General features: G+C 40.9%; 1 protein-coding gene and 1 non-coding gene across 2 annotated transcripts; one reads left to right on the top strand and one right to left on the bottom strand.

The window, feature by feature from the left end:
- Window positions 1–932: 932 nt before the first annotated feature.
- LOC116894970 lies at window positions 933–1,058 on the bottom strand. The gene has a single exon (XR_004387162.1). It is a non-coding gene; the product is annotated as a small nucleolar RNA SNORA8 (small nucleolar RNA).
- A 19,367-nt stretch (window positions 1,059–20,425) lies between these two features.
- LOC116893054 (renalase-like) lies at window positions 20,426–53,939 on the top strand. The gene is made up of 3 exons (XM_032895016.1): window positions 20,426–20,498; window positions 22,158–22,333; window positions 53,680–53,939. Exons 1-3 carry the CDS (start codon window positions 20,426–20,428, stop codon window positions 53,830–53,832), a joined length of 402 nt encoding a protein of 133 aa, XP_032750907.1. The 3' UTR covers window positions 53,833–53,939.
- The last annotated feature ends 18,150 nt before the right edge of the window (window positions 53,940–72,089 follow it).

Genomic DNA, 72,089 nt, shown 5'->3' with positions numbered 1-72,089 from the left:
CAGTGTCTAGCTCCACAGCCCTGTGGCGTGGCCTTTGACAGTCATCTATATTTAACAAAGATGAAACCACTGTGCTCACCCTCAAAAGCAAAACTCGGGAAATATCTTTGTTTCTTCCTTTATGTCAATGAAATTGTACTGACCAGTCCCAAAGTCGGCTTGGAGCTTATCTCTTCATTGTGCTTGACATTGCCACAGCACTGTTTTCTCTCCAGAATCCTCTAGATACTTACCTTCTCCAGTTCCTTCCTCATGTAGCCAGCAATCTCTTCCCAAAGCCCACATCTGCCCACGCCGCCACTCACTCAATTCCTAGTGAAACCTCTCCAGTACCTTGTTTTGCTTATAAGATTAAACCTCGGATCCTACACTGGATTAAGTGATCTAGAACAAAACTTTTCCTACAACGGCCAGATGATAAATACTTTGGATTTTGTGAGCTGTACAGCCTAAGAAGCATCTCCTCGAATCCACTGGTGTAATTAAAACTATATATACTATGCAATGGCATGGGTATGCCCATGCCTCAGTAAATCCCACAAGTATGGAAAGGATCTGGTATTGACATCATACTTTGTCTACCTCAGCATGTGCCTACTCCACCAGTTTGTCACTCTTAGCCAATCTAGCTGCCCTGTCACACACTTTTTGTGTGTGTCTGTGTGTTAAGGGTTCTTTTTTAATGTATAAAATTATTTATTGTCAATAAATTTTTATTTAAGTGGTTGGTTTGATTTCTTTGCTGTCCATCCAGGCACTCTGAAAATAGCCCTTTCTCAAGGGCATCCAGTTGTGCTTTTTAGCCCATTTTAAGGTAGGTTTCCCTTGTGACACCCTAGGAAGAAAAGGAATGGTTCATTCAGCAGGCAACCAAGTTTTAAAGACCAGTTATTCCCTAGAACCCACATCCAGAAATATGTACATATGAAATAAACTGTATCATTAGAAATACCAGGTCTAACATGCACAAAGCCAAGAAACCAATGATGCCAGATAATGAATTTCTATCGCACTGTCTTTTGAACACCCAACAGGAAGTGCAGATACCATGCAGTGCAATGTCACACACTTTTTAACCAGTTGTGAATTTTCCCATTTCAATAATTTCCTCTGTAGACTGCTAAAGTTGAACTACTCCTTCTACAGAATTCTTCTTCTTATTTCTTTTCTTTTCTTTCATTGTCGTCATTGTTGTTGTTATTGCTGCTGCTGTTGTTGTTGTTGAGACAGGGTGTCATAATACAGTCTTGGCTGAACTGGAACTTGGCTGGACTATGTAGACTAGGCTGGCCTCGAACTTTCAGTAATCATTTTGCCTTTGGCAGTACTAGTACTACCCAGTCTTAGGATTAGGTGTATATCACCATTTCTGGACAGAGGCCATTTATAAATTCTTTATTTAATTCAGTTTCCTTCTGTACTCTTATATAGCTGCCTATATCTTAATTTTCAGTAATTGTGAGTAATCCCAATTGCCAACTTGATGATATGTACCTGGGAGACATATCTCTGAGCGTGCCGGTAAATGATTATCCTTATTAGGTTACTTGAGATGAGATGACTGGCTCATTGTGGGCGTGACCATTCCCTAGGCTGAGATCCTTGAATATATAAAAGGAAAATGTGACCTGAGCACATGTGGATGTAATATGACTTTCAAGCTCATGCTATCTTGTTGTCCCTGTTGTTGTACCGGAAATGTGAGCTGAAATAAACCGTTTGACCCTTACGTTTCTTTTGTTAGGATATTTTATCAATTATAACTACAAGAGAAGTAACTATGATAATAACTATACGTATGTCCGTGAGATTTTTTGCTTAATATGTAATTTATCCTTAAATTTTTAAGGGTCCATAGATGGATCTGTCTGTTCAGCCTTAATATATTTACCACATAGTATTTCTCAATAACATGCTAGTCAATTAATAAAATTGAGTCAAAGAACGAGAGAAGAAAATGAAAAATATAACTTGCTTATCACTGATATGAAATATAAAAGGCTTTCCTTGAAGTCCATTCTTTCCCAAAGAACATCACTTTAAAATTTATATACTTGAATGCTAGTCATAGCAATTAGTGGACATTTCTCAAAACTTTAAGAGTACACAGAAGCCATGGCTCATGCAGCACCCTGAGGCTTGTGCAATCTGATGTTAGGTGGGCAAATATGCTACAGCTGACAGCTCTGTCATCCGAATATAAGCCCAGAAAATTGGGGTGAATAGAATGAAAAAGGGAACACAGGAAATTCAACCACTTTCATTGATCTTGGCCTCGATGTAAAGCACGTCTCTTGTCCTCATGTTTAACTGATCGAAGTTGCCTCCAACTTATTGCCAAATAGAAGGAGGTTCTCACAGAGCATGGGATGTTTAGTGAAATATGATTGCTGCCAGAGAATACAAAAAAATCACTCCAAAGATATTTCCAAGTCTTAAAACAAACTTGGCTATTAGAAGGCACTATAAACCCCACATATTTCCTAAGTATCATTATACATTAGATTATTAGTGTCTTACTGTCACCAATCTCTCAGATCCTTTACTACAGACCTTTACTATAATAGAGCAAAATGATCATTTTCAAAATGATTCCATGTTATGACCATGACTTTATTATGTGGTCTATAATAGTCTAATTATTTTAAAAGAATTATATGTCACTTTTTGAAGTTAAAGAGCAAAATCTATAAACCATTAGGGAACTGATCTTTATAAGGATAGAAATATCTGTGTTCTTTTAGCTCCCAAATTTATAATTCCATAAGGAAGTCACCAGTCATACATATATTTACTGAGTCTTTATTGCACTGTTGCTGTAGGCCAGACATTGTCCTGGGCATCTACGCCCAATATTCCACTCAACTAGAGCTTATATTTAACAAGGATTACTTGAATATACCCCTACAGGGAGAATTAAAAACTCAAATTCCTTGTAAACAAAGTCTTATCTATCTTATTCTTTTATTTCAAAGGAATTTTGAGGATATGTATTTTAAATTTTATGCACTGAAATAGGGATCAAACCTAAGGAATAACACCTAATGCTGACACCTGGACTCTACATGTGTGTACTCAAACACATGTGCCCAAACAGAAACACATACAGAGAGGGGGAGAGACAGACAGACAGACAGATGTTGCTTACTCTTTTAAAGTCCATACTCATCATCTTACTAGAATAGTCTCTTAAACAGTCAGTGTGCTAAACTCTAGATGCTTTATTTTATCCTTACAACAACACTATAACCTATGATGATGATGGTGGTGGTGGTGGTGGTGGTGGTGGTGGTGGTGGTGGTGGTGGTGGTGGTGGTGGTGGTGATGATGATGATGGGGGTGACTAAAGTTGAGAAATTAAGTAAAAACATGACATCAGCCTGAAGTTTGTCTTCAGTGTATAATTTTCAATAAAATAAAAATAAAAATAAAAATTCCTGTCCCACAGGGCCTAACAAAAACTTCCCATGGAGATTTAGTGCCCCCACTACCTACCTTGAGCCATACTGAGACTGACTGAAATCTAGAAACTGGACCCTTCTTTTTAATATTCCTCTTTAATAGTTTTATCATTTGTATACTGAAAATAGTGAATTTTGAAGTTCATCCCCTAAAAGGTTAGTGTATGACCCCAAACATTCTTTCTAATCTCTCTCTCCACCCTTCTCTCACATTGGGATTCATTACGTCCTCAGCTGTTACGCCCCTCCTACTCCACTCCAGTCACAGCCCCAGCATGGAAAGTGAAGGACTCTAGAAGCCTAGTTCTCCTCCTTCTGTGAATTACGCTGGGAATCATGAAGATAACTTATCAGGAAACTCAGGAGACCCAGCACTCCCTCACACAAGACCATTTAGACCTTGATCTATGTTACCCAAAATCATTTTCTAGAGGTAACTTTGAGTTCATGTGCATTAATGGAGCTATTGTATCTTACGTATGGCTTTCCACAGAGCTGTGATACCTGTGAATTTTCTATCCATTCTTAGTACATAAAGGAAGTATCTTTGGTATATCAACAACTGTTCTAAGTAATCAATGGGCTGAAAATAAACCAAGACTTTCTTACACAATGTAGTGCTTTTTTCTCACCATAATAGAAAATAGCTCAATTGACCTCAGAAGTGGTCTGGGGGGCTAAGATTAAAATCCCAGGGAAAGCCGAAGGGTTTAGAAAGCTCAGATGAAAGTATTTGTCATGTTGTCCCCATGAACCAGAAATTTCCACACTGGGGACAGCATAGGACAGTCAGAGAAAAGATGAGTTTCCTTACTCCAGTGTGTGTGTGTGTGTGTGTGTGTGTGTGTGTGTGTGTGTGTGTGTGTGTGTGTGTGTGCCATTGGCATAGGTCAATTTCCTATGGTACTGAGTTACGTAAAACACTTTCATAGAAGAATAGACTATACTTTGTACAAATTCTCCTTTTCTTCATCCCCCTCTTTTCTTAATATACACCCACAATAGTTCCCCTCATTCTCTAGACAGTTCAATTCTACTTTTTAATGTAATGCTTATACATGGTTTTATGGATTTGTAAAATCCAAGGTCCACCAATGAGAAAGCATACAGTATCTGTCCTGAGGCTGACTTAAGTTACTTGATTTCCTTAGTTGCATCCGTTCTCCTACAGATATTTCTCTATTAATAAAGCAGAATCTGCATATGAAGAAAACACAGCCTCATTCCACAGACTTCTAGAAAGTTAAAGCTGAAAGGATCTTAAGAGAATGGACTTTTCTTAAATCCCTTTACTTTATACATGAAGAAAATGAGGCCCAGAAGAGGAAGTCTCAGACCTCCTAAAGAAAATGGTCAGATCTAAGTTTCTATAACATGCTAAAAACATGGTCAGATCTAAGTTTCTATAACATGCTAAAAACATAAAGTAAAACTCAAGGAAAGTGTGAATGCTAGTGGGATTGATCACAGGTCTAATAAGTCTCACAGGTAAGAGAATTGAAAATGGAGGTGCTCCAGGATAATTTTATTGGAACGTGAGAGTTCTCTCACACAATGGGGCAAACTAAGGACCTGAACGGTTACTAGGTGAGAGAAGTGGACAAGGGAAAGGGAGAAAGACATATTTCCAGAGTTCAGAGCTGAGAAAGCAGGCAGCTCAACAGTGGAAGTCTGGGCGCTGCAGAGAGCAGTGATCTCCAGATAGAAAGAATGCCCAGCATGTTGGGGCCACTTGGCTTAGGACTTTGACCATGTCTGAAAAGGAGATATAAGGGGGGTTGAAGTTAACGCATTCTGAATTAGAAAACCAGAAATGGACAACCTGGCAATCAGGTCTGTAAGCAACTACTAAATTCCTTAATCTTATGCCATAGGTGTGGCACTATTCCTGAGGAGTTGTGAACAAAAACCTTATTGCCAAAGATTGGGGAAAACTGTCAAATCAAAGAAAGTATACCACTAAAGTCTAATTGGATGAACCAATGAGTTTTATTGGGGTTACTCTTAATAAAGTAAGAGGTTACTTTAAGGGCAGAAATAACTTGAAGACAGATGTATCACTGAAAGCCTACCCCAGCATGTAAAGTGAATAAGTAAAATAAAATTAAATTAAACCTACAAAAAAAAGCTGCAGTTCACAGCTTTCAGGTAGTTCAACAGGTGGAAAAGTGTCTCTTCTAATGAGCTCAATGGTCTTAGCCTCTGCTAGGCAACTCAGATGTTTTGAGAGTGTCTCTCAGCAGTCCTTACTGCCTATATAAGCTTGGGGATTGAGGGCCATAGTGTATCTGATCAGTTTCAGGGACTTCCTGAAGCTTTTGAATTGTTTGCTTTCTGATTTTTAAGATGCTTCCTTATAAAATGTAATGAAAAACTATTCTACACCGCTTTAGAACATCTTGGGTCCTAACGAGCTTCCCTCTAACATAGAATGTTTTATCTCAAAGTACTGCCTAATGGTAGGGCTTGCAGATGCCCAGTTATATGTAGAAAATCATCCCCACTTTTTCAATCCAGCTCCCATGTCCTTCCTCCTTCCTGCTCCTTTGCCATACCTCTCTACAGTGCTCACAGATGTGGGGGAAATAACATGTTTATGTTACGACTCAAAAAGGCTGAGTTACTGGAAAATGTTACCATTTACTTTCTTAGCTGGCTGCATGCTCTGTGATTAGTTTCCATTATTTACTGTAAAATTGTTTCCCAAATTTGTATACATTTTCATACATGGGCGCTTCAGGAAAACATCTGAAACTGGAAGTCTGAGCTCTATTTCATTTCATCGTGTGGGGTTTTCCAGCATGTTTATATTTAACTAGATGCCCATCAGAATGATTATCTTATGCAGAGCTGTTTAGAGGATGTCCATGTGCCTTGTTAAACATAATCTATCCAAATATATGTAGCTTCGGCTAACAAGGATTACAAACATACATGTGCGTTAGTTTTAAAACTTCCCTTCCTAGAAGCCTTTATTTAAATTGGCAAATGCACATATCCACAGATTTGTTAGTGTTTGCCGACATAGAATAAACAAGTTAAAGATCCCTAAAAGTTTTTACAGAAGAGAAACTAGTAGGTATGTTAGCTTTCATAAAAGATATATGCATATAACAACAACTGAAGAAAAAGAGGCCATGAATTTGGAAAAGAGCAAACTTGGGAGGGTTTGGAAGGAGGAAAGGGAAGGAGAAATGATGTAATTTACACTACAATAAAAAAGGCTAGCCTTTCCTGCTTCCTGATAGACAAGCCCTACCCTGTAGCCTAGGTGACACTGGGCCAGTGACTGTCTGACCACACGCATTTTAAATGTGCTCTGCTCAGTCCGGTGCTGCTGATCCGTACATTTACTCATTAAGTGGGGAAAGCTTGCTTTATCTATCCACACTCCTTAGAAGATGAGGAATACATTATCCCTTCATTCATTCATTGACCATCCAAACAGTCGACAGATATCAAGTACTTACTGTTTGCTAACCATTGTGAGAGGCATCAGAAATGTTGAAGATAAATGTGAAACAAACAAACAAATTCTCAAACATAAAAGAAGAGAGCACTGAATAACAGTCATCCCAGTTTTATGGAGAACTTGCTTTCATTGCAGAAGCATAGCCCCTGGAGAGTTTTGGATATTGGGGAAGAACACTGGGCAAACTCCACCATAGGCCCCAGGTAAAGTTCTCCAGACAGTTGTAAACTGTATCACCACTGTATTCCCTCTCCTTCCTGTTTTTAGTAAATGGCCTTTATTTTACAAACCCGTACATCCAATTGGTCCCCTTTACATGAAGAGAGAGTAGAAACTGTTGGGCCGATGTTTAGAAAAGCTGGAACCCACAGGCCAGGGTTTCAGCCTTCCTGCATATTCTGCATGTGGGGGCTTGTGTTTTAAGTGTGCAAATCACTGCAGGATTTGACATTTTAAAACAAGATTTTTATATTTTTACTTTATAGGAGGGGATTAAAAGATGATTGTGAATATTATAGTTTATAATAAATAGTTAAAAAATGTCTCCCTATCTAGTACTCAAATGAATTGATTGCTTAGTTAACATAAAGTGTTAAGATGTGTTTTTTTCCATCTTTATTAAATTGGGTATTTCTTATTTACATTTCGATTGTTATTCTCTTTCCCTGTTTCCAGGCCAACATGTAACTCCTCCCCCTCCCCTTCTATATGGCTGTTCTCCTCCCAATTCTCCCCACATTACTGCCCTCACACCAACAATCCCATTCAATGGGGGTCCAGCTTTGGCAGAACCAAGGGCTTCCCCTTCCACTGGTGATCTTACTAGGCCATTCATTGCTACCTATTAACTTGGAGCCCAGGGTCAGTCCATGTATAGTCTTTGGGTAGTGGCTTAGTCCCTGGAAGCTCTGGTTGGTTGGCATTGTTGTTCATATGGGGTCTCAAGCCCCTTCAAGCTCTTTCAGTCCTTTCTCTGATTCCTTCAAAGGGGGTCCCATTCTCAGTTCAGTGGTTTGCTGCTGGTATTCGCCTATGTATTTGCCATATACTTGCTGTGTCTCTCAGGAGAGATCTACATCCGGTTCCTTTCAGCCTGCACTTCTTTGCTTCATCCATCTTATCTAGTTTGGTGGCTGTATATGTATGGGTCACATGTGGGGCAGGCTCTGAATGGCCATTCCTTCAGCCTCTGTTCTAAACATTGCCTCCCTATTCCCTCTTAATGGTAATCTTGTTCCCCTTTTAAAGTAGGAGTGAAGCATCCACATTTTGGTCATCCTTCTTGAGTTTCATGTGTTCTGTGTATCTAGGGTAATTCGAGCATTTGGGCTAATATCCACTTATCAATGAGTACATACCATGTGTGTTTTTCTGTGATTGGGTTACCTCACTCAGGATGATATTTTCCAGTTCCATCCATTTGCCTATGAATTTCATAAAGTCATTGTTTTTGATAGCTGAGTAATATTCCATTGTGTAGATGTACCACATTTTCTGTATCCATTCTTCTGTTGAAGGGCATCTGGGTTCTTTCCAGCTTCTGGTTATTATAAATAAGGCTGCTATGAATATAGTGGAGCATGTGTCTTTGCTAAATGTTGGAGCATCTTTTGGGTATATGTCCAAGAGAGCTGGGTCCCAGGTAGTGCAATGTCCAATTTTCTGAGGAACCTCCAGACTGATTTCCAGAATGGTTGTACCAGTCTGCAATCCCACCAACAATGGAGGAGTGTTCCTCTTTCTCCACATCCTCTCCAGCATCTTCTGTCGCCAGAGTTTTTGATCTTAGCCATTCTGGCTGGTATGAGGTGAAATCTCAGGGTTGTTTTGACTTGCATTTCCCTTATGACTAAAGATGTTGAACATTTCATTAGGTGCTTCTCAGCCATTCGACATTCCTCAGCTGTGAATTCTTTGTTTAGCTCTGAACCCCATTTTTTAATAGGATTATTTGTCTCCCTGCAGTCTAATTTCGTGAGTTCTTTGTATATTTTGGATATAAGCCCTTTATCGGTTGTAGGATTGGTAAAGATCTTTTCCCAATCTGTTGGTTGCCATTTTGTCTTAACCACAATGTCCTTTGCCTTACAGAAGCTTTGCAGTTTTATGAGATCCCATTTGTCGATTCTTGATCTTAGAGCATAAGCCATTGGTGTTTTGTTCAGGAAATTTTTCCAGTACCCATATGTTCCAGATGCTTCCCTAGTTTTTCTTCTATTAGTTTGAGTGTATCTGGTTTGATGTGGAGGTCCTTGATCCACTTGGACTTAAGCTTTGTACAGGGTGATAAGCATGGATCGATCTGCATTCTTCTACATGTTGACCTCCAGTTGAACCAGCACCATTTGCTGAAAATGCTATCTTTTATCCATTGAATGGTTTTGGCTCCTTTGTCAAAAATCAAGTGCCCATAGGTGTGTGGGTTCATTTCTGGGTCTTCAATTCTGTTCCATTGGTCTATCTGTCTGTCTTTGTACCAATACCATGCAGTTTTTATCACTATTGCTCTGTAATACTGCTTGAGTTCAGGGATAGTGATTCCCCCAGAAGTGCTTTAATTGTTGAGGATAGTTTTAGCTATCCTGGGTGTTTTGTTATTTCAGATGAATTTGCAAATTTTATTGTCTAACTCTATGAAGAATTGGATTGGAATTTTGATGGGGATTGCATTGAATCTGTAGATCACTTTTGGTAAAATGGCCATTTTTCCTATATTAATCTTGCCAATCCATGAGCATGGGAGATCTTTCAATATTCTGAGATCTTCTTCAATTTCTTTCTTCAGAGGCTTGAAGTTCTTATCATACAGATATTTCACTTGCTTGGTTAAAGTCACACAGAGGTATTTTATATTATTTGGGTCTATTATGAAGGGTGTCGTTTCTCTAATTTTTTCTTGGCTTGTTTCTCTTTTGTGTACTTCTGGGTCCCTGTGCACAGGGGGCCCTAATGGCACTAGGTGTTTTTCTCTAGAGTCAGAAATATGGGCAGAGAGTAGTCTCCTCTGGTTTCCTGGGTGCGTCTGCCCCTCTGAAGGTCTAGGTCTCCCTCCCACAGGATTTGGGTGTAAGGAGCTGTTTGACTGGGTCCCTTCAGATCCGGAACCAGTCTGGACTGCAGGGCTCCTGCAGCTTGAGTGCCCCTATCTTCCTGTTCCCAGAGGCCCTATACAGTTTCCTCTTGGGCCAGGGATGTGGGCAAAGGTGGTCAGAAGTGGTGGTCTCTTCTGACCTGTAGTCTCAGGAGTGCCCACAGGTCTGTGCAATGAACTCTCTCCCACGGGGTTTGGGAGCAGGGAGCTGTGGACCGGGGTCAGCAAGGTTCGGGTGCCAGCTAGTAAGATGTGGTCTTAAAGAATTGTAATTTTTTCCTTTGGGACAAGAATGTCAACACATGAATATAAAACTATACAGAAAATTTTGCCTTGGATATTGTTGGGCTGTGAGGAGATTTATATTGTACTTATTCCCAATTGATAAGTGCACCCAACTCAATAAAATCCAGACTTCAACTACAATAATAATAAAAAATGTAAAACAAGTAGGTCTTGACCTATAAATGCACATACCTCTTAGAATACAGAGAAGGAAATATGGACAAATATTGTTAGAAAGCTCCTCCCCTTTCACCATCAATGTCCTATATTTAGAAAGGAAAGAAAGCCCCTCAGTAATTCCAGTTCTCTGAAATGAAGTGAGTGGGTGTGCTGTTTGTCTGTCTGTTTGTTTGTTTGTTTGTTTGTTTGTAGCATTTACTGTGTGCCAAACCCCAAACTCCTCACTTTAAATGGCTCTAACTTTTGTAGTAATCCAGGACTCTGTCACTAAGAAAAAGAAAAGATCGATCACTAGTGGAAAAAGTATGCAAATTCAGTTTGCATGTGAAAACACTATTCACAAGTAACTAGCTGAATTGACACTAACACAAATGTACCAGGCATGTGAGCGGGAGGACCAGAACTGGAAAGAATTCGGATCCATGGAGAGCCCCAGTGTGCTATGAGAGGAAGTCAGTTGGTTGTGTCTAAAATGGTTCTAATGTTTTTCACTCTTAACTTTCTTTCATCTTTATTTATGTGTGTGGATGCTTTATCTGTAGTATGTCTGTCCACCATGTGCCTGATGCCTCAGAGGTCAGAAGAGGGCATTGGATCTCCTAGAACTCGAGTTACATGTTTGTTTTGGTTGTTACTGTGTGGGTGGTTGGAATAGAACCTTAGTCCTCTGGAAAATCAGCCAATATTCTTAACCACTGAACCATCTCTCCAGCCCCATTCAACTCTTTGGTTCAACCCTACAGGGAAATATGCCCTACAGGTAGCTAAACAAAAATGTAACAAAGAGATAGGAATTAAACTGTTTGGGCTCCTGTGACAAACAGTCTTAGACTTGTATATAACATTTTATTAACTAATTGCTTCCAGTTCTGGAGGCTGAGAAGTGTGAGATTCAGACACAAGACCCTGGAAGTTGTAGCAAGGACTCTGCTCTGTGGCCTCATCACCTCCTGAAAAGTCACACCCCTCAAAACTGTCACAGTGGCAACTAGATTTCCACACATGAATTTAAGGACAGACATTCCGTCTCTGGAAGAATAAACATGTTCATTGCAAAATTGTTTGTAACAGTAGTGAGCTGTGAAACAACCGTCCAGCTGTAAAAGATTAAATCATTAACTCTGGCAGCCCCAATCTTATTAAACAAGGTAGACGCCAGTGAACTGATAGAGAGCTCTGTAATATTTTTTAAGTATACAAATCCAGTTCAGAAAACACTGGCTATAGTTGGCTTACATTTCCACTTTAATGTTATGAATAAGTACTTAGGCACATATGCAGTATATTTCTGAGGAGCCTTTGAACACAGCTATCTTTGGATAATGGAGGTGCTGGGTCTTGAGACAGAAAGTGACTCTTTCCCTCTTTGTGGTTATAGTGTTACCACTCTTTATCACAAAGGCAGTTTAAAGAAAAGGACAATTCCATTCTATCTTCCCTTGCTCACAAACATATCAGAGACTTTTTGATTTTGCTAAAAAATGGCATTTGAAAAATATGCTGACCTACAAAATTTTGCCATTGTTTTCTCTCTTAAAGATTAGTGCATCATATTGAATACCCATGTGGGCAAACAGAAGCATCGTGGCCATCTGAGGGTCATTAAGCCAGTGAGGTAGGAGACATTTCTGATGGAATTTCAGCTAATGTCCCTCAGCTCTGGATAGTAGAAGGAAGGACCCAAGGTGTCCCTGCCAGATGAATCATACATTATTTCTTAAGATAGAAAGTCATAGTCCAGGATTTTCTGCAAACCTTACATGGCATAGCATAGTTTCCTAATAAATGTTAGCTACCATCCTCTGCAGTGACGGGAGGAAAATGACAGCGAAGCTCAGTTGTATTTCCTGTAATTGAAGACTGCCATTTGGAGCCTTATCATTTCCCCTTTTCTGATGGGCATTTCATCTTTAAGCGAGAAGTAAGGATTTGTCAGGTAATCTTCATGTCTGATTGCCTGCCAGGAAGAACACAATTTCCCTATTCATTTATCTTTCAGAATCTTTTCTGGGCTATTTCCTTTCTCCTAGCACTTCTTTAGAAGTTGTTGTTTGTCTCCCAGATGAAGCTCTCTGCTCCACTCTCTTCCTGTTTTCACTGGACATTTAAACTGAGTATGGTTATCAATTAATGTGGCTAGATTCCACCTCCAGAGAAGCAACATGGAAAGGGAAAAATCAATATTTTCTCCCAAAAGATAGTGCAACAAAAATGTAATAAGTAAAAGGGAACCCTTTAAAACCATCTTTTCTCTACGCCTTGTCCTTTGATGAAGCACTTATTCCCTGAACTTTGCACTTCTGTTAAAACCATAAGCCTGTGTTGGATTGATAGAAATCCTTGCCAGAGAAATCCGTGCAGTAGACAAGGCTGGACATACGGAACTTGTCTGGGATGTGACTTGCAGAGAGTGAGCCAAATTTTAGTATTTGGTTGATCCTTTTTAAAGCAAACCCTGAAATTGTTCCCTCTGTTCCTGATTTTGGACCAACAGGCACAGAATACCAGCCTGTTGCCAAGACATGGGATGCTAAGACAGAATGCTCTGTGCATATGTGGCCTGCTAGAAAAGGGAGGAAGGAGAGGAGGTCTTTGTCCCTGCCCTACTCTTCTCCCTCTTCCTCTGTCATACCCTCAAGGAGGAAGTAGAGCATACACGGAGTCTACTGATTTGATTGGCTTCCTCTCTGCCAGCGTTGGTGCTGGGTCCCTGGGCGGAGTAGAAGAGAGCTACATTGTTATGAAAAGTCCTTCTGGCAAGAGGATGAGCGTAATTGACAGTTCCACTCAAGTGGAGAGAGGGAAAATTACCACTGGGTGACTCTTGGTTTGCTGTGTAGTGCTCCAACAAGTTCACATGGGTGTCTCCCAAGCCTTGCTCACTCACACCACTGATGAATTCCATTTAGTGGATGACGGTTCTGTGATAAGGGCCCTGCTTTATCCCTTACTCACTGAAATAAGCCATCCTGAAATGCCTCATGCATGTGCCTCTTGTTGCCAGACACTGCCGTGAACATGAATGTGCCCATCTGCTATGCCAGGAAGATCCTGTTTCCTATTCCTCTTGGTCCACAGCTGTGTCCACCATCCCTAAGTTGCTTTAGTCTTCTGTTTTTCTGCCAGAGAAGAAATTTACAGCTGGCTTTTGGGGAACTCAACCACTGTCCCTTGCAGCTGGCAAACATGAAGTCTACCAGATGCAAAATCTCTGGTGCATTTGCATGCAAGTAAGAAATTTGGCTTTTGGGAGGAACCTTAGGTGAAATGCCCTACAGTAAGGAGAGGGAACTCGTACAGTCCACCTCCAGTAGAAAGACCCCATCAAGTGGAGGGAGGAGTTGCCATCCCACAGTCAAAACCTCAGACCCATAATTGTTCCTGTCTGAAAAAAAATTGCAGGAACAAAAATGGAGAAGAGCCTGAGGAAAAGGAGGTCCAATGTCAGGTCCAAATTGGGATCCAGCTCCAGAGGAAGCCCCAAGGCCTAACACTATTACTGACGCTATGGTGTGCTTACAGACAGACCTATCACGGCTGCCCTCAGAAGGGCCCAACAAGCAGCTGAAAGAGTCAAATGCAGATATTTACACTCAACCAATGGACAGAAAATGGTGACCCCTGTGGTTGAATTAGGCAAAAGCTGGCGGAAACTGAGGAGGACAGTGACTCTATTGAAAGACCAGCAGTCTCAGCTAACCTTGACCCCCAGGATCTCTCTGACACTGAGCCACCAACCAGGCAGCATACAGCAGCTGATATGAGGCCCCCAACACATGTACAGCAGAGGACTTGAAAGTCTGGACTCAGAGAAGATGCACCTAACCCTTGAAAGACCTAGGGCCCCAGGAACAAAAATGGAGGAGTCTGAGGCAAAGGAGGTCTCCAAGGAGTGGGAATGTCTGGTGGAGTGGAGGGGAGTAGCAACATCCTTTTGAAACGGGAAGGGGGCTGGGAGGTGTGGGATGTGGAATAGTCAGAAGGTGGACCTGGAGGTGGAATAAAATCTGGACTGTAAAAAAAGAATAAATAAACAAACAAACAAACAAACAAACAAATAAATAAATGAAATTTGACTTCCAGTGCAAAATAATGAGAGAAAAATCTAGGGACAGAAATCCTGTATGTCCTAAGGTTGAACATCCCACATAGATTTCAAAATAGGAAACCAGAAATGAAAAGAAGTAGGAAGAGACTGCAGAGTTAATTTTCCCACGCATCCAGGTTTCTAGATAACATTAAACTCACTCTTTTACATCCCTTTGAGTTCCTGTGACTACACCGTAGGCCTAATACAGACTAGGAGTTTGTGGATGATAATCAGTCTCATTAACTGCATATTACTATCAAATAATGCTAAGCTATTTTAATTACTGTGGCCGTAGATCATATTTAAATACCACAAAGGCTTCACTTGATTCTTTTTCACAAAATATATTAAACAGTCATTGTTGAATTTTCTCTTTGAACCTAGTTGACAGATCCCAAGTAATATTGTAAAATTAATTTATTAATTTCTTAAGAACTATCCTTAAATATAGAGAAATCAACTTAATATCAAGATGTTTTAATTTGATCAATTTTTAAGTCATTCACTGTTTTTAGTCAGGTAGTTTTCTCTTCCTCTTTGTATATTGCTTTTCCATTTTTATCCCATTACAATAACCAGACTGATGTGAAAGATACTATTGGTGTTTCAAAGAACCTTTGTTTTTAATGTCACTATAAGAGTCTACATCATTCAGACAATAAACAAGATATTCTATCTCATCTTGATATCTAATTCTTTTTATATGTTATCTCTTATCTCTCATGAATTTATATTAAGTGACAATGTATGTCTCTAATATAAATTGAGGTCATCACACTTTACTTAATTGAACCTATTACCATGATACATTATGGTAGATAAATCATTGGAAAAATCTGTATGATTCTTGGTGGAATTTGCTCAGTATTGGTGATCTCATTCATGCTAGGCAGGTTCTCTGCCACTGAATCCACTCGGCATCTTTCCTTAGTGACAGTCAGTCTCATTCAGTCATCTGGGCTTGTCTTGAGACCAGTCTTCCTGCTTCAACTTCCAAAGTGGCTGGGCCATCTAAGACCCAGTGATGATTTTTTTTAATAAGTATGATTGGTGAACTTAGTAAATTTTCTCTATAATCTTATGGAAGAATGGTCTATATTTGTTTCTGTAAATGTGGTGTGTGTGTGTGTGTGTGTGTGTGTGTGTGTGTGTGTGTGTGTGTGTGTGTGTGTGTGTAAAATCAACATTCCAGTACTTTGATCATTTGAAAGAAATCACAAGTAAAACAACCAGGTCCCAAAGTTGGGATCAAGGGTTTTTTTTTTCAGTTATTGTATTGACTATATTTTCAGTTTCCTTGTTGACATTCTGTTTCTTTTTGGCTGAATAGATTTTGATAGCTTTTATTTTCAAGAACAATTGTCTTCCTTATTTTATGATTTAAAAGCATCTAGCTTAAGTCTTCCATTTTTATGTCCTTAAGAGTTTCTCCATGTCTGATATGACCTGTCTGTCAGAACAACACTTCTGGGATGTGTGCCTGTCTTCAAGTAGAATGGAAAAACACAGGAAAAGAAAGAAAGAACATATCTCCCCCGAGCTGCCAAAACCACAAATCAACCCTGAGGCAGATCTGGTGCCAGAATTCATTCTGCCAGCATACTGCATAAATCTAGTTAAACTGGTCATAGGCAATATTGCCCACACATATCTAGCAAAAATAAAAGCAGATCTATGAAGGAACATTTTAAGCTCAGGCTAAAAGAAATGGTAAGACAAAATGCCTAGGAACCTCCCTCAACATGATGCTTATGTATGTAAATGTGTGTATATGATATGCAAATACAGAAATATTATATGTATCTATCCATTAAAAACAATATACCCACAAAGATATATACCTCTTTGATCAATAGCCATTCTAAATTTAAAAATGGTAACAAATTTTGTAATGCCTGAAGATTTTGGAGTAATCTATGCCATGATATAAAATAACCTATTGAATATGCTTTTTAAAAATGAAAGGGCACTGGTAGTGAGCCCAAGAAGAAAGAGACCGCTCCAATTGATCGTGGCTTCAAGAGGACCCAAGGAAAGCATTTGCCAATGACAAATGATGTAACTCTGAAATGCAAAGGGCAGGTTAAACACAAAATCAAACCGATATGGGGAAATGGTGAACGGATGGATAAATCAGATAAAAGTGTATTTGGAACTTAGCATGGAGAGATCAAAATAGGAAACATTTAAAATGGAGTCGAGACATGAGGCTGGGACAAGGACTTCAATCATACGAAGTTGGATTCCCAAGAGAGATGAGTAGAAAGCACTGTTAGGGGAATGCTGGGAGAACCAGGAGCTGACCGTTTCCAGGGCTACCAACACTGCTGGGTCCTTGTATTCTAAAATTCCAGTGGGTGCATAAAAATGAGAACAAATCCAAACTTCCAGAGGTACAGGTAAAACTTCAAAACGCCAAGGCCATAAAAGAAACCTGCAATGGCCTGAAATCAAATTAGATTGGGTTCTAGAAGCTAGCTTACATTGGAATCACATCTTTAAAAATCATAATGACAGCACTCTAAATGTATTGTTGCATACCAACAAAACTTATATTTCACAAGTGAGGGTGATTACGCTTCTGTGAAGTCAAAACCTGAGAGTGACTATTTCTATGGGGCCATCATTTAAAAAATTTTAAAATAAGATACTTTGGAAAGAGAAGATATTCACAGTGATAATATCTGATATTCAAGAAGGAAGCTCAGATGGATATGAGCAAACACTGTCAGTGTAAGAAAAAAACTGAAGAATAGAATTAATCCTAGACAATTGGAGCAAATAAGTCAGAGCTGAGCCGAAGTATTTTGAGATTCTAGTGTTGTTCAGTAAAGGATAAAGATGCTGACTTGCTTTTGACATTAAAGATAATATGAATATTTAGGTGTAAAAATATCTTTTGCAGTTGCAGGTAAGCATGTAAACTTCCAAACTAGGGGGAAATAGAGCAAATGGGGATAGAGAGAACACTTCAGTTGGGAAAAAAAGGAGCGGGAGGAGGAGGGAGGAAGAAGAGGAAGAGGAAGAAGAGAGAGAGGGAGAAGGGGGAGAGAGAGAGAGACAGAGAGGGAGAGAGATCGCCAACAGCAGCTTGCTACCCAAACGTAAGGACCTGAAGTCACAGTCCCAGCACCCACATCAAATGCTGGGCACCTAATGGCAGTGCTGGGGACTTAGAGACAACTGGATCCTAGGGGCCTGTTGACTAGTCAGTCTAACAACCTGAGTTCCAGGTTTCTCAAAACTTAGTCTCAAAAACTAAGAGAGTGACTGAAAACGACTCCTGACACCACCCTGTTGTCTCCACACACACAGACACTCTCACACCACACGCAAAACGTAAGACTGTATAACAAAAGGATAATCTTCTCATAATTTTCAAATATCAGCCTACACTGAAAAAAATAAATACTAAGAAAAAATAAAATTTCAACTCACAAACATTCTAGACACTTAGAAGGTTCAAACATGTTATTAAAATGTTCAAATATCAGGAAACTATTAATGAAACATCAGTAGAAAACAAAAATTAGTTTTTTAAATGACAAGAGAAATTGGCAAATGTGTCATCGAACATTTCTTTGATTGGTCAAGCAGTCAATTGTTGTCAGAACTTTGTTGATAAGAATCTCAAAATTAATTATATTGTACTAATGTAGAATGTTACATAGGAGATGGGTTTGGGTAAAGCACATGCTGTACAAGCATGAAGACTGCTCTTGAACACGCAGGACCCACTTAAAAAGCTGGGACCTTTAGCCCCACCACTGACAAGACATCCAGATCCCAGTAAACGTATGGCCAGCAAGCCAGACCTATCTGCCAAAGTTCCAAGACAATGAGAATGTCTTCGATAAAAAGTGGGAGGCTGATGACACACACGGGGTTTTATGAGAACAAAAGGAGTTTCAATCATCTGAAGGATGGCAGGGCTTCTAAAAATCAAGAGGGAGGATATTGCTCGTAAGGTTAAATAGCTGCTTACAGAGAGCTCCAGTGAGTTGATTGCAAGACTGTCATTTTCTTTGAAGATTCCAGTTGCTACAATCCTTACAACTCTGATGGAAGTGTGCTGAGCAGGCCCAGGCTTCCTTACCAGAGCATTTACAACTTGAATTGTGCCATTGCGGGTTCAAGGGCCGCAGCCTGCAGTCCTGTGAAAGCTAAGTTGTGCTGAGATGGCAACCTTGAAATTCCCATGACAGAAGTTGGGTAAAGAGATTTTTTTCCCTGCCTCCCTGGCTGGCAATGATCTATCTTTCCCCACGCGTTTATATAAATATCCAGAAACTTAAGTCTCTTAATCTTCATTCAGTTAAAATTTCCGAAGTAGGAAGTCTGAAGCACTTTCACACACTAATGTTCTTAGATACTGTTAAAAGCACTCAGAGACTTAACCCAAAGATCATCTTGTTCAAACCCTGTTATGCTAGCCTACTCCTGGAAAACTAAATGTGATTTCTATCACTTTTGCATAGCAACTCTTTCTTCTATGCAAAATTTAGCAATTAGAATTATGAGCAGAATCATGTTTTTCTATCAAAAATTATTTCCTTTCTCAGTTTCCTACTATTATTCTTAGCATTACCTATTGATATTGAAGAGCTTTGATCTACAAAACTGAAAAAAAAAAAAGCAGAAGACATCTGAAGACCGACATCTAAGACTGCCTTTTGGCGACACATGTACATACATGGGCACACGTACACAAACACACATACACAAAAGCTAATTCAACATCTAAAGACTCAGATTCACAATCAAGTGAGCCATTTGAGGGAATAGACTGCACTTAGCCATTCAACAGATCTTAATGCATCATCTAGACTGTATTTCCCAACACAATATATTTCAAACTGTGCTTTCTTTGTTAGCTTCTTAAGTAGCGTGCAAAACAAAGGTTTCACACTAATAGGACCACGTATACATATGGGTATCCCTGCGGAGCTTTTCCTGGCCCTGACGTTGCCTTCCTCTGTCCCTTCTACTCCATTCCTGCTAGTTCTCTGCTATACCCCAGTGAGGTCCCTCGTATGCTTTCTAGTAACATATACATTTGTATATCCACGCCTACAATCTCTATATGAAGGAAAATATGATATTTTGTCTTTTCCTCCAATGCCATCTCTTGTCTCCCCTTGAGACCTAAATCCTAGTAACATATTTGTGGCTTCTTGTAAATTTGTGTGTCTTCCAAATCTTAGTTGTATTTAAACTCTAGTTGACTCTTCGTGTGTGTGTGCGTGTGTGTGTGTGTGTATTTCATTTTAGCTTCTAAAAGTGCCTTTTAGTTTGAGAGTTGAAGTCATGTTTTTTAAAACTTCTTCTTTAGTCTAAATTTTAATATAAATTCTCAAAATTTGTTTAATCTCAAGCATAAGAAGTAATCAGGTTGTTCTCAGTTCTCTCAATTTCAGATTGAGTCTTAAGATTCCATTTTGTATTGCTCTTCTAGGAGGAGACAGTTCCTGTAAGTGGGGAAAGCTTGTCAGGTCCCATTGCTAGTCTTAGTGACTGGAAAAGAGTACCTCTTGATGCTCTGCACATAGCTAGTCTCCATGTCTCTTTAAAGCCTGCCAGTGATGGCGAACACTGCTCTGTTCTCCTGCTTCACTGATGCGATAACTTCTGTCTCTAGAAAGACTTGGCACCTCACAAGTGGAGGTTGGCTTTGCACCCCTCCAGTGTGAGCAAGCTTCATGAACTTTTTAACTGATACAGAATAAATATATTAACTGACTGTCAATAATGCCTCTGTCTTAAGTACATTTCCTGTAGCTATGATAATATAGCAAATGAACTAAGGAGGGGGTTATGGTGGCCCACAGTTTGGAGTACAGTCCATCATGCTTGAGGTGTCTTGGCAGGAGAAGTTTAAGCCCCTAGTCGTGTTGCATCTGCGGCAGGAAGCAAAGAACAGTAAATACAGGTAAGCAGCTAGCTTTCACCTTTTAAATGACCACACCACAGTGGTGGCATGATAAAAAGGATTTCTCACTGTGGGTGCATTCCCTGAAATAATGTGCAGTTTTGGACTGATGAGCTTTCGCTCTGTCTTGTGCCACTGAGGTGCACGCTCACAGGGTAAAGACTCAGCCTTCCCAAGCTGCTTAGTAAGGTGGTTCCAGTTACGGTGAGCTGAGCGCTGGACAATCTGATTCACCATGGCACTTCCAGCACTGTTATCCCATTCCTATCCCAACGTATGAGGTTATGTGGCAGCACTGACTCTGTTTTCGAAGGCTTGTGGCATTTGGAGACTATTCCCTTGTGTTTATTTTTGAAACTCATAAGCCATGGTTCTGTGGACTGAATGAAATGGGGAAGGGAAGTACTTTTATTAAAAATAACTCATGGGGATAATTTGAACAACACCTAGAAACGTCGTCCTTTTACTGATTTATTGCCTTCTTCCTGACTCTGACTTTTACAAAGCATCTACTTGACATGTTGTTTCAGCTATGTTATAAACCTAGGTGGGTTAATTATGAGTTTACAAAAAATAAAAACAAATAAATCTCTAAAATGTAGACAGGCTAACTGGACATCTGGTTATGACACTCAGTTTTTTATTTTTATTTCTAAAATTGTATCAGTATACCTCAAATAATATGACATTCTATAATACAAAATTAGAGACATTTTAGAGCCAAGTTGCCAACCCATCAATGCCTTACTACATACATTAATATATTCTTCCTAGCTTTCTCCTCAACTTTATTTAAACCAAGCTCACGTTAATGTTCTTTGACAGATTATATTTTTCAGTGTCTTAGTTACCTAAATGCCTTTAACTTCATGCTTTATTGTTTACCTTGTGTTCCTCTAAATATTGAAAGATTCAGCCACGCACTCATTCTTTTTTGTAATCATGAAAATTCAGCAAAAATAAATTGAGTGACAAATAAAAATGGGGTGTTACAGATGGGACAGACTGTTGTCTGTGTTGTTGACTGAAGGATAGAGAAGAGTGGTGGTACAACTGTTCTTTCATTGCTGAGGAGGGAGAAGGAGGTGATCTCAAGTTTAAGGCCAGCTTGAGCTATACAATACCTTGTCTCACCTACAAAGGATATAAGAAATAATATTAGAAGGAATATTCTGGTTTCAAAGAGATAATTTATTTTTCCAGACGTTAAACATAATGTAGAATTGTTATGATTTTAGTAAAATGTTTGCAAACTTCCTAACATAAACATCTGTTTCAATCTCAGAACTTAAGAAAATAGGGTATTTGTAATATAACATATAAAAGGCTTATAATTTAATAAGAGAAAATAACTCACTGATAAATTTAGCTGTGCCCAGAGTAATAAGTATTAAGGGTGCTTAGTGTCCCTCCCAGTTCCTAATCAAGAGCTGATGACTTGTTTTCTAAAGTACATCTTCAGCTCCTTCCTCCCCAGGAGAGCTGGAGTTGGTTCAGAAACAGCCCACACTCCGCAGCAGGCATGGGCCTCTTCTGCCTCCATTACTGCCTGATCGTTATGATCACGTTCTACATTGGATTCCAACTCTGGGCTGTGCCCTCGGGTCCCCCACTTTAAGATGTATCTTCCTGTTCCTCTCTCACTACAGAGGCATCAGAATGTGGCCCGTCGCTGGTGGTCCATACCACTGTCCCATTTGGAGTCACACACTTGGAGCACAGTGAGGAGGATGTGCAGGAGTTAATCACCCAGCAACTGGAAACCATTCTGCCGGGCTTGCCGCCGCCAGTTGCTACCAAATGCTGGAAGTGGAGATACTCACAGGTAATCAGAAAACATAGTAGGATCTTCTAAATCGTTTAGTAGAGAAAATGAATGCCAGGATCCTTGGAGTTCACATGGGTTTGTCATATGTATATGTCATTTCTATAGGTGTCATTGTCATGCTATTGCTCAATGAGATGTGCGAATCATTTTTACCAGTTTTGTCCACATCTCAGCACGCTCTGAAATTCTAGGGTTTCTCATACAGACAAGAGAAGTTTTACGTCCAAATGCAGCTGTTCCTCCAGGGATTTTCTAGATTGACATTGTGGCTACATGGTAGCCACTTTAACTACCGGGAGTTTGCTGTAGGTCACACTAACATTGTGTGCATATCCAGTTACCACAGTTTTCATTTTTACTGAGTTTCTACTTCAGTTTGAGTGGTGACAGCAGAGGTCTTTCATGAGTAACTCTGTACTACTGAACCAAGCTGCCTTTCAGGGTAAGATAACCCTGCTTATCATTCTTCTAGGTTAGCCATAAAGCTCTTAATACTGAGTAAATCTTGACTTAAACACGCACACTTTTACTAGAGCTGGAATCCTGTTCGCGGAAACAGCTCTGGATCTGTATACTCGGTTGTGAAGTCATTTGGGGGTCAGTGAAGCAAAGGTCGGGCAGACTGAAGACAGAAAGCCGCAGAGACCTGTGTTTTCTCCCCTTTTTGAGTCCGCTGATTAACACATTTGTGAACACTATTGGTTATCCAAGCTGTAAAGCCTTCAGCAAAAGTGGTGTTACGGGAAATTGAGCAGATTTTGTATGTTTTAAAGGGCTTTCCAAATCAGAGGAAATAGTAAATTACTCGCTAAAATATCGCAGCAGGTCTGTGTTTACCCATATCTTCTCAAGTTAAATTATACAGGGAACCTCTGGAAGAAATATTTACTTAAGCATGTCGTAGTCACTTTAGAAGACTTTGCTCTTTCCTTTTAAAAGCATTAAAAAATCTCAATAGCTAATGTCTCTAAATGATATTTATCTCAATTTTAAGCTGACTTCAAAAGGAAGCCAGAACAAGAATCTCGTTATAATTTGAAGCTGGGTGTCTTATATATAAGTCATTTTGCCTGTTGTAAATACTCCTTTATAAAAGAACAGCAGATTATGACATTCCTGTGTGTGTCTGCATGTGTGCAAGAGCTTTCTCATAGCGAGTTACTAATAGACTAAAAAATAATTTTTAAATCTACTCATTTATAAGTTTAAACTTACTCATTATATATCTTACGATTTTATATAGTCTAAAGATAACCTTGTCCTAACTATAAAGTGACCTATTCAAATATGGATGAAACAGTTTCAAAGATTATTTGGATACAATGTATATCCAAGCGCTAAGAATGGTTTTCATTGCAATTTGGATGCCAAAATCATTCCACTGCGTTTGTAACTCTGCAGACATAGGTGCTACACTGGCTGCAGAGCCTGAAATCACAGAGCTAATGTCCACTTCAAAGCGTGCATTTCCCACTGGCGACACACTTCTCTAACATCTTCAACACTAGTCTACAAAGAGTTACAGTGTCATTTGTGGTGAGCACCTCGCCCCTTGACAGCCATTAGAAAAGGGACTGACCAGTGGAAAGTCAAGTGGTTTGAAATAATGTACTTGCCTTCAGCTAGTCTCCTCAGCAGTACAGTCCCCGTGTTTTTCAGTAGCCCACCATAACCTCTGGGACTTGGTGGAGAAGGGTGTGCTCTATACCGTGCCATCATGGCCTTGTCTCAATTAATCAATCAATGTACATTTGTGTGAATGTTGGATATAATACAGCACTGAACTGAAAAGAAAAGTAATCTAAATGAGAGACACAAAAGTAAGAGGAACGGGGGGCTATGTTTTTGGTGCTTCCCCCACCCCACAATTCTGAGCAGAGACAGTGCTCTTAAGGAGGAAACCCCAGATGAATCTCTGTCTATCCCAGGTTCCATCCCTTTTGTCTCTCCTCTTGTCTCTTCTGTTCTCTGCACACCATCTCATTTCTTTTCTGCTCGTTCTCTGAAGAAAAAAAAAAAAAGCCAGAGCTCCTCACACTTTTATATTATGAAAGTTTCAATAGAGCACAGAGCTAATATCCTGTCCCAAACAGTGCTATGTGGTGTGGATTCTCTTTTCCAAACCCTGCACAATCAAAACTTTCTTTCCCTCCATTAGTTCTGTTTCTTCTTTTTCTTTTCTTCTGTGACATTTGAACTGAATCTTCACACTAAAGGCTACAGATGGGTGGAGGGCCTGGGCTCGAAGCTGGGCAACTCCAAGGCATGATCTATTTAATGCCAAAAGCAGACACACAGCTGGAATATGTCAATGCAAAATCCAGATAACATGGAATACTAAGGAGGGGCAGAGCGGTAGTAACTCTCACTAATGCCTGGTGGGGATGCGAACTAGTAGAGGCATAAGTAGGCAGGTTAGTAACCTTCTAGAAAACCCAACAGGAAGGACAGAAGAATGGCTTGGTTAGCAAAGGTTTTTAAGGTACTGAAAGTATGTTGCCTGTATAACAGTAAATTATGTTATACATTTGTCCTAATCCATAGGATATAGAAAATTACAGATGAACCCTAATCAGCTGTAGACTTGGGGTCTTTTATTTCCCTCACTGCTAGGACAAATAAATAGATGCAGTCAAGTAAAGAAGAGGAATATGGAGAGCAGGACCATGGGTTAAGGGATTACGGCCCATCATGGCACAGCAGCTATGCCTATAGGGACACAAAGCAACTAATCACATTGTTGATCCCGCAGCCAGGAAGCAGAAAAGGATATGAACACTGATTCTCAGAGCACTTCCTCTCCACCTGCTTATGCGATCTAGAACATCAGCCCCTGTGAGAGTCCTTCCCACACTGAGGGTGTGTCTCTTCTGCTCAATTAAACCTCTCTGGAAAAACCTTCAAGGCACCCTCAACGATACATCTCGTCAGAAGTCCTAAATCAAGACACTGAAAGATTAACCATCATAGGGTGATAGGATGTGTCAATTTAGAGTCATCAGTTTCATTAACTCACGGATTTGAAAGCTAAAAGTCCAAACAACATGGCACTGGCCCTAGTGAAGGCCGCATTGGCTAAGTCACCTCATGGTGCATGGCAGCATCTAGAGCAGAGCAAGCACGAGAGATTACGTGGTGAGCCGCAAAGCCAGAGCCAGAGTTGGAGGAGCTGTTATGACAACTGACTCACAAGAAGTGCTTCCAAGTCTGATAAGTCCAGCTATCCCCAGCAACCCAACCAACTCCCCCCAAGCCCCTTCCCTTCAACACCCGGCCACTGCCGCACAGGGAATCTAACTTCCACCAACACGGACCCTGGGAAGATACCCACAAACCATGTCCACACCATCAGTTACCTTAAGAGGGATCGTAAAAATAATGTGCATACAGATTTTTTACAATCCGCTGAATCATATAAACATTGTGCTTTAAAAGAATCCTGAGTGTGCCAGTGTTAGCCAACCATACTAATAAGAATACACAAAGGCTCAGGGAGGAAAAATAAAATAACTTCCTTACCCTCCTCTGGATACTAATGGCATAGCGGGCTATAGGGTCATCTGATGAGTGTTCTTCCCTTCTGGGCAACTGATCTTTCACAGGTTGGAAAGACGAGGGTGTGCACCTTTGGTAATGGCCTGGCTTCTCTCCATCATACCCTCTTTCCTCAGATCTCCTTGGCAGAGCCCTCTAAGATCAGCATGTTAGGGCTCTAGCTACTGTCATAAAGAACTTGGGGGTTATTTGTATGTGGAGAACAGTTTCTCATTCTCCTGTTGATCCCCATGCCCAGTGCCATCCCCCACACATCCACAAAGGCATGAGGAGGGTGAACATGTTCATTCCCCTATTCACTAAGGAATGTCCACAATGTCACCAGTTTCTGTTCTGAAACCATAGAGACTAATATCTGCTGAGGGCTCTAAGACTCTAAATTGAATTTTGTCTTAAATGACATAGTGGTACATTTTTGTGGGTGCTGCAAATTAAGGGGAAAATGTCTTTGAGCAACTTGGCAACTGTTTCTGCACTCTCGTCTAGGGTTTGGATAAAACTCTTCAACTGCTGAGTATGGGTTTAACTTAAGAAGGCAGTGACAGTTTTTTTTGTTTGTTTTTTTTTTTAACGGTTCTCAGTTCTTCCGTTTTAAACCAATTTCCCCTCCATAATTTAAATGTTTATCCAGTTGATGTAATTTTGTCTACTCCCCATAGCATTTCATTAAGGATTCATAAGTTGGTTATTTTAATACTTTCAGCAAAAAACTGCTCACTAAAGATGGCTTTGCACATAACCTGACACAGGGCACCCAGTGGTGCTGCTGACCCTGCTGCCCACTGCCACAGCGCCATGTTCCTCTGCTTTCCTTTGCTTCAGTGTCTGCCTCAGACACTCCTCGAGCCATCCCTGGGAACGGACTGGTGCTGGGGTGTAACTGTGATTTTCCCTGCTCTTCTTGGTGGTTTTCCATCCAAGTAACTAACAGGCCCGGCCCTGCTTAGCTTCCAAGCATTCAGGGTGGTGCTCTACTTAGTGAAATTGAAGTTTTTGGCCCTCTCTATTTTCTGTGTTTGATTTTTTTTTTCCTGAAATATGGTGGGGTTTTGTTTTGCTTTTGTTTTTTATTTCTGGCTTCCCCACTTTCAAATTTTTTTAAGTGAGTTTTTCTGCCATCTTACTTTGAGCACTCCTGAGTTGCTTTATGACTGTTGTTGTTGTTGTTGTTGTTGTTGTTGTTGTTGTTGTTGCTGCTGCTGCTGCTGCTGTTGCTGCTGTTGTTGTAGACAGTGTTTCTCTGTATAGCCCTGGCTTCCCTGAAACTCATTCTATAGACCAGGCTGGCCTTGAACTCAGAGATCTGCCTGTCTCTACCTCCCAAGTACTAAGGCATTGGAGGCACATTAAAGGCATGTGCCACTACTTATTTTTAAAAATTGTCAAACACCAAAGGGATCAGGAGAAGAAATTTAGAGCATACAAAGGCAACGTGTTGACATGTTAGCACATTTGGCAAAGTGAATGAATGAATTGGCCTGTTAAGTTTACACAGCCAAAGTAGTCACTCAGATGCCGTGCCTCCTCTGCACAGAATGGAGAACGACCTCCAGACTGGAGAGATGACAGAGAGAATGGAGAAAGTAGCCTTTTCTAGCTACGCATCTGACAGAAGGCTAATATTTATACTCTACAAAGAACCTCAAAAATTACACACCAATCAATAAATGAGCATCTTAACTGGACAGTTCTCCACAAAAGAAATGCAGATGGCTGGTGAGTATCGGAAAAGGTGTTCTTAACATCCCTAAGCCACCTCGGAAATACAAATTAAAACTGCTTAGAGAGTGTTTGGCACAAGTCAGCATGGCCGTCCTGAAGGAAACAAACGGCAAATCCCTGGTGAGGATGTGGAGAAGATGAGCCCTTTTACACTGCTCAGGGGAACGTAGACTGCACAGCCAGTGTGGAAGGCAGTGTGAAAGCGCCTCAGAAAAGGGAAAACAGAAGCCATTCCACAAAAGTATATACCAGAAGACTCTAAGACAAAATACTACAGAAATGCTCACACACCATGTTGACTGCTGAACTATTCATTACTGCTTTAAAAAGAAAAGAACCAGCATAGGTATCCATCAACAGATGAATAAACGAACTTTGACACTATACCCAATGTAATTTTGTTCAGTCCTAAAGAGAAATCATGGCATTCTCAGGAGAATGGAGGCAGCCGGCTGACATTATATGAAAGGAATCTAAATGATGTTTCCATAAAATGATTTAGACAAAAAGTTAGCTAGATATCATATGCTACCAAGTGAAATCTCTGATACCAGGAAGGGGTTACATCCTGTTGAGTCGTTGGCTGAAAGGATCCCATAGACTTCCCAAACATTACAAGTTATTGCCAATACAACTGCTTATCTTTCACAACATGACAGTAAAGCTATATTTCTGAATATACCACTTATCTGTGTCATTGAACTCCCAAGAACATGGAGCTGATGCCCACCTGGAATCTTTACCCCTACCAATTAGCTGTCCTGGTACTGGAGGGTAGTCTGCATGCTGTCAGAGGACAAAGGTAATCATCGATAGCTCCCAGCTTTTAGCCTACACAAGTGACCTGCCTACAAGACACACTGGAGCAAAAAGGCACAAATGTTGCAGAAGTAACCAACCACATTTTACAATGGAATTTGAGGCCTACTCCATGAGGGAAAACCCACTTCTGGCACTATTACATGAGACCAAGAACCTGAGACGAAATAGGTCATAGGCTCTGACGTGAAAAACTACTATTGTTCTTCTAAAGGAATAGAGCAACAAAAGCAATTCCCAATGATACACTGCTATACAAACAGATCAGTGCTCCACCCAACCCTCATCAGAAAAGTACCTTCTTGAAGTCAATGGGAATTGCCACAGAGCCACAACCAGACAAGATGCACAGAGTAAAGGACTTTGGAACACTAAGCCTTAAATGGATCATCTGTATCACACTATTCTCCTCAAGCCTTGGGTTTCCAAAGTACAGAAGAGGAGGCAGAAAGATCGTAAGTGCCAGAGCAGATAGATGGGTTACTCCTTGAAAACACCTTGCAGACACTAACGAGCTGATACACATATGAACTCTCAGAGACTACAACAGCATACACAAGACCTGAACAAATTCAAACTAGACAAAATTCTAGCATGGAGAAGGGGAAGTGGGCACAAGGTCCTGGGTTCTATAAGAAAGCAAGCTGAGCAGGGCATGGGGAAGAAGGCAGTAGGCAGCACCCCTCCATGGCCTCTGCATCAGCTCCTGCCTCCACGTTCTTACCCTGCTTGGGTTACAGTCCTGGCTTCCTTCAATGATGGACTAAGACTTGGAAGCATAAACAAAATAAACCCTTTCCTCCCCAATTTGATTTTTGGTCATGGTAGTTCATCTCAGCAAGAGAAACCTTAAGACCCCATTTGTCTAAAAGCAACTCGGATTTTTCTCTCTGTACCCTTGACTCAGTTCTTCACAGAAACATCCCAACATGTGGGCACATCCCATCTTCTTCTCTCCTCACCCTTCCATTCACATTCCTCACTTGGCACTGGCCGTTTGTCTCCTCAGACAAGGAAGTGTTTGCCTATTTCTATAGAACACCCTTATTAGACGAATACAAGAGAAAAGAAGAAATCTGGACAAATGCGATGCTAGAATATTCCTTACAGATTTTTATTTGGAAGGACAAGACTGAGTACATTTATCCTCTCATGAGGATAATTTCTGGCAGGTGATTGTACTGAATTTCAAGACTGAACGTGCAAAAGGCAACTGACGTTTATTTTTCTCTTTCATGTGCGTTTTCTTTTGTTATCCTCCATTTCTTCTTCTTAGTAAATTGAGATGCAAGGCGGCACCATCTCATATGGAGTGTTTTTCCTTCAGAGTCCCTAGACAAGGTACATACACTTTTCAAATAGATTGGGCCTTTCTTTGTATCAGCTTTTCATGTCTGTAACAAGGTACCACACAGAATCAAGGTATGAGGAGAAAAGGTCAACTTTTATAGCTGTGGAGAGTCCAGTGCAAGATTGGTTTTACTATTTTAGATTCAGGGTGAATATCATGTCATGGCAGGAGCATGTGTCAGAACATAACCATGAATTCAAGAGAGCACAAAGGAAGGAAGGAGGAAAGGCTGGGGAATCACGGTTCACTCCAACAGCACATTTCTGATCACCTCATGACCTTACATCTTAAAGTGTCTGCCACTTCTCAACAAAACCATTCTGTCAATTCTTTAACTCGTGGGTCTTTGGAGGACATTTAAGATCCAATCTATTACATGTTCCAAGCATGTCACATATCCACATTATCATCTGTTGGATTGAGTCGCTCAAATTAGGCATTGCATTTGATATTTTACAAACCACAAAAGGCATTTGACATTTTGAGTGAAGTAGACTGTGAACTTGATAACTTTATTAATTTTTTAATCTTTTTTTATTTTTTTCCATCTTTATTAATTTGGGTATTTCTTACTTACATTTCAAATGTTATTCCCTTTCCCAGTTTCCAGGCCAACATCCCCCTAACCCCTACACCTCCCCTTCTGTATGGGTGTTCCCCTCCCCATCCTCCCCCCCATTACTGCCCTCCCCCAAACAATCACGTTCACTGGGGGTCCAGCCTTGTCAGGACCAAGGGCTTGCCCTTGCACTGGTGCCCCTACTAGGCTATTCATTGCTACCTATTAACTTGGAGCCCAGGGTCAGTCCATGTGGGTAGTGGCTTAGTCCCTGGAAGCTCTGGTTGGTTGGCATTGTTGTTCATATGGGGTCTCAAGCCCCTTCAGTTCTTTCAGTCCTTTCTCTGATTCCTTCAACGGGGGTCCCGTTTTCAGTTCAGTGGTTTGCTGCTGGCATTCACCTATGTATTTGCTGTATTCTGACTGTGTCTCTCAGGAGAGATCTACATCCGGTTCCTGTCAGCCTGCACTTCTTTGCTTCATCCATCTTATCTAGTTTGGTGGCTGTATATGTATGGGCCACATGTGGGGCAGGCTCTGAATGACCATTCCTTCAGCCTCTGTTCTAAACTTTGCCTCCCTATTCCCTCCCAAGGATATTGTTGTTCCCCTTTTAAAGAAGGAGTGAAGCATTCGCATTCTGGTCATCCTTCTTGAGTTTCATGGGTTCTGTGCATCTAGGGTAATTCGAGCATTTGGGCTAATATCCACTAATCAATGAGTGCATACCATGTGTGTTTTTCTGTGATTGGGTTACCTCACTCAGGATGATATTTTCCAGTTCCATCCATTTGCCTCTGAATTTCATAAAGTCATTGTTTTTGAAGCTTAGTAGTATTCCATTGTGTAGATGTACCACATTTTCTATATCCATTCCTCTGTTGAAGGGCATCTGGGTTCTTTCCAGCTTCTGGCTATTATAAATAAGGCTGCTATGAACAAAGTGGAGCATGTGTCTTTGTTATATGTTGGGGCATCTTTTGGGTATATGCCCAGGAGAGGTATAGATGGGTTCTCAGGTAGTGCAATGTCCAATTTTCTGAGGAACCTCCAGACTGATTTCCAGAGTGGTTGTACCAGTCTGCAATCACACCAACAATGGAGGAGTGTTCCTCTTTCTCCACATCCTCGCCAGCATTTGCTGTCGCCAGAGTTTTTGATCTTAGCCATTCTGGTTGGTGTGAGGTGGAATCTCAGGGTTGTTTTGATTTGGATTTCCCTTATGACTAAAGATGTTGAACATTTCTTTAGGTGCTTCTCAGGCATTCGATATTCCTTAGCTGTGAATTCTTCGTTTAGCTCTGAACCCCATTTTTAATAGGGTTATTTGTCCCCTGCAGTCTAACTTCGTGAGTTCTTTGTATATTTTGGATATAAGCCCTCTTTCGGTTGTAGGATTGGTAAAGATCTTTTCCCAATCTGTTGGTTGCTGTTTTGTCCTAACAACAGTGTCCTTTGCCTTACAGAAGCTTTGCAGTTTTATGAGATCCCATTTGTCGATTCTTGATCTTAGAGCATAAGCCATTGTTGGTATTTTGTTCAGGAATTTTTCTCCAGTGCCCATCTCTTCGAGATGCTTCCCCACTTTTTCTTCTATTAGTTTGAGTGTATCTGGTTTGATGATCCTTGATCCTTGATGGTCCTTGATGCACTTGAACTTAAGCTTTGTACAGGGTGATAAGAATAGATCGATCTGCATTCTTCTACATGCTGACCTCCAGTTGAATGAGCACCATTTGCTGAAAATGCTATCTTTTTTCCATTGGATGGTTTTGGCTCCTTTGTCAAAAATCAAGTGACCATAGGTGTATGGGTTCATTTCTGGGTCTCCAATTATATTCCACTGGTCGATCTGCCTGTCTCTGTACCAATACCAGACAGTTTTTATCACTATTGCTCTGTAATACTGCTTGAGTTCAGGGATAGTGATTCCCCCCAAAGTCCTTTTATTGTTGAGGATAGTTTTAGCTATCCTGGGGTTTTTTTATTCCAGATGAATTTGCAGATTGTTCTGTCTAACTCTCTGAAGAATTGGATTGGTATTTTGATGGGGATTGCATTGAATCTGTAGATTGCTTTTGGTAAAATGGCCATTTTTACCATATTAATCCTGCCAATCCATGAGCATGTGAGATCTTTCAATCTTCTGAGATCTTTTTCAATTTCTTTCTTCAGAGGCTTGAAGTTCTTATCATACAGATCTTTCACTTGCTTGGTTAAAGTGACACACAGGTATTTTATATTATTTGGATCTATTATGAAGGGTGTCGTTTCTCTAATTTTTTCTCGGCTTGTTTCTCTTTTGTGTAGAGGAAGGCTACTGATTTATTTGAGTTAATTTTATACCCAGCCATTTTGCTTGAAGGTGTTTATCAGGTTTAGTAGTTCTCTGGTGGAACTTTTGGGATTACGTAAATATACTATCATATCATCTGCAAATAGTGATATTTTGACTTCTTCCTTTCAAATCTGTATCCCTTTGACCTCCTTTTGTTGTGTGATTGCTCTGGCTAGGACATCAAGATCTATATTGAATAAATAGGGAGAGACTGGGCAGCCTTGTCTGGTCCCTGATTTTAGTGGGATTGCTTCAAGTTTTTCTCCATTTAGTTTAATGTTAGCTACTGGTTTGCTGTATATGGCTTTTACTATGTTTAAGTATGGGCCTTGAATTCCTATTCTTTTAAGGACTTTCATCATGAAGGGGTGTTCAATTTTGTCAAATGCTTTCTCAGCATCTAATGAAATGATCATGTAGTTTTTATCTTTCAGTGTGTTTATATAGTGGATTACATTGATGGTTTTCCGTATATTAAACCATCCCTGCATACCTGGGATGACGCCTACTTGATCATGATGGATGATTGTTTTGATGTGTTCTTGGATTCAGTTTGCAAGAATTTTATTGAGTATTTTTGCGTCGATATTCATAAGGGAAATTGGTCTGAAGTTCTCTTTCTTTGTTGGGTCTTTGTGTGGTTTAAGTATAAGAGTAATTGTGGCTTCGTAGAAGGAATTAGGTAGTGCTCTGTCTGTTTCAATTTTGTGGAATAGTTTGGATAGTATTGCTATGAGGTCTTCTATGAAGGTCATAGTATTCTGCACTGAACCCATCTGGACCTGGGCTCTTTTTGGTTAGGAGACTTTTAATGACTGCTTCTATTTCTTTAGGTGTTATGGCGTTGTTTAAATGGTTTATCTGTTCCTAATTTAACTTTGGTACCTGGTATTTGTCTAAGAAATTATTCATTTCCTCCAGATTTTCAAGTTTTGTTGAATATAGGCTTTTATAGTAGGATCTGATGATTTTTTGAATTTCCCCTGATTCTGTTGTTATGTCTCCCTTTTCATTTCTGATTTTGTTAATTTGGACACACTCTCTGTGTCCCCTGTTTTGTCTGGCTAAGGGTTTATCTATCTTGTTGATTTTCTCAAAGAACCAACTTTTGGTTCTATTGATTCTTTGTATAGTCCTTTTTCTTTCTACTTGGTTGATTCCAGCTCTGAATTTGATTATTTCCTGCCCTCTACTCCTCCTGGGTGTATTTGCTTCAGTAAAACCTATAGCTGTTTTAAGTAAGTCATAACTGCTTTCATAGTTCTGAAAGCAATTTAAATTGAACAACCCTGAAAGACACTGGCTAGTGCACATCACAGATGGAAATGCATGGCTTTCTAGCAGAAGTTCTTTCAACGATAAATGCCAATTTTATTTATCTAAGTATATTATATATTTCTCTCCATAATAAAATCACATTCACTTGATTATCCTGTCACTTGAATTATGATTTTTCTTCTACACTTGAGCTTTATGATTTCTTTTTTTTTTTTTTTCCGGAGCTGGGGACCGAACCCAGGGCCTTGTGCTTACTAGGCAAGTACTCTTCCACTGAGCCAAATCCCCAACCCCCAGCTTTATGATTTCTACATTGGTAATAATGTGTTACAGTTATGATCTTGAAACTCTGAAAGCAGAGTGACATTGGTCAAAGAGATTGCAACTTTAGCCTCAGAGTCCTCACAGGGGCAAATCAGTAGGGAAACCTTCCCCATAGAGTTTGACGGAGTGAATACTGAAAGCACCATGTACATGTGGTGCAGACACTGCAGAGAGCAACTTCTCCATCACCACTGACCATGATGGTGCGACACGAGGAGGTGCCACAGAGGAGTAGCTACTGCCAGTGTTTCTTCACCGCCTCTCAACACATCCTACTCTTCCTCTCATTTATTTAATTCTCTTCTCTTTTGAGACCTTCTCTCTTCTAGTTTCATATGCATAAGTAGTTCTAAAGCGGGATATTTCGGAACTGATTTGGTGCCAGAGACTTTGACATTTGGCCAGGGCCTACAAGGAGCTGTTGGACAGCATCAGAATAGGCCATGTGACGGCAATAGAATGCTGTCTTTATCACTCTGTCATCTTTTTTATTGGTTAGTTTATTTACTTATATTTATATATATAAATATATTTATTTATTATTTAGTTTATTTATTTATATTTCTATTTATATAATATATTTATATATTATATATAAATATATTTATTTATTATTTAGCTTATTTATATTTATATATAATATATTTATATATTATATATTTATTTATATCCCTCTTCCCAGTTTCCCCTCCCTCCTCCACCTGTCTCTATGAGTGTGCTCCCCCACCCACCCACTCCTGCCTCAGCAGCATAGCGTTCCCCTGTTCTGGGTCATCAAGCCTACACAGGACCAAGGGGCTCCCTGCCCAATGATGCCAGATAAAACAATCCTCTGCTACATATATAGCTAGAGCCATGGGTACCCCTGTGTACTCTTTGGTTAGTGGTTTAGTCCCTGGGAGGATTAAGGGGTCTGGTTGGTTGATATTGTTGTTCTTCCTATGGGGTTGCAAAGCCCTTCAGCTCCTTACAGTCCTTGCCCTAACTTCCCCATTGGGGTTCCCATGCTCAGTCCAATGTTTGACTGTGTACATCCGCATCTGTATTGGTCTGGCTCTAACAGAGCTTCTCAGGAACAGCTTTACCAGGCTCCTGTCAGCAAGCACGTCTTGGCATCCGCCGTAGTGTCTGGGTTTGGTGTCTGCAGATGGGATGGATTCCTAGGTGGGGCAGTCTCTGGATGGCCTTTCCTTCAGTCTCTGCTCCACTCTTTGTCCCTGCATTTCCTTTTGACAGGAGGAAAATCTGGATTAATATTTTTGAGGTGGGTGGGTGGCCCCATCTCTCAACTGGATACGGTCTCTATCCACTGGATACGGTCTCTACAGGTTCTGTCTTCCATTCGTTGGGTATTTCAGCTAATGTCCTCCCTGTTGGGCCCTTGGAACTTCTTGGATCCTTGGCATCTGGGACTTTCTAGTGGCTACCCTCAATTTCCCCTTCCCGACTGCTACACACCTACTTTCAAATTCCTGACCCTTTGTACTTCTCCCCCACTTCCTCCATATCTGAACTGGCCCCCCTTTTGCCATTCCCCTGAACTAGCCTGTACTTGGTTTTTGATAATTTCACATATCTGTGCCCTGAACCAGCACTGCTTAGCATGAAATAATAGCCACAAACCCTCTTGCTTATACATCGTCTGTTGAGAGAGATGGACTATGAGCCCATCTAGCGACAACAGGAAGACTGGCAAGAGTCTTCTCTTTTAGACATCCCACTGAATCATCTCTCACGTAGCGGGCAGGCCTCTTACTGCAGTCCCTTCAACAAAGCCTGCTGTGATAGCATTCTGAGAAATCTCATCCTTGATTTAAGAGTGTGCAGTCACAGTGTAATTTAACTTTATACAGTTAAATATCTCCACTTTTCACAAAATTCCATAATATATGAACTATTAAATGTTTGAACATGTACATTTAATGAAGTCATTTTTTTCTCCGATACTACTGGGCCTCACCCTTCCATTGGCCATTATCACACTTACTCAAAATTACTAAATTATTCTAAATGGTAATACTTCATAGGAAATGTTTCAATGTCTAATGAGAAGAAAATGTCATATATTACATATATGCATATTCATCTGAACCCAGTATTAATACCAGATGTTATGTGCCATTACATGGGTGTGGACACACTAGAAGTAGGTCCTATTCCAGCAGTATTTCTTGAAAATGATGTCTATGTGATCTATTTAGACTAAACATCAGTGTTATGCTATAAAACTAACAAGTTCAGTTAATAGCGTCTACTTATACTACATTGGAAATTGGTGTGTGTGTGTGTGTGTATGTGTGTATATGTATATATATATACATATACATATATATATATATATATCCATGTGTGCATTCAGTACACATTGTTGAGTTCTAACTGTGTATCATTGTACAGGATTCTGAGGCGTCTCTCATTCTTCAGCAAGTTCCCACATAGTCAGTCAGAAAGAATAACCACTCTGCATAGAATCACAGTGAAGTACAGTACGACACAAAAGACATGCTAAGTGCTAGTTGGAAGTACAGAGCCGACTTGGCGAAATAAAACCATAGAAACTGCTTTCTAAAACCGAATTGTAGCCGAGTATTACAAGATGAAGAGTTCAGACAGGAAAAGGCCATGATAGTGGCGCAGTGTTCCACATTGCACAAGCTTTCCCAGAGCTAAAGGCACACTTAAGGAACAGTTAGTAGTCTGTTTCGCAGAAAACTAGGATGTGGCTGGAATATGGAAGAGCTGTCGAGAAACGCTGAGTCCAGCACTCTGGTTTGCCCCCCATGTTGAGCTGTGTGGGTGTTCAGCACAGGAACTGTTCTGTCCCTGTCTGCTACTGCTCTGCCCCGCGACATACTGCCACCGTCAGAAGACTTCAGCAGCAGCGGCTCCATTTCCCCTCTCCCATTCTCCACCCTCCACCCTCTCTCTACCCTCTCCTTTCTGTCATCTGTTGTCAGACTTCCGTGATAGTCTAATGCTTATTCTGTCTCGTTCCTCCGCTTTCTCGCTTTCCTTCCCCCCTCCTCCCTCCTTCCTCCCACTCTCCATTCCTTCCCCCCGCCCCCACTTTTTAGTCCCTTACTTGGTGTAAGTCACAGAGATCTGTTTATAACGGACCTCCTCCTTTCTGGCTCGAAGAGGTTTACTTAGCTCCTCATCGACTGTGTAGGTCAATGAGTGAAGGGTTGCAGAACCCAGGGCAACTACGGATCTAGGCAGGAAAGTTGGAATTGAAATACACTCTACTTAAAAGCCAGTCCTTTTCCGTCGTGTATAACTGCTGGTGAATTGTCATCACATTCTTTCTTTCCTGGTGTAGTTAGACGTGATCATAGTTAGCATTTATACTCTGATTTTAGACATGCCTGATGCACTGTTCCTATCTGATGCTCCACATCAGTCCTGATATCAGGAAGTAAATATTATCTCTGCTTTAAATGAGGAAGCGCTGGTTTCTGATGCAGACTGTGCCTCTCGTGACCTAACGAGTAAGCAGTGAAACAGAAACTGGTGCGCTTCACTTTAGATTCAGAGCCCCTGTTACATCCCCTCATGGATGAGCTGAAAGTGGACCAGGGACCTAAACACACAGCCTTAAGCTATAAAATTTCTAACTGAAAACATAGGAGAAGCTATGTATGACCTTGGGTTTCAAGATAGATAGAATAGAAAAAGCACAAACTGTTAAAAAAGAAAATGATAAATTGTGTCTACTGAATATTAAAAGCAATATATTTGAAAGTCACCATAAGGAGAATAAAAAGGAAACTGTGGTATGGGATGTGGAACTGCCCAGTGGGTGGGGGTGGGGGTGGGGCCAGAAAGGGAATAAAATCTGGAGTGTAAATAAATAAATAAATATTTAAAAAAAGAAAACTGAAAAATAAAAGAAAACGTTAGGGAAGCACATGTCTAATAAATGTTTAGTATCCCAAATGTATAAGGAATTCTCACAAATCAATAATTTAAAAAATACAAGTGGTTCAGTTGCTTAAAAGTAGGCAGATTTGAAGATTTGAAGAACATGACACTAAAAGAAGATATTTGTATTAATCATGGAGTCAAGAGAAATTTACACAAAAACTATATTGTTGAAAGAAAGAAACAATGACCTCATGAACCAAAAGGTTCCATAATGAAAAGATGATACCGGTGAGAGGTATACAACCAAAGAGATGCTCCAATCCACTGCTATCTGTATTCAGATGCAGTTGCCAGCAGAGTAGTGAAAAGCCCAATTTACAAGCCGAGAAAGGTGGGTCAGAGGTGAAGAGTGGGTGGTGCTTTTACAGAGGACCCAGTCTGGTAGCTCACAACCACCTGCAATTCCAACTTCAGGGGATCCAATGCCTCTGGATTCCACCCGCACCCTATTTATGTGTACACACACACACACACACACACACACACACACACACACACGCCTATAAATAAAATGAATACTATATTTACAAAATTGATTCAACATTTTTTCATATAGAATTCCAAGTGTTCCCTAAATAACACAAAACAATCTATTAAAAGAAGAACTAAATTGGAAGAGTCGCAGTTTACAGTTTCAAAACTACTGTAAAGCTGTCGATACCAAGTCAAAGTAGGACCAGCAGAAGGATGGGCGTGACTGACGCTGCATAAACACGAGTCCTGAAGCAAACCCACATGTGATCAGCTGACTTCAGACAATGTTCCAACGTCCATTAAATGGAGAAAAAAAGGAGTCTCACCAGCATGGGCCCTGGAACAATTTCATCTAAATAGGCAAGAGAATGAAGCTGGTTTCTGCTTCGTGATGCGTATTAAAATCTCTAGGAAATCACACAGGGGTAAATTCTCATGACCTTTTATTTAACAGTTGTTTTGTAGATGTCACTCACACACACACACACACACACACACACACACACACATGCAATAAAAGAAAATATGATTTTAACTATTTCAGAAATCAAATGTTTATTTTAGAATTATCGAGAGAGTCGAGGGACTAGAGAGGTGGCTCAGCAGATAAAAACACTGGCTGGCCAGAGCACTAACTGATCTTTCAGGACCCGAGTTTAATTCCCTTCACCCATATGGTGGTTCATCACATCCACAACTCCAGTTCTAGGGCACCTGACACTTTCTTCTGGCCTCCACATGTACCAGGTATACACTCAGTGCACAGATGTGCAGGTAAAACACTCACAAAATAAAATAAAAAATAATAACAATTTGTAAAAAAAAAAAAAAAAAGTAAAAAGTAAAAAGTCGAAATGAGAGAAAAGATTGATGGGTCACATGCCCAATAAGAACCTGCATGGAGGATACATAAAGAACTCACTCCTACAACTCAACAGGGATAGGAAAGCCCGATTTAAAAATAAACAAAGGACTTGAATCAACACAATGCCCAAGAAATACAGATGAATACATGAAAATATACTCAGTATCATTGTCCATTAAGGAAGTGCGTAGCAAGACCACAGTGAGACAGTGAACCTACAACCATTAGAGCTATAAATTTATTAGCATACATTAATTACATAAAATAATGGTTTGCATTGAGGATAACTATAATTTTTTAATATAAAACAATGAGTTTGTGAGGATGTAGAAAAGTGAAACGTGTGTGCTTTTCTGTAAGGAATATGCAGTGATTCTATTTCCTAAGAAAACAGTAGGTGGCTCCTTAATAAGTTAAACAGAAGTAAATTATGACATCATTTTCAAATCTGAATATCTTCAGATATTCTAGGCAGCAATGTTCAAAATAGCCAAATTTATGAACAGCCCAAATGTTCTTCAGCTGATGGAATGTGGCATATCCATACACTGGTGTTGTGGTTTGCCCTGAAGTTATCTGTATTTTGATGCTAATTCCACTGCCCCAAGGACAGCTGCCTAGTCAAGGACTCAGAACGCAGGTGACTTCACCAGAACCACCTCTCCATTGAATTTGTAAAGTACAGGATAGAAGGAGGCCTGTCATTGGAGGAGAAGGAAGGATGGGTGGGAGAGAAGTTTGAAGGAAGAGGAGGAGACAGAGAGAAAGGAGAGACAGGAGGGAGAGAGGGGCTGAGAAGCCGTGGCAGGACAAGATGGCAGGTGATGTTAAGATTCTGCTCTGTGTATTTACAGGTTGTTATTAATGTTCTCAAGGGATGGATGGTACCGGGCATTGTATGTTTAAGTGGGCAATTATATCTTACCAATTGGATCTAAGGTTATTGTGTTGTATGTTCTTTTATATGAAGGTTTGAGTGTAGGAAAGTGAGCGGCTGGGATGTGTTTCTGCCAAGATATCTAGCAGAGAATTTCAGACATTTCGGCACCAGAGTTAGCAGGGTAAAAGTAAATTTTACTTTTTTATTTTTATATTTTTACAACAACACACTGGAATACAGTTCACATGTAAAACTGGATGAACCACTGGTAGATGCTATCTCATAGAAAAGCCCAAAAGCATCATGCTAAATGGAAGAAGCCAATCACAGAGGTTTGGCCTCTCTATCTCATATGGCCTCTCTACTCTGGGCAGATCTAGACACAATACTGGGAATAGTACCCATTCTAGGGTAGGTCTCATGTTCAGGAATAGCTGACCAACATTCAATGGACTCCACACTTTTTTGTCTGTTTTTATTTGGTTACGGTTTTGTCATTTTTTGCTTTGTTTGTTTATTTGGATGTTGTTTTATTATTTTTTCTTGGGTTGGAGGGTTTCATTTTATTTTTTTGTTTTTTTTTGTTTTTTAAGAAATATTGGGTGGATAGGGAGGGGAGAAGATCTGAAAGGACTTGGGGGTAGGAGAATATAATCAAAATATATTTAAATTTAAAATTATTTTTAACAATAAAAATATAACTTTAAAATGTTAATAAAAATGCTACAAAAATAAGGTGGATTCGTGTTTTCCAGTGGGTGTACCTAGCAGTGAGTTTTATGTTGTTTACCACATACACAGAAGAGTAAATAGAAAGTAAGCACACGTGCAGTTCACACACGCACACATGCCAACACACACATGTGCACACGTGCACAATACTGAACATCATTGGCTCTTAGGGGCAAGCAGTTTAAAACCTTAATTAAGAGATTATTACTCACCTAAAAAATGCCTCATATAAAAAAATCTGAAGCTGGCAAAGTCTGAAACAGACGTGAAGGAACTCTAGTTCTTCTGGCATGCCACTAATGTAAAAGCAAGGTGTCAGACCTTCCCTTAGAAGTAAGTTGCAACTTCTTGCAAAGTTAAATGGGTGCTGTGTACACCAATGAATCCAAAAATGAACATGCTCACACCAAAACCATCTTCTAATTAGCATTCCAGTTTTACTAGTAATTTCCTCAAACTAGAAATAACCCAAATATTCATTACCTAAAGTAGGTAAAATTTTATTGTTCATAAATAAATGAAAAACTCAGTTATAAAAAGAAAATATTGGGGTTGGGGAGTTAGCTCAGTGGTAGAGCACTTGCCTAGCAAGCTCAAGGCCCTGGGTTCGGTCCCCAGCTCCGGAAAATAAATAAATAAATAAATAAATAAATAAATAAATAAATAAATAAATAAATAAATAAATAAAAAGAAAATATTAACGATGTTAGTAAATTACAGAAACACTCATCTAAATGGATAAAGTCACATTCAAAGTCTGTTTATATGTCTCTCTAGTAAAGGAACTTATATAGTGACAAATGATCATGAGGACAGAATTACCTGCAAAGGAGCATGAAGGAATAGAGTGCAAAGATTGAAATGTTCTGCACAGTGTTCATAATAGTGGTTATGTGACTGGTTATGCAGGGTAGTCTGCTTAACAAGAGCGTTTTTGCCGTATTTAATTTTAACCTCAATTAAGCTGTCTCTAAAACTACCTCTGCTTTTTATAATCTACCATTGTCTCTCCTTAGAGCACAAACTCAACCCTTTTATTTACGAACTCTCAAAAGTAGAAAGAAGGTCATTTCACAAACCCCAAATCCTTTTTTACCTTAATCTCACAGCTCAGACAAAAGGCTTTTGGGTCCATTCAACATGCATGGGAACCAGAAAGATATGTCAAGGGCCAGACTTCAGGGTCATCAAGAAGAACTGATAGGGAATGGGAGAAGGGATGCAGAAGGGTTGATTGGGTGGAGAATTAGGCATTGATCACCCACAGGGGAAGGGTGATGAGTTAGGAACAGTCTTCACTCTTTCTCTGGATTCACCACTTGAAAATGCTTTTGCCTCTCTGCATCCTATAGGCTCAAGCAGTCGGGTTTGCTAGGGGACTGCATCAGGACATTTATATTCAGAGGAAAAATAAACTCTGAACTCACCCTAGAGAAGGGAAATGGTTTTCGTACCTTCCCATCTTTCATAGTGTCCAACGGCACCTAGAAACAAGACAAATATTTGAATAATTAATGAGTTAATATACCAAAAGTTGCTGAAGGGCCCAGCAATTTTCCACTAAATTAAAAATTCTAAAGGGATGTGTGTTGTGACTATTGTGTTGTCTGTTCTAATTGAGACAGTGCAGGGGGAAGCCATATGCCGTTCTTTATTGTACGTTTCTTCTGAATAGAGTTTACCCAAATGAGCTGCTCCAGTACTTTCAGAACATTAAAAGAGACCCAGTGTAGACCTCAGCAGTCAAACTCACGAAGTCAGCAACGTATGTCCTGTGCAGTTTGTGATAACTGAAGCTACTACTACATGGATAATATCATTGATTTGTGGGACATTCATTCTGCATCTGCCCAATACTTTATTAACATTGGATAGACAAATACCAATAAAGTGAACAGCCCCACAGAGAATTGACCAAACCGCACCATTCCCTTCCACACCGAGGACATATTATAGCCAGAAGTAATTTTGCAGCAGCTCTGTCACACTAGACACAAAGCTTTGCAGCCAAGCATCTGAAATACGAGTAAGATGTTCTCTAAGGTGTGACAAAGAAACAGGCTTATGAAATCACCATTAAATATTATAGAACATTAGAGACATGAGAAGACCAGAGGAAAGATGAGGTGACGAACAGAACCCAGACGCCCCGATTAAAATTCACCTTCTCCACAGGAAGGTGCCTGCACATTGATAAAACTCTTTATGAATATTAAATCCTACAGCAGGAGAGGAGATGGCACTGGGATTCTTAGAAGTCAGTAGTCAGATGTGGCGAATCATTCACAGAAATAGATTTTTAAATGGACAAAAATGTATAATGAATGCCCCAATTTGTCATTATTTCTAGTTCTGGGTTACTTTTCAATATTATTAAGTGTGTGGTTGATGGGTAATTTTAATGATATGGTGATAAATAGAGATATGGAGCTGTTAAGCTCCATGTGTATATTGTTGCTGGTGTAACAGAAAAACATAAGCATATAGAGAATTTTTAAGAAAGAATTTTTAAAGGTCTGGGCGTTGATTGGCTGTATCACCCGGAAAAAGTGATCTCTTTACTCTCTGATCCCTAAAACTTTCTGAGAAACTTTTATTGCTTGTATACCCTCAACAACACTCTGTAAAATCTTTGACTTCACTGAAACGTAACTACAATGTGGTAATAATAGTGTAAACAATTAGGTTTCCCAGCTTTCGAAATTAAGGTCAATGTGTTTACATTCAACAAACATGTTTACTTGTACTGTTAGTTAGCTTTGTGGCTCTGTGGTAAAATACCTGAGAAAATAACTTTTGTAGGGGAAATGTCTTCTGATTTAAGAAACTCCAGTCCATGGTCATCTGGAAAAGATAGTATTCATGGTGGGAAGGCCATTGTGTTGGTTTGAATAGGAATGGCTCCCCATAGATTCATAATGCTTGGCCATAGGAAATGGCACTGTTAGGAAGTGTGGCCTTGTTGGAGTAGATGTGGCCTTGTTGGAGTAGATGTGGCCTTGTTGGAGGAAGTGCGTCACTGTGGAGGTGAGCTTTGAGGTCATATATACTTCATGCTACACCCAATGTGAAGCACAGTCTCCAGCTGCCTTGGGGTCAATTTGTAAAACTCTCAGCTCCTTCTCCAGCACCATGTCTGCCTGAGCATTGTCATCCTTCCCACCATGATGATAATGGTCTAAATAAACCTCTGAAACTGTAAGCCAGCCCCAATAAGAATTGCAGTGGTCATGGTATCTCTTCACAGAGACTCAGTCTTTAAACTAAGACAGCCATAGAAGACACCTCACAGCAACTGAGCAGCACAAGAAAGATACAAGTTCAAACATGCCCAATGCACTAACTTCCTCCTACAGATCCGTCTAGAAATAGTTGCCCCAGCATATGCTGAGGAACAAGCCTTTTACACACGGACCATCATGGCTACCTCAGTCTGGTGTCACGGCCACATGCTAGAGAAGACAAGGAACTGTGGAAACAATTCCATCCATCTCAGCCTTCATAGCTTTGCACTATTGCCTATGTGGCCAATACCTCAGACACACATAGTATAGGGGAATGCAAGGCAAGAAGGATATTAATACTCAGTCACCTCAGGCAAGTGAACATGCAACTAGGAAACAACAGGAGTCCCTGGATTCAGATAACATTTAAGTCACCATCAATAGGTCTATTAGAATGAATCAAGATTGTTTTGAAAGATAACATATTACTATTAAAATCACAAGGGAGGGCTTAGACATCTGTGCTATCAAGACTCATGCATGTCCAAAGGAATCAAAGTGACACACTGGAATGTAATATAAGAATAGTAAACGTAAAAATAAATGTAATATAAGAATGGTAAAATTAGGGGTTGGGGATTTAGCTCAGTGGTAGAGCGCTTGCCTAGCAAGCGCAAGGCCCTGGGTTCGGTCCCCAGCTCTGAAAAAAAAAAAGAAAGAGAATGGTAAAATTATTCAGTCTCTTATAAGGTTAATTTTTATATGAATAGCTCATCCTATATTCCCTCCATTATCCATGAATGGTGCTTACAAAGACCCCCAGTGAATGACTGAAATTGAAAATAACAATTCTGCCTATATATACTTTTTTTTTCTGTAACTATGTACTGGTGTTATTTTTCTATAACAGACACAGTAGAATATTAAAAATAATAGTAAAGTAAGGCAATTGAAGTATTGTAATAAAATTTACATGAAGAACAGCCGTGAGGCAGGTAGTGCTAATTCATATAAAAATTACCTTGTAAGCATGGATTCATTGGACTAGAGGTGACTCCCATTCTGGAAAGATGTGAGGACACATGAGATCATGTTGAGCTATTCAGAGCAGCCTGTCACATTAGATGTACAAATTGTTTGCTTCTGGGATAATTTTCCTCTTCAGTTACCCATGGTAAATTAATTATGGAAGCAAAACCATAAGTGACCTTTGCCCACTGTTCTCCACTGGGTATCTCGGAATACATTCCCTGTGGGTTAGGAGCACTACTGGGTGCTGTCAGGAACATATTGGTGGAACCATACAGATTCCATATCTGCTGCTTATGTTTTGAAGTAATTGGCACATGATTTTTTTTCACAATAAAAGAAAGGCTTTGAAAAGAGTGAAGTATTATAAGGAAAAACCTGAAAATTCTACAGAAATACCTTCCTCTGGTGCAAATAATTTTTTCAGTGGAGTCAAGAATTGTATTTCCACCATAATAGGTTCTTTCACAAAGGTGCAGGCACAGACGATGAGACCACAAAGACACTCCCTCTGTACCAACATGATGGACTGATTAAAAAAAAAAAAAGAACTCTACATCCCCAATCACTTTTTTTAAATTTATATCAAGACCATCTCTTTAGAAGCAGCTACCTTCCGGGACTTGCATCACAAAGTCCAAGGCTTCGACTGCAAAGAATGAGTCACTGCAGATGAAAGCAGGGTCTGGGACCGTGGAGCTGCTAATGGCTTTCCAGTGAGACTCAGGGCTCTGTGAGTCCCTGGCTCTGAGCACCGTAGGTTAGGAGTCATCGTTTCCAACTCTATCTTGCCCACACTTTCTGATCTTTGTAATATGTGCTTCTGCAGAACTACACCTGCAGACAAACCTTTATTTCTGTGTGCAGTCAGAGCTCTGCTATGACATTCTATGGGAGGGTGGTAGTCTGTAGGGGAGGTTAGAAGATTTTAGAAGGAACTATAATTGAGCTGCTAACGTGAGAAAGTGACTCTGCTACAATCTTTTTTCTTCACACTCAAAGCTCTCTAATTTGGAGGAAGGAAAAGCATGAGGCTATCCTAACTTTAGTGAGAAGAAAGGGGGCAGGAAGCTAGTGATTCATTCCTGCATTTCTGATTGCATGTTTGCTCATTAGCTTCTGACGTATGGTTGATGTGTAGGATCCTTAACCACTGCCAGCTCCAGTCAGCTCGTAGTGGCTGCCTAGAGCACTGAGGCAAAGTTGGTGCAGCCTCTTCTTGAGCTCAGTGGAAAAAAATGCCACAGTTGATTCCTGATGTCCCTGTACATGCCACCCCAATACCCTGTGACAGTTGGAGAAACTTGTCTTCCCAGATGAGTGGTCTGGAGAAAACCAGACTTGGTTCTGGATTCAGGGCATTTGCCTTTGTAGGTCAAGAGGTCGAGTCTCTGATCAGCAGCTATTCCTGTCAGCTCTACATGATGCTGTTCATTTAGACGAGCTGAGAAAATGAAGAGCTTCAACCAGTATGGCCGAATGCAGTAAAGCCCAGACAATGAGGTGCAGGACAGGCCCTGCCTCAAGGGTCCTTCCTCTACTTTATTATCTTTCTTTGTACTCGTGGGCTTTGGCTACTTCTTATGCATTTCACTATGTCTCCCCTCCTAACCTATTTAATATTTGTCTTATTTCCCCAATTACGAGATACCATAGAGGAGTTGGGAGACAGTTTTCATACATGTGAAGTTAGTTATTTTCTCATTAAAGTGGGCAGCCCCTGAACCACAAATTATTTAATTATTTAAGCAGTCTGGCTGCTGCCTGGGAACTTTTGTTTCACTCTAGAGAAACTCCATTTACGGTCTTTTTCCACTATGTATGATCTGAACTTGCAGAGGAGACATCAGTGGCTCAAAGGAAAACCCCCAACAGAACCCAAAAGACACTCTTATGAGAAAACTATGTTTCCCATCAACCTTGCTAAAACTGTAACCCTTTACTACAGTTCTTCATGTTGTGGCGACCCCTCCCCCAATCATAAAATTATTTGCATTGCTACTTTATAACTGTAATTTTGCTATTGTTACGAATGATAATGTAAATATATGAGTTTTCTGATGGTCCCGGGCCACCCTTATGAAAAGGTCATTTGAGTCCCCTCTAAAGGGGTCATAACATACAGGCTGAGAACCACTGCTCTAGACAGTACTGAGGGAGGATGAATTGTCCGGAGAAGAATATGAACAGCAGATGTCAACAGCTCTGTAGAATCAGTGGAGTCAAATCCTGAGTGTGACTGAGTCTTCGGAAAGGCTTATTCAAGTATATCTATTAACTCTTTATGTTTAGAAAAGATGTATTTATAATTATGATTAAAATAGTGTGTGTCCGTCCATCTGTCTGTCTGTCTAAGGTTTCTATTGGTTTGGCAAAACACCATGACTAAAAGCAACTTTGAAAGGAAAGAATTTTTTTTTTCGGAGCTGGGGACCGAACCCAGGGCCTTGCGCTTGCTAGGCAAGTGCTCTACCACTGAGCTAAATCCCCAACCCGTTGAAAGAATTTTTTTCATCTTATACTTCCAGGTAATAGTCAATAGCTGAGGGAAATCAGGGCAGGAACTCAAGCAGGGAAAGAATTGAAGTAGAAGTAATGGAGGATTGTTGCTTTTTGGCTTGTTCAGCCTGCCTTATTTTATATCCCAAGATCACCTGACCAGCGATGGTATCATCTAAATGTGCTATGCCCTCCCACATCAATCAAATAGTAAGAAAATACCCCCACAGACTTCCCTATAGGCTAATCATATGGGGACATTTTCTCAATTAAGATTTCTTCTTCCTAGGTGTGTCTAGGTTTGTGTCAGGTTGACAAAACCCAGTATACTATATATAATTTTTAAAACAAAACATTTTAAATAGTTAAAACTTATCCAGAAAATCACCTACAGGAGATAATTCACTAATCTATATCCACCTAGGTGGGAGCCTATGAAGAATAGGCACTCATTAAATCCCCACTTGTGTTGGTTTTAATACCTTCCGGTCGCCATCTCCATAATGAACCTACAACTCTTAGACTTACCAAGGGTAAGCAGAAGGGAGCTTGAGGGAAAATGTTATGCTCAGTCGAGAGCTGGTAATCGGTCAGTGCCGTATAATTTAATTTACTGAATAGTAAATGCCTGATGCCAGATCACAAGGCTGAAAAAGTGGGCCACTGACTAGCCAGCCAGCAGTTTGGATGAAATCAGCCCCATTGCATTGAAGGTGGAATCAACCATTCTGCAATTACCCAGAAAGGAAAATATGAAAGCATGGGGTGTGTGTTGGCAAGTGAATTCAGCCAATATGAAGAAAGCAGAGAGCCTTGCAAGAGAGGATCTTGCCATTGTGAAAACCACAATCTCTCACAATGGTAAAGCCTTTGCTTATGCTTTTAGCCACAGCCAGGAACCACATCTCAATAGTTGTATTTAAAATATATGTCAGGGCTGAAACAGCCCTGTGGAAATGCAGATTTCTCTGTTTCATATGTGTGACACGGCTATCCAGAAAGGACTCGTGCCTGCTCGGGATAGCTAATGTATCATGACTATAAACACAGATGAGTCAGATGTATAAATTCAAAGCAGAAAAGGCAAGATTTTTTTCTACATGATTTAAATCCACCTGTAGAGTAAAATGAAAATTCTCAAGACTTCCCCATAATGGAGAGACATCATAACAGACAGCTTACCCCAGGCCAGTCTTAGGCCCTGCCAGTGTTCTCTTTACCATATATCCTGTTTCTAAGCTAATTATGATTCCCTTACTTTCAGACTTGAAACATTTTGAAAATATTGCCACTAAGACCTTAGAAGTTTCCTCCCTTCCCTAAGGTTTCACTGACAAATCAAGTAATTCAATTTATTAAAGTCCTACCCAAGCAGAAGTTGAAAGCTCTAGTTGGATACCCAATTCTGTGCTTCTCTGTCCCCAAAATGTGCTACTTTGCTACCCAAAGTTCTTTATTTCAAAGGGTTCAAGTTTATCATCTTTGTGTATATGTTTCTATATAGTGTCCTCCAGAAAAGTATGAATATGAGTCTGTAGGCATTGTATTTGTGTATGGTTAACATGGGGTTCTCGAGGTCTTTATATCTTGTTAAAACAAAATAGAAGGGTTAGAAACGGCTTTGTGATAGAACACTGGCCCAGGATGCTGGAGCCTGTGGACCCAATCTCCAGTACTGAGGGAACAGGGAGACAAAATATAGCACATAAACAAGGGTACCTCCATAAAGCTTTTCTGTCACATGTGGGTCACAACCCCTTTAGAGGTCAAACTACCCTTTCACCAGGGTCACCTCAAATCATCCACATATCAGATATTTGAATTATTATTCATAACAGTAACAAAAATTACAGGGATGAGGAAGCAATGAAGATAATTCTATGGTTAGAGGTCACCATAACATGAGGAACTGTATTAAAGGGTCACAGCATTAGGAAGGTTGAGAACCACTGTTCTAAAAGAGTTTAATGGATGACTAGGGAGCTTAATTGGTAAGTGTTCTTGCTGTATAAACACAAAGGCCATAATTGATATCACCAGCATACAAATAAGAAGCCAGGAGCAGACCATTCTGTAATGTTTGTGTTAAATGAGTAGGGCCACCCACCCTAGTCAAATTTGTGAGCTACAAGTTTAGGGAAATGCTAAGAACCAGCCTCAGAGCTTAGAGAGATGTTCTGAGGAAAAGGTGTTTGAGACAAGCAAAAAGAATGACTTGAAGTCTTAGAAAAAGACAGCAAGTACAGTTTTTTAAACACAGCAATAAATCAGAGATCTGCCTGCCTTTGAAAGCACAGACAATAAGCTTGCTGGGTGGGATCTAGCTCTAAGATCACCATTCCCTAAATCTCATTATCTCTTGACAAGATGGCTCATATTACAGCTGCCTCTGTTCTTTTAGATACATGAAGCCCCTCAGATAATTCATATTGTGTCCTTATATTTTGCATAATTGAGAAATTATATATTCTTGAACTTGTGTTTTCAGAGTTCTTTCCACAGCCTTAAGGGCTATCCTGAAGGTCACAGCATTTACCTTTTTGCTAAAGACGTTAGACACACCCCCTCCTCCTGTATTCCTGCTGTTTCTGATTATCATGGATTCATTAACCTTGGAAGACATTCCCTTGAAAGAACATAAAGTAAAATATATAAACAAGTCCTACACCTAGCAACCGTCAACACTTGTGGAGGCCCACACCCTGCTGGCTCTGCTCCTGGGGCAGAAACTGTGTCACACCATCCCTCCTGAATGGCCATGCAGGATTTGGGAAAGACCCTGTCTAAAGCCACAGAAAGTGAGAAGGATAGAGGACTTCCTCTGTTAACCTCTTGCCTCCACATGTACATACCCACGTGTACACATTAACATACCACATACACACACAGATGTACACACTCAAAATTCTACCTTGCTCTAGAAACTAAAATCTCCACACCATAGTCCAAATAGCATGAGTTATATGTGTTCATTCTTTTCCTAGTGTTATAGAGAACAAGTCCTTCTAGCCTCTACTGCAGTACCCTCCATGAAGCCAATGGATAGAGAGAGTCACCATGTGATGCTTTGTATGAAAAGGCTGTGCCATGAAGGACGAATGAGTTCCTACTGTTGCAAATATGTCTATGCTGGTACTCTGTGGAGGTTAGCATGTCTCAGTAGCCAACCATCTCAGTGCCCAACATACTAAATTTAACTCCCACTTATTCTCTTAGCTGTACAGGCTTAATGACATCATCCAACTGATCCTGTGGATACTTATTCCTGGAAATAACGTCCACCTCCATCATTTCAAATATTATAGACCTAGTTATTAAAATAAATCTCTACCTTCAGCTTATTCTTCTCCCATTAAGTAGTAAGTTCTACATATTCAATGGGTATATTTATGTTATAGTTACTATATTTTAATATTTGAAAGTCTGTCTGTCCTCTCTGCCATGTCCCTTCCTCTATATTATCCCACTGTGTGCACGAACACACACACACGCAGAGTGACCTACAGACTAGACAGTTACATATGCTGTTCTTTCCCTTGGAATGACCTTGACTGCCAGAGTCATGATGTCATGGATGTGATGTTTCAAAATTCAACTCCCCAGTGCTGAGAGAAGACTTCTGAGAACAGTGCTCAGAAAGTACGTGAGGAAAAAAAGAAGAAAAGGTGGGGGTGTGTTTAGCCTACTTAACTGTGTAGCAGACTGGGTGTAGAGGGCATATTTGTAAAAGAAGCATGTTTCTCACAGTCCTGGAGGGTGGGATAGCCAAGGCCAAAGCTATGGCGGGCTCAGTGTCTGTTGAAGTTCTGCCTTCTTCATAGTTGGTGGAATTTAGCTCCCATGTTAGAAGCTGTCAACAAGCTTGGCTGGACATGTATAAGGGCACTGATCTTACACAAAGCCTTTCACATTCTAAAAGCTCCTTTCCTCAAATACCATCACCACTGTGGTTAGGAATTGTCTAACTAGGGTTACTATTGCTCTGTGAAACACTGTGGCACAAAGAAAGTTGGGAAGGAAAGGGTTTATTTAGCTTACACTTCCACATCACCATTTATCATCAAAGGAAGTCAGGACAGGAACTCAAACAGGGCAGGAACCTGGAGGCAGGAGCTGATGCAGAGGCCATGATGGATGCTGTGTACTGACTTACTATTCCTCATGGCTTGCACAGCCTGCTTTCTTGTAGAACCCAGGATAGCAATCCAGGGATTTCACAACCCACAATGGGCTTGGCTCTCCACAATCCATCACTAAATAAGAAAATGCCCTTCAGACTTGCCTACAGCTTGCTCTTATGAAGGCTTTTTCTTCTGTTCTTCTTTTTTAACATAATATGGCTTTTTGGTGATGGATTTCAACCCACCTTGGCGTGCTGAGTTCCAGTAGAATTAGGTGCATCTTCTCCCATTGTGGCAAAGTAAGGCAGCCCAGTTAGCTGAAAGTGATTCAAAGGCAGGCAACAGAGTCAGATACAGCCTCTGCTCCTGCTGTTAGCTGCTGCACAACTTATGTATGTGCTAAGAGCCTAGGTCCATCCCATACACACTCTCTGTTTTGCAGTTCCATCTCTCTGGGTCCCTATAAGCCCAGGTTATTCCTTGTTTGTTCCTTATTCACTTTACATCCCGCCAACTGCCTGCTTCCCAGCCTCCCCCTCCCATGATCCTTCCCCCATCCATCCCTTCTCCTCTAGCAGGTGGGGGCCCCTAAATATCTACCTGGCACTTCAAGCCTCTGCATGGCTAAGCCCACCCTCTCCCACTGAGGTCAGACAAGGCAGCCCAGCTAGAAGAACATATCCCACAGATAGGCAACAGCTTTTGGGAGAGCCCCCACTCCAGTCATTTGGGACCCACATGAAGGTTAGGTTGCACATCTGCTACATATGAGTGGAGAAGCCTAGGTCCAGCCCATGTATGCTCTTTGGATGGTTCACTCTGTGAGAGCCCCAAGGGTCCAAGTTAGTTGACTCTATTGGTCCTGTGAAGTTCCTATCCCCTTCAGGGCCCACAGTCCTTCCCCCTATTCTTCCATAAGAATCCCCAAGCTCCATCCACTGTTTGGCTGTGAGTGTCTGCACCTGTCCTAGTCAGCTGCTAGGTGGAGCCTCTCAGAGGACAGCCATGCTAGACTCCTGTCTACAAGCATAGCAGAGTATCATTAATAGTGTCATAGTGTCAGGGATTGGTGCTTGCCCCTGTAATAGGTCTCAAGTTGGGCTGGCTATTGGTCCCCTCTGTCTCTCCTCTATCGCCCATCCCTGTATTGCTTACAGACAGAATAAATTTTGGGTCAAAAGTTTTATGGGTGGATTGGTGTCCCTATTTCTCCACTGGGATACAGGAGTAGCCTCTTCAGGCTCCATATTCCCAATGCTGTGAGTCACAACTAAGGTCACCCTCATTGGTTCTTGGGTGCCTGCCTTATCCCAGGTCACTGTCACACGAGCCCAGATTATTGTTAATTGAGGTTTTTTTCTTCTCAGATGACTTTAGTTTGTGTCAAGTTGGCATAAAACTCTCTAGCGTAGGAGTGCACACAGGAATTTGGAGATGGTAAATAAGCATTCAAGCTATAGTATCTACAAATCCAAAGAATTGGTACATTTCCAGTTATTTGATAATTGAAATAATTTCAAGTATTTTGACAAGAGGAACCTTTGGGATATTCTGGGTTTTAATTTCTCCAGGTAGCAAAAGCCTGGTGGGCATTACCATGGCTGAATGTCAGCCCCAATAATTTTTTTCTCTTTCTCTTTCTTTTTCAGGTTACAAACTCAGCTGCCAACAGTCCCGGCCAGATGACTCTTCATCTCAACCCTTTCCTGGTGTGTGGAGGGGATGGATTCACTCACTCCAACTTCGATGGCTGCGTTGACTCTGCCCTGAGTGTCGTGGAAGCTTTAAAGAGTTATATTTAGTGTCTGTGTTCTTGTTTTCTACAGTTACTTTGCAATTTTTGTTTTCACAATCATATTATTAATTGTTCTATTTTCCTTTCTGTGGAGAGAAATTGTTTGGGAAAATGTCTTCACTTATTGTCATTTTTATTATGAAATATAAAAACTGTTATAATTGATAGCTACCACCCATAAAAGAATAATTTCTTAGACTACATCTTCCCCAATTTTCTGACTTTTCATTAACAATCCTTATGGAAGCAAAACGGTGCTTGTAAGTCACAAATAACCCAGCTCCAGAATTATTCTAAATCAAAGTTCTCTTTCATGGGAAACCTTTATTATCCGTTTGAAAACTTCAGTTTTCAACAATCACTACCAAATCTCATCTTACAGCCTCACACATATAATTGAAATGCAAGATTTCTCCAAAACATGAAATAATTTCTGTTTCTCATTTACTTTCTGAGTTATTAAGACTCTGAGTAGTCAGTCCCATAGACTACAGTTTGAAGAACTGCTTGAGTCACAAAGGGACCCCCTGTAGGTTGTCAGAAAAATGACATGAATCATCTTCATTTTCCAAGTCACACAATGCTTTTTTACCCTTAAGGCAAACTCCAGTCTTCACATGTGAGATAAAAGTTAAACAGAAACTGAGAGGAAGTCTATCAATCTTTAACACCAGGTCCCCTGTGGCTGCTGCTGTCCGTTATGGTACTTGGACTATGTCATAGATAATGAATTTCCTGTTGTTCAACAAAAACCCTCCTAAACAGAAAATAGATACATTTCAAACCACTCAATAGTCCCTAACATAGCAGTTTGGCATGTCACCCATGTACTTCAGGATTTGGTCCCATGATGCTGGCTTGAGAGAAATTGAACCTACGATTTTCAAGCAAGCTGTGTGTTGTTAATTTGGAAAGCAAAATAATGCTATTTTTGCCTTTTAAAAATAGATTATGTGGGTGTAAGGTTAAATGTTGCTAATCCTGTTATAAGTCATGCTCGTGTAGTAAAGTGGTAGTCTTGGGCTCTTCTCTAAAATCTATAACCTTATGAAATCTGGGGAGTCCGCTAAGTTTCCAGTATAGACATGAGTTTCATCTTGCTGAGACGGTTTGAGTCCTATTAGACAGCAGTTGGTTACTCCCAAGATAGGAGTGCTTCTATTGCAGCCTTGGGGATATCTTGCCTTGCTGATCATTGCTGTGTTCATGGGTATCACAAACAGAGACGACCAGTGATTCCTTCCCTCTCTTGTTAGCCAGCTTGCATAGCACCTTCCAGTACTGTGAAAACTAGTCTCACGGAGGAGACTTTCAGCCCAGACCCTACCCCTTACCTTCTATGTCCTACTTCCAAAGTGTATAGTGTCTTCAACAACAGAGTCTCGCCTTCAATCTCCAGAGGCAGCAAAGGGCAGCAGCAATAGGATATAGTGTTTAGGGATATCTCTTGGATTCCCCTGGCCAACAATTCAAATGGGGTTTTTCCCATGGCTGGAGGTGTTTTGTTGTTAGTCTATGGCTCTTGTAGTAGCATTGTCTGCCTAAATAGCATAACTTCATCTGAACTGTATTTATCCCTCATCAAAGAAGTCTTTCTTTGTCAGATGGAGACCACTGAAAACCACAACTGGCCAAAATGCTAAGAGCAACTGATCATGAGGTGCTTGGCCCCAGGGGCTACAACTACAATACAATGGCTGTTCCTAAAGCTCAGGGAACAGCTTGGCAGAGGGGGCAGAAAGATTGTAAAAGCCAAAAGACCAAGAAATCTGCTGTGAAATTTGTCTCCTAGAAATAACAGGGAAGATATGCCCATGATACCTCAATAGTGTAACTGTCTAAATGAGACCTGAACAAGGACACCAATAGACATGATAGGGGAATCCCATGGAGCCCCACCCCTGAACACTGAGCCACAGTAAACTAAGGAATGCTGAGAGAGGGAAAATTGGTATTTCCTAGAGGGAAGCCTCCTACCTGATTATCAATTCCAAGTGGTCAGCTCTGAAATCACAACCAGAAAGCAGTACTAAACAACAGACTCAGCAAGTGTTATTTATGTATTTATACATTCACCCAACAATAATTGAAGACAAAGAGACCATGAAATTGAGAGTGGAGATTGGATAAGAGAGGAGTTTGAGGAAGGAAAGGGGAAGGGGAAAATGGTGTAATTTTATTTTTTGATGATTGATGATGAAGAAGAAGAAGAAGAAGAAGAAGAAGAAGAAGAAGAAGAAGAAGAAGAAGAAGAAGAAGAAGAAGAAGAAGAAGAAGAAGAAGAAGAAGCAACTGAAATTTTAATTTTTAAATAATTTTTTAAAAGATTTAAGGCTGGCCTCAAATTTGCTATTAACCAAAGATGACCTTGAGTTTATTATCCTCCTATATGTGCCTCTTAAATGCTGTGTATACTACTATCTTGGTTACTTTCCTGTTGCTGTATTGAAGCAGCATGAACAAGACAACTTGCAGAACAAAAAGAGTTTATTGGGGCTCACAATTTCAGAGAATGAGTCCATGACCATCATGGTGAGGAGCAGCAGGAAGGCAGGCATGGCACTGGGACCATACCTGAGAGCTTATATCTTGAGGCACAACCAAGAGGTAGAGAGAGCTAACTGACATGGGTTTTTGAAACTTCAAAACCCTCCTAGAGTTGGCACACCTCTTCCAATAAGGCCATACTTCCTAGTCCTTCCTAACACTTCCACCAACTGGGAAGCAAACACTTGACTATATGTGCCATTCCACCCACATATATGGGTGCCTTTCTCATTCAAACCATCCAAACCACCGTGCACCGTTCATGTGATGCTGGGTTCTGAGCCCAGGGCTTTCTGTATGCTAGGCAAGTACCCTACGTATGGAGATACACCTCCAGCCCCTATTTCCTTTTGAAAGCAAAGAAATAATTGTCTCAACTCCTAAACTAGGAAGCATTTATCCAAAGAGTCTGTCCCTTGGTAGTGCTTAAATTACGTTCACCTTCGTGCATGTTAGGTATGCATCTTGCATACCTACACAAGCACTAGCAGAATCCTCTGGTTTATCAACAAATTTGGATTTGTTCTTCTGGCATGTGAGGATAGCTCGCCTTTTATCAACGAAGGGGCAAAACCAAAACACAAAAGTGCCTGCGTATGGCTAATGTCACTCCATTTGAAAGCATAGAAAGGATAAATAAATTGCAGTTTCTGATGTAAAATAATGAAAATTGATTTATTGCATGATTCTGGTCCATGTTTGACTAATATTTGTCTTTATTTTCTCTTCGAATACCTAAAAAATTCATTCAGTTGTTTTTACTATTTTGTTTTAAACAGATATACATCTGAAGTCATTGGGCAGAAAATGTCCCGAACCTTTATGAACAATGAAATACTTATATCCTACAAGGGAGGGGAAAAAACTTGTAAAGAGGGAGATTGGGTTCGTAATGGAATCATTCTTGCAAGACATTCCTAAGATATTTCATAGCTGTTCATTGTAAGCATATTATTCTACCATTTTGTTAAGATGTTCCAATGTGAGCAGAGACTCCATCCTCCTCAGAACCGAGATCATTGTCACCTCACTGTTTCAGTCATGCTGAAGACCCCTGCTGCATTTGAACTTCCACCTGCTTCTTCCCCTTTCGAAGAAATAGCTAAGGAAGTCCATGTTCTAGTAGCTATTGGAAGGATGCTATAAAAGACTGCAGGGCAAAGATGTCCACCATTACCCCCTCGGGAAGATGGGAGTCACCCAGGCTTAGAACAGTGCTGGGGTGCACGGCTACTTCACAAGACCACACGTCGCCACCGTATTTCCAAGTGAGGACTTTTATTAGTCAAGCCAGGCAGGGAAAGCTGCTGTGTTTTGAAAGGAGCATATTCAAGTGAGAAACGGCTTGAGCAGTGGGGTGATTTAATACTTGTTAGCTGATAAATATAGCCTTTGCCAGAATAAAACTTTATGATGCCCGTTGAAAAGCTTAATTACTGAACGTCTCTGTGCATCTTGCTCAGGCTGCAACAGTGACAAATTACAGCAGCAGAATAGTGTTTGCTCCTTTGGCATTTCTGAAGGAGAAGGGAATGCCTGAAAATCACCAAGAAAGCAGTAATAATCCCAGACTAGATATTACTGGGGAGAAAAAAGACGCTTCTTTGAGTCACCAAGCCTTCTGCACATAATACCATCCTACCAACCCCTCTCCCACCTACCCACCACTTTGTTAAGTGAAAAGGCCCAAGGTCAGTTTTACATTCTTCTGGCATTTCATCTTCATCGAAGTATGTGGGTACATAACCTTCCATGCCTCATCTCCCCAGTGCCCCTGTGAAATAATCAGGACAGGAAATTCATGTCCACATTTAACAAATAAAGAGACCAAGGCCTAGAGCTCGGCCAACCAAGGTCATATAATGACATACCAGGACAATAACCCACACTTCCCGTGACCCATTTCTATTACTGGAACCACTCAGCTTCCAGATGAACATGATAATTACAGCTGGCTGAAATAGTCGTCGGGGTACAGTCCTCACCATGTGGTCGTCTTACTGCTTTTGCATTTTCAGAGGGCTAACACTAATCCTAGCATAATACGTATGGGGGTCTAACTAAAATCCCCTAAGTACTGGCTAAGTGATTTGTACTCCTCTCATTTCCCCTGTCTGGTTTATCACTTTGTGGTGAGAGGAGGGGGTGGTGCTCAGGAAGACACTTGCCATGGGAATAGCTTCATCCTAATGACCCTGAATTACCATCCAGCAGTACTTATCTCACCTTATGTCCGTCCTTCCTTCCGTCCATGTGTCTCTTGTCTATTCATCCCCCTTGCTTCATTCTCTTCTTTTCTGCCTCCTTCCATTTCTTCCGTCCCAGTAGTTTCTCTTGCTTCTTCCTGAAAATTAATTTCCAGGTGTAAATCCAATATCAAAAGTGTGATCCATTGTGTTTTTCCTTGCTTTCGCATGCAGGATTTTATTATCAGTTGTTACTATTGTTTCTAATAATTTAAATACCTAATATTATTATTCACAGCTCTGGTTTCTGATTTCCAAAAGCCAAGCGAAATCTAATATAAAGCTTTAAAAACTGCCTGTAGCTCTCAGTGATCTCAGGGCTAATCACTTCAAAAAGTGGGTAATTTCTTTATACTAGTGGCTTACTTTTCCTGACATATATGGCAAAAGTATAGCCAGGTCTATAGTGGATACTTAAAATATAAATCAATCCCCACCCTAAGAGTCTATCTGGGGAAAGCAAAACCCAGGGAGTAGGATTCAGGGCAAAGGCAAAGGAGCTGTCCATTAGATTTTTGGTGCTATCTGAAATACCTGAGGCTAGATACTCTGTACAGAGAAGCAATTTCTTCTGTCCACAGTTCTGAAAGCTTGTTATCAGCTTCCATGAGTCTCTTGACATAAGGAATGATAGTATTGTTGGGGCGGGGGTGGGGGGAGATCACATAATCGATAGGAAGCCAGAGTGAACCAGTTTATCTCAGATCCACACATGGATCCATTCCTCCTTTCAGGCAAGCCTGTACCATCCCCTGGAGTAAAATCTATGTTTTAATGATTGAAAGGATTTTGTTCCTTCCTCACTGTATGACCTTGAGGCAATTACTAAATCTCACCAGACTCCTTTTACCTCTGAAGACTGAGTCAATGCTACATCCCTGATGAAGGAAGGAAGCGGGAGGAAGGGTCAAGTAGGTCTTTGCTGTGTCTGGAAGGCTGTAAATGTCAATTTCCCTCAGTTTTTACCTGAGCCATGGAGAGGCAGATGTGTAGAAGTGTGTGCACCAATAGAGGATGTTTTAGTGACTTTGATATTGCTGTGACAAAGCCCATGGATCAGCTTATAGAAGGAAAAGGATTGTTTGGCCTCACAGTTGCAGTATTAGAGCCCATCATGGCAGAGCAGATGCATGGCGGTAGGAGCTAGGAGCTGAGGGCTTCTGTCTTGAACCACAAGCAGAAAGTAGAGAAAGTGAACTGGGATTAACATGTTTCTTTTGAAACCTGGGTGGTTTGGATGGGATGAACATCATAAGCTCGTGTACTTGATAGGCTGGTTTCCTGTTGGTGGAACTGTTTAGGAAGGATTAGGCAAAGTTTCACTTGGGGTGGACTTGGAGATTTCAAAAGCTCACACCATACGCAGCTTCTCTCTCTCTCTCTCTCTCTCTCTCTCTCTCTCTCACACACACACACACACACACACACACACACACACACACACACACCACTCACTCACTCACTGGTTCAGTATTTACTCATCAACAAAGCTAAAAGATGAACAAAGCTGGGCTCAGATCATAGAAAGTGCTCAGTAAACATCTCCCTATCCAGTGAGTGAATGAATTCAGCCAAGCACCATTTCTTTTTCTAATGTCTAAAGACACCAAAAGAAAGCATCATGGTGGCTGAATGACCCCACACAACCAAAGCATACCTACCTTGTCCTCAGTAAAGGGCGGCACTGCAAAAGCTACATGCTCCTCGTGGAGCGTCTGATCAGTGACATTTGGTTTCAGAAAGTCCTTGCAGTGAGCTAATGCCCGTCGTTGTGAGAGAAGGGAAAGCAGAAAGCTGTTCTGCCCCTGAGAAAGGTAAACATATGTACTTCATACCGTCCCTTGCTGCTTTCCAGTTAAAGATTTCTGCAGAAGAAGCAAGAAAAGTGGGCAGAAAATTGCACCTGGGTACAGAAACCTGCTGAGTCTGCTTTCTGATCTACTTGAAAATCTGGGATTAAATATACTGATGCTTATTTAAAATCCAAATAATTGAGTTACCTGGAGAATTCAGTTGAGGTAATTCTTAACTATTCTATACTATGCCATCTATTAAGGTAAGATCTTTATAAAATGATGGGTTCTTTGTTCTCTTTTGCTGCTTATGGGTTTAGACAGCACAATGAAATCAAATAGGTTTTTGCAAATATGAGGAATTGGCACTTCATTCAAATGTGGTACACTCTAGAGAAATGTATTGCCTTTTACCTTGGAATCTTCAGGGTCCAGAATTGCACCTAACACCCATTAAACGAATAGGTCAAGGGCATTGAGACATCAACAATTAGGATATGACACCATACTTTGTAATTGAGCTTTTACAAAATGTAACCAGAGGATCTGGAGAGATTACCCTATCACCAAAGTACTTGCCATACAAGGACAAAGACTTTAGTTCAATTCCCAGTGCCCGCATTTAAAAAAAAAAGAAGAAGAAAGAAAGAAAGAAACAAAAACAGGTACCCTCTAATTAGTTTTCCAATATCAAGTGGTCAGCTCTAAAAACATGTGCATTCAGGCAATTGTAAATGGACTTAGCATGTCGTGTTTATCTATTTATTTGTGTGTGTGTGGGTGCATGTGTGTGTGCATGTGTGTGAACCTGTGTGTATGTGTGTGCACACGTGCATGTACGTGCATGTGTGTAAAGAAAAGAAGCAGTGAATTTGAAGTTGGAGAGGGAATTGGGAATGTGGGAGAAGTTGGAGGGAAAGAAGAAGTTTGTAATTACAGTACACATAAATGAAATTAAAAAAAAAAAAACCAAGAACATCCCTAGGGCTTACTAGTCGTCCTGTCTGGCCAATGGTGAGCTCCAGCTTCCATTAGGTGGGAGTGGATAGGTGGGTGGGTAGGGTGGGGTGGTGGGAATGGGATAAGGAGCTTGTAGAGGGGAAACCGGGAAGGGGGACAGCATTTGAAATGTAAACAAATAAAATAACCAATAAAAAAAAAGAAAGAAAATAAAGTGAAGTCACTGAGGGAAAAAAAGATCTAATATTGCCTTCTGAGGCACACACAAGTACATGCACGACTCTACACATATGTAACACACACACACACACTCACACACACACACACTAAAAATAAATTAAACATTTTAAAAGTGAGTCTTCCTTGTAAGTACATAAGCTCTCCAAGGACAACTCTCACATCTGACTTAGCTGACTGACATCCATCATTAAACCTAGCAGAGCCACAGCACAGTAGGTCCTTCAGTGAATGTGCGTTAAATGACCAAAGACTGAAGATGAGCACACCTCGATTTTAGAAGCTGACCTTGGCACAGAGTCCTCAAAGCAGGCTTTGTCTGTGTCCTTGGTATGTGTGCCAGAGAGGCAGGAGGGCAGGGCACCCAGACTCTCCTAGAAAACTTTTATCAGCACAGCGCTTTGGTGGCACAGTTTGCTGCTGGAATTCATCTAGCAGTTGGGCAATCAAAGTTCACTGGATGATATTTTATTTTCGCTATTCTTTCTCTTAAAAAGTCGTTCTAAAAACTGTTAGGCCTGGAGTGAGACAATTGCCAGTTCAGCCTTACACCAAGGGCTTTAAACACTGTAGAAAGTATGCTTATTTGGCCTGTCCTGAAGTAATCAGACCATTTCCCAAGAACTAATATCCTGCTAGAAAACAGGAAATTAGTAGGGCTGGAGACATGGCTCAGTCGTTAAGAGCACTGGCTGCTCTACCAAACGACCCACGTTCAATTCCCAGCACCCACATGGCAGCTCTCAACTGTCTTTAACTCCGACAACACTCACACAGACATCCATGCAGGCAAGACACCAATGAATCTAAAAAGATAAAAATAAGTAAATTATCAAGAAAAAAGAAAATGGCAACGTAGTGAACACGTTATGGAGGAGGAAGTGGAATGCGTCTCTCAGTTGAGGCAGGCTGTTCACCCTGGAAGAACTAATTTGCTGCATATTATAGGGAAAAGCTAAAATAATCTATTAATAGCTGAAATTGTGAAGGTCTACAATTATTTCGATAGGTCCTGGAATTATAAAATTTCATTTTGTTATTTATAAAACCTTGTGAAAATTTTAGAAAAGATGAATCACCTTAGGGAAAGTAGACGATTATAAACTAGCAAACGTCCCAGTGAAGAGCAAATCAAAAGCATCACAGAGAAGGTAGCGAGAGTCTCTAAACTTGGGTGTCCCATACCGAGACACAGAAAATACTTAAGATGTTGGAAAGAAAAGACACAAGGATTCCTGTGGTCCACATAGTTAGACTTAGAAGACTCAAGAGATTTCACTTTGAGGCTAATGAGAAGTGAATAAAGAAGGTGAGCTATAAATATTCAACAGCCCACGGTTTTCTACATGCCATAATAAGCAATACAAACACAGCTTGCACATCATGTCAACGAGAAACATAATATTCAAAGGAATGAACCTAAGAAAGTATATAGAGAGCTCTATGGTGGGCTTTCTTTTAACCCTAAAACATAATTCTAAGTTAATCTAGAAATAATTAACAGGTTAAAGCAACAACCAAGCAATAAGCATGTAGTTTTGGTCCACTGTAAAGACAGGTTAGATACATTACTCTACGTCTGGCTCAAGAGTGGTCACAACGCCCTAAGCCATTATCTGTAATGTAGTACTCCCTGTGATGGTGGGAGGGTACAAGACCAATGAGAAGCAAAAGAACTGTGCAGCAAGGTATCGAAGAAACTTTGCAAACTATTTGTCTTTAAAAATTGTGATTTTTATCCTAACAACATATTACTTGTGCTTCAAAGGAAGGAAAGAGCATTATGAATCAGCAAGATTGTGAGGCCCTCCTGCAGAAGAGTTACACTCAACCTAGTTCTTTTCCTCTTGGTATCTCACTTAGTAAGGATAATTAAAATGCTAAAACATTGCAGTAAATATACAGATACACGAATATATAAAACCATGTTTTGTCTCATGAGTTATAAAATTGCATATATACGTGTGTGTGTGCCTGTCTGTGTGTCTGTGTGTGTGTCTGTGTGTTCCTGTGTGTGTGTGTGTGTATCTGTGTGTGTGTATCTCTGTGCCCGTGTGTGTGTGTGTGTGTGTGTGTGTGTGTGTGTGTGTGTGTGTGTGTGTTTAAAATCCTGGTTTGAGTCATGGGTAAACCAAAACATGTAAGAAAATATAATATTATGCAACTTCTAGCATATCATATTTATAACTTTTTAAAAACATGGAATGCTATGAAGAACTGAAAAAAAAATAGTGGAAGTAGAAGTGTTCACAACGTTTCTTTGCTCTGCATTGTCAATGTATACTTTAGGATTTTTTTCTACTTGCATTTTTTAATTGTCTTTTATCTTTTTTTTTTTTTACAGTCCAGTTGTTATCCCTCTCCTGTCCTCCTACGGTTCCTCATCCCATTCAATGTATACTTTAACAGAATAACTTTTAATTCAGTACTGTTATATCTTAAGAAGTCTCTCTTTTTAAACCAAGGATAGACCAGCAGCTGATGAAGACAGATGCAGAGACCTACAGTTAAACATTAGGCGGAGCTTGGGGAACCCTGTTGAAGCATGGGTGTGTGGGGGGTGATAGGATTGCAGGAGACAGAGGAGATCAAAGACACCACAAGAAAACCCTTAAGATCAACAAAGCTGGGCTCATGGGGCCTCACAGAGAGTGAGACATCAGCCAGGAAACCTGCATGGGTCGGCCCAGGCCCTCTGCACATTCCTTACGTTTGTGTAGCTTCGACTTCTTATGGGATTCCTCACAGCGTGAGGAGGAGCTGCCTCTGACTCATTTACCTGTTGTGGGACCCTTTTCCTCAGACTGGGCTGCCTCTTCCAGCCTTAATACAAGGGGAGGTGCCTGGCCTTACCAGAGCTTGATATCCAGGGGAGGCCTGCCCTTTTCAGAAAAAGAAATGGAGAAAGAGTGGGTGAGGGTTTGGGGGGAGGTGATGGAGGGGGAACTGTGGCTGGGATATAATGTATGAGAGAAGAATATATTAAAATTTAAAAGAATGATTTATCATTTATCTACAACATAATTAAGAACTAGGCATAAGAAAGAAAAGCTGGAAATCACCAAAACAACACCAACAGGAGACAGTTGAATAGATTGTGGTAGATCAAAACAACAAACCGTAACGCAATCACTTTCAAATGCACTCTGACAGCATGTTTATTCCTCATAGTGTTAAGAGTAACTCACAATACCCTACTGTATGCTCTCCGTCTAAAAGCATGTGAGAGTGCATGCTTGTAGGAGAGGTTGGAAAGAGAAATGGGGGGATGATTTAATTACATTTCAGTCAAAGTACATTTTTAAAAACTACAAAGTGCATGTAATGTGTGATTAAAATGCTCTGGGAGGCGAGATGAAGACCGGAAGCAGAAGAAACATTTCTTAAGATGATACTGGATTCTGACAAGATCAAGGGCATTCAGGTGGCATGGGCATACACCACAAAGAGATTTCAGGCAAAACTTTCCCATGTAGTGTGAGCTCACCAGCCAGTGAGAAAAGACCATTCCAACTGCACCTCCCTCCTTGGCTGGCCACAGCATAAAGATGGGAGGACAGAGTAGAGGCTCCTGGGTTATGAAGCCGTTACCTGTGCAGAGGTTCATTGCCCTCAAGGCATCCCTCCCCCCCCCTCCCCTCCCCTCCCTCCCCCTCTTCCTCTCCCTCCCCTCCTCCCCTCTCCCTCCCTCTCTCACACACACACACACACACACACCACGAATTCCAGAATTCCGGAGCCAGAAAAAAAAGTTTCTGCAGGTGAGAATTCCTCCGCCTCCGTCAGCTTTTAAGGTTGCTGACAGAGGGAAGGTTCGAGTGATCATGATACTGGAAGGTCTGGAGGTGACCTGGCTGTGTGATACCAAATCAAGGTCAGCATCAGGGATGCCAGAGCTTGGATAAAGGAAGGGGATAGAATCACTAGAAAAGAGGTCTACCCACCATTTGCTAACTTGGGCTTTTAGGTCTAGGGGCTTCACAAGGTAGCCTGAATAAAAAAAGGGAAAAAATACTCTTTTCTTTAAACTGCCACAGAACTGAGGGGGGGAGTTAAATTCTATCCAGAGTTAACTGTCTGATGGTTCTAAAGTAAAACAGTTAGACGTATAGAAAGGCAGGTAAACAAATGGATAGATTGAAAGGGACCAGAGATGTAAAAGAGACTAAACTAGAAATTCAGATTAAAGTTAAGCAGGGATATCTGTGTTAAAGGAGACTTTAAAAGCCACTGAGGATGGATGTCTCACTAATGGAATCCACCTCTGGCCCTGGGTAGAAACGCGATGTTCTGATCTCTCCCAAGATTAGAACATTCTGTGCAACTGTCTCCTCTCTTAAGAGGTAATTCAAGTAGGCCTGTCAATCACCCAGCCAAGGGACCGCCCCTCAGGAAGCCTGATTCACCTAAAGCCATGCTAAAGGTAGGAGAGCAATCATTATCCGCTTAATGAGATAATGTACTTTTCTCTCCCAGAAACCTCGCCCTCAGCGTGGTCACTGAAGGAGCTGCTGGTATGCAGCGTCCTTTTTCTGTCCCAGCTCAGAAGAGTGTGTCTTCTCGTTTCCTATCTCTTAGTTACAAGCCCACGCATGTTTTTCTGGCGTTGTGGCCTTTCCTCCCTCTCTCTCTGAAGCTAGGGCTGCTTGCTACCATGTAGCTGCTGGTGTCCTCCATTACTGAACATCCCAGCCTAACTCCTAAAGCCACGGCTCTCTCTTCTCCTAGCTGCTGCCAAGATTTACAGTCCCTGTCCTCTGTCGTTTTCTTTCCAACTCCAACAAGGATGCCCGCGAGCCGCCTTCTGAGTCTGGTTTTAAATACTTTTATCAACAAGACTGATAACCCAGAAAGGGGACCCCAATTCATCTAGAAATGTACGGTGTTCAAAGTGCTGCTCTGCAGAATTTCTGGAAACGTTTTTTTTAATCTTAGGTTTAAAATTATAACTCCCTCCAAGAAAGAAATTTTTAAAAATGTACCAAAAGCAACTGTAAATGCACACTACTTGGATTAAAATCAGACCCAGGAGAAAGTTCATGGAAGTCACATTATAATAAAGGACCACAGGAAACAGCTTATACACACAATGCACTCTTGTTTTTCAAACATGGGCTTTGAAACATACATACGCTGTTGCAACCATTTAATAATCTCAAAATGCTTCTTCATTTTTAACTAAAATCATATACACATACACATTTACATATATACATATATATATGATTTAAAGAAAGTAAAAATGTAGATTCATGACACGGAGTAACATCATTTCACAAACCTTGCTCCCATGTCCTGTGTCCCAGGCGCACTCAGGCTCATCTGGGAAAGCGTTCCTAGAAAGTATGCATATAAAATGCATCATGGCTCTAGGCCTTCTTCAAGCTCAGGCCCAAATGCTTTCTCTTGGCCCAAATAGTAAGATGTGAAGATACTGGGTCAGAGATCAGCCTTAGGAGAGACAGGCTTTTGGGAACGTGACTCAGTGAATACCCCGGCTGTAACAGTCCCTCCTTCCCTCCTGGGCTGAGCCTGGAGCAGCTCTCTGCACATCTCCAGTACACAGTGCATCCCATTCTCTGAAAGGCACTGCGGAGTACAGTAAACTATGTGTGTTTCAGGGCTCCTCGGCAGAGGGAGGGCAGTCCACAGCCACTCCTGAGAACCAAGAGCTTCACTTGCTAAGAAACCTTTCTTTGCTTCTTTTGTTTTGTGGAATGTTGTGGATTTGGGTTTTGGTTTTTAACACAGATTCTCCTATAGCCCAGGCTGGTGTGGGATGAGCTAATTCAGACCTTGACCTCTCGGTTCAGCCTCGGCCTTCAGAGTGCTGGGATTACATGCATGTGCCACCGTGCCCAGGTGCTAAGCTGCATTCTTGAGGAAACAGGTACAACTCGACCTTCTTTTCAGACTGAAATGCTGGATGTTAAGTTGAGACTTTTCCTCATGCCAGACCAAACCTGCGTGTAACTCATGCGTGATTCAGACGACAGATTCCAGTTGTCGTAAGTTGAAATGAAACAGGATCAGATGAATAAACCCGCGTGAGACAAGCTGGATCCTCCTAGGCACTCAAATCCTGAGAGCCTACTGAACTGAATGGCACAGTCATGATCCTGTGGTTTTCTTGTATGCTAGCACAGAAGTGTTCTGTCACCAAGAAGAGAAACAAAGACTCGCCCAGCATCAGTGGTCCCCAGGTCTTTGAGGGTAACCCCAGATATATTATACCTGGAGACTTAGAGGAGCACTCTCCAGTTCAGAGACACCCAGAATTCGTCTCTGTTTAGCAGCAACGAGAGTGGCTCATGGGGAACTGGAAGTGGGATTACTTGAGCTGAAAATGGTCCTTACCAAGCGATTCCACCATTGATGCAAATCTTAGATGTGCAAACCATGAAGCCCACACAGGCATCTGCTCACCAGAGAACAGAACTAGATATCCCCATCTGGACTCAGAGGTTTCTACAGCATTGGAAGCCAAGCCTCTTCCACTTCAATTGAAATCACTCAATTGCTTAATTCTGTGCACAGAATTGTGACCACAGCCTCATAGTGACCCCCATGACCTTCCAGTGACCCCATCACCTTGCAGTGACTCCATGAACTCTGAGTGACCCCCACAGCATCATAGTAACTAACCCTGGTCACCTCATAGGGATCCCTGTCACCTCACAATGACTTCCACATCCTCATAGTGCCCCTGCTACCTCATAGTAATCCCAACCTCATAGTGCCCACCACCACCTCATAGTGACCCCTCTGATCTCTTAGTGATTCTCATTACCTCATAGTGACCCCCATGAACTCTCAGTGACCCCATGATATATTTAATTTCCCGAGAAAGAGAACTTAAAACAGACCCAACTAGCAATTGCACCAACGTATTCCATTCTTTCAAGTCACCTCATAGTGACCCCTATCACGTCAAAGAACCCCCCCACACTTCATAGTGAGCCCTGTCATCTCCCAGTGACCCCCACAACCTCATAGTGTTCCTCTACAACCTCATAGTGACTCCCCACTCCCAGCTCAGTCTTTGCTAGCCCTCAACGTGTCACATAGACCATCAACCCTTGACCAGCAGCTTGTCCAACAGCGCACAGAGGCCACCTCAGGCACAGTCTCACTTTACAGCAGACGAGGGAAGAAATTTCAAAGGTACGGCTTGTTCTGTCCTCCAAAGCAGAGATCTGTGCACTGTGTATTTAAATGAGAAAACTCCTCCAGAAAATGAAAAAACCATCCAGAAAAGGACTTCCCATTCACTTGATAGTTGGCATCCTGTGTTTCCTGTTAAAGTATTAGCATTTGGAAAATGTGGTTTCCCTCCAACAAGCAAGGAACGAGTTAGAAATACACAGGCTTCCTCCTCCATTAAATTCCAGCCTTGGGTTCAACTCAGCAGGCATCATGGCACGTTTGCTACCTGGCCATGTTGAGCTGTTTCCCAAGGATGCTAAATAGACAGAGCTTGAGTTTCTTTCACAGAACAGTGTCATAGCCATCAGAAGTCGTGCCTGCAAGATAGCTCAGCAGTAGGGACACTTGCCGCCTGATTCCCATCCTAGCAGCCCATATGGTAAAAGGAGAGAACTCTCACAGATTGTTCTTGGACACACACACACACACACACACACACACACACACACACACCCACCCCTACTCACTCAAGAAAGACAACTTAAAACAGACCAAAGTAACAATTGCACCAACCAAGGAGTTTGTATTGGTGTTCCTAACAGGAATAGGGGTGAGAGAGTATTTACAGAGAAGGTGATAACCCAGGAGCAGCGGTATCATTGACCGGCCCTGTCTGCCACCCATAATAACTCATGGAAACTGCAACCCCAGTGGTCTTTGCTGGCCTTGCAGACCACAGAGTGACAGTGCGGAGAAAGCTCTGTACGCCTGTGCTGGGAAGAGTCGTCTTCCCCATCAGTTACAACTGTGACGCTGGGGGAGGGGCTTTCAAGACTAGAGCACATTTCAGCTTTCCCAGACGTGTGACACTTATTTCCTAAGTGCCATGTGCCTCCCTCTTTCTGCTGGAAGCAAAGTTTCACGTTGGATGAAACTTCAACACAAAGAAACGTCCTTTTCTTTTGTTCTTTCTTCTCTTCACAGGTAATATCCTTCCCTCAAACTAAAATGACCTAAAGATTTTGAAGATATGCTTGCAAGTGAATTTTTAAAACACCTCCAATTCTTAGTGCTTCATTGGAAATATAAAGAATTTGAGTAGCTGACCGGGCATCAAACTTTACTATAAACAAAATGTCATTATTCAAGTAACTTTGTCTATCATAAATTTATCACGTATAGCAGCAGTTCTTCACATTGAAGGAACATTCCAATTGGACCCTATGAGGATTTCTTAAACCATGAATAAAGGGACTTCTCAGACCCTGCTTCCCAACTCTGTGACCCTGGTACAGATGGCCCTCAGACATTCATGACTTCTGTCCTTGGCCCATTGAGGGGCAGCCATCCAAAAGGTGTATCAAAGTATCTTGTAAATCCAGAGCTTCCTGTTACAGTATGTACTCCCTCTAGGTGGGAGGCAGGCCAGGCCTCAGCATGACATTGGTTGTGCATGATGTCACTGTCACTTTGTGTTTCTGCCAAATCATCAAATAAGCAGTAAAAAATATATATAATATAGGAGATTAGGGAGGAGAAACTAATAGAATATTTTCATATGCAATGCCCACTTTACATAGGATTTCCATTGTAAATACCCTTGATTTTGAAGTCAGTTCATATGTACTCTTTGTAAATACCAAACTAGGCTCTTGTACATGAAAAACCTTTAATTCAATCTTCTGGCTGTTAAATACTTTTTAAAGTGACCAGATAAATGAGAAACATTTTATTTTGTATTGTATTCTTCTCCTAAAAGGGTTACAGCTCCCTAACTTTCAATGATCTTGTTTTATGACCTCCAACACAGATTATGATAAATGTTTTCTCATCGTTATAATACCAACTGCCTTTTCTTTCAGAGATTTTGTTTGAGTCCCCTTCCTTTCGTTACCCTTATTTCCTGTGGTTAAGGGTGGGACGAGGCATTATCTCTAAGCTAAAAACTGGTGCGTCCAAAATTGTTGGTCATGACAACTGGTAAAATGACAACCAGTAAAATACTCATGAAAGAAACTTGCACTGCCAGACACAGAGCTTGAACCCTTGTGGGAGCTTCTCTCAAGACTTGAGCAGAAGACCTAAGCGTAAGATTTGCTAGAACCTGGGCATCATATGGAGCAAGCCTGGAGTTCCTGAGACCTCACCGAAGGGTCATTAATAAAGTCAACACAATGAGAATTAATGCCAAGAGATGGAGTCCCACTGAGATCTGATCCCAAGGCTGGGTCCTAACCAAGCAGTTTTGGCTAAATAAATCAATGTTGTTAGGATTAAGTGAGCTTGATCCAATTTGTAACTATCACTCTAGTGAGAAAAATACATATGAGATATGATATAAGCAGCCCACCCCTATGCTTCCCAACTCTTCCCCTTGCACAACAAAGCTGTGTCTACTTGGTTTCAATTCCCTTTTTAACTCCATCAGTCAGGAAGTCACATGTACGATGGTGGGGAGGGCTTCTGGAAATGTATCGAGAGCTTTCTTCTAACCACAATGGCTGAGAGGGCCTCCCACCACTAACGTTGACTAGGCACGGGTCAAGGATGCGGTCTGAAAATTGTGACTCTTCTGCACAATAAAGGACAATCTTGTCCCAAAGGCCAGTAGTGGCACCATCAAGAAGCCCTCAGAGTATGGTGGCTGATACCAAAATCCAACCCAGAATCTGTGGCAGGTGGCAGGTAATGTTGTTTTGATAGAAGGATGAAGAGGAAGCTCAGAAAATCTAGAAAAATTACATATAATAGAAGATAGTTTGATGCACCTCTGACCATCACTGATCATTCACAGAAGTTTCTACTTACTAGGAACCCTAACGTCACAGCCTGTGATTCAGTTTCTCCCATGACATTTATCCCAGTATTGCCAGGCTTCTTCTTCTGGGCTCCATAAGAAAACCTAGAGCACATTCCTTCCCAACCACTTGCCTAGAGTCCCTTCTCCCCTCTTGCCCTCTTCTGCCTCCTTTCTGAGAACATCCACTATTGTAGTCATCTCCAAACTCGAAATAGGAAAGTCTGACTTTCTCGTTAGCTACCTACAAGTTCGTGGGCTTTATGTGCTCTTTGGATAGGTTTAAAGCATGCTTTGGCAGGATGGTCCTCCTGTGATCTAGCTACTCTTTTGTTGTGGCTCGTATATACTGTTTATTGAGTCTGTAGCAATGTATCATCCTACATCTGCGAACCATCAGAGCCCTGACCTAAAAGATTTGTGAGTCATCAAACACAGAATGTCTGGTGTATCAGGTTGGGTCCTCGGAAAGCAGACACCAAGACCAAATCAGATGTAGAAGAGAAAACACCCATGAAGAACAAAGAAGACAGAGAGC

Source organism: Rattus rattus, chromosome 2 (genome assembly GCF_011064425.1).
Source record: "Rattus rattus isolate New Zealand chromosome 2, Rrattus_CSIRO_v1, whole genome shotgun sequence".
In the NCBI taxonomy this organism is placed as follows: Eukaryota; Metazoa; Chordata; class Mammalia; order Rodentia; family Muridae; genus Rattus; species Rattus rattus.
The sequence above is the reverse complement of the archived record's forward strand: the minus strand, read 5'-3'. Positions and strand labels throughout refer to the sequence as shown.

What these genes read in the sequence shown, in the direction of transcription:
- LOC116893054 (XM_032895016.1), top strand. Translation starts at nt 20,426, where the DNA reads ATGCTTGAGGTGTCTTGGCAGGAGAAGTTTAAGCCCCTAGTCGTGTTG. An exon ending in GCGGCAGGAAGCAAAGAACA is followed by an intron (nt 20,499 to 22,157) that starts GTAAATACAGGT and finishes CTCTCACTACAG; the next exon opens with AGGCATCAGAATGTGGCCCG. An exon ending in GGAAGTGGAGATACTCACAG is followed by an intron (nt 22,334 to 53,679) that starts GTAATCAGAAAA and finishes TTTCTTTTTCAG; the next exon opens with GTTACAAACTCAGCTGCCAA.